This window comes from Chenopodium quinoa, unplaced genomic scaffold (genome assembly GCF_001683475.1).
Source record: "Chenopodium quinoa cultivar QQ74 unplaced genomic scaffold, ASM168347v1, whole genome shotgun sequence".
Lineage (NCBI taxonomy): Eukaryota > Viridiplantae > Streptophyta > Magnoliopsida > Caryophyllales > Amaranthaceae > Chenopodium > Chenopodium quinoa.
The window spans coordinates 1,766,516-1,838,604 of NW_018744633.1; the positions used below are offsets into that span (position 1 = coordinate 1,766,516).

Sequence of the window (72,089 nt, forward strand, 5' to 3'; positions counted from 1 at the left end):
ATACCTTTGCCTCTAAGCGCACCTTGCATAATTAGAGCACAAATAATACTTGCAATATAAAATAGTGCACATCATTTGAAATTCACAATGTATAACCAAACAATTTAACCCAATCAATCCTATACATGATACTAAGTTCTCAATCCGTTCTTAAACATGCACCTACAAGCAAGGTTTCGTAACTTGTACGTACCTTAAGTAAACGAATTGTTTGGCCACTTTACCAACTAGAAATCACCTTCTATAAAGTCCTCTCCTAAACCAAACAACAATAATTCAATCAATACCCAAGCGATTAAATTTACAACAATACCAAACTACTTTGAAATCCCTTAAACCATTGAAATAATACCTTTAAATCGTTCATAATAGTCAAAGTTAATAATTTAATAGTTCAACTATAAGTTTATATGTTAAAATCATGAAAATATAGCTTATAACATGAATTTCCAGCAACTTTAAAGTAAGGAATGAAATCTGAAAATTAAGTTTAAGATAATAAAATAAACTCATAAACATCTCTACTTAAAATAATTATTATTTAGTAGATTAGTATGTTAAAACCCTAAGTTTCCATAATAAAACCATGATTTAAAACCTTTAAAACCAAGACTAAAAATCTGGAAATTTAATTCAATAATAGAATGTATAAGTACAACATTCTAAACTTGAAATATATAATTAGAATTCAATTAGTTTCATAAAACCTCAATCAAACCTTCAAATTCTCAATTTAAACCCTAAAATAAACATAATTCAAATCTGAAAATTAATTTTAATACTAACAATAAAGATTATATGCTAATATAATAAACTTAGGGTTAGTCCAATTCCCTAACACAAATTTAGCCCTAAAATCCCCAAATAATCAAGTTTAAAGCCCTAATTTCACAAATTATGTAATCTGAAATTTAAAATACATATCATAATTTATAAACTTGATAATTTCTCATGATTTTAAGGAATTCAAACATGATTAAAGTAATTAAAACTAACAATATAAATTAAAATAAAGATCTTTAATAATAGCAAGAAAGAAGGAGAAATAAGGTGGAAGGAGGGAGAAACCGAGAAAGAACCACCGGTGGTGTGCGGGTGGAGCTGCGGTCGCCGGAGGAAGCTGGGCGACGTCGGTGGTGGTGCTCGGCAGTGGTGGTGGTCGGCAGAAGCAGGTAGTAGTGTTTTGTTTTTTTTTTTCTGTTTTGTGAGCAGCAAGAGGAAGGAGGAAGAAGTGAAATGAATTTTACGTGAAAAGGAGAAAGGGTGTGCGGGTTTTTAGGGGTTTTATTTGGGCCTTGGGTTTTCTAATTAGATTAGGAGTAAAACTTGAGGTTTTGGGCTTGAGTAAGATTTAAGTAATAGGCTAGTAAAATTAAAATGGATTATGATTTAAATTAAACACTTCATAGTTTTAGCTTGAAAATCTTATTGTTTTTACATCAAAATAATTCATATTATAAAATAAAAATAAAAATATTTGTATAAATAATAAATAAATATACTTTAATTAGGTTGAAAATGTGGGGGATTACACATGAGTACATGACATACCATGTTGATAATTGGGCTTGGATAGTTAGAAGAGTCTTATGGGTTTTGGACTTGACATGGTTTTATTTCTAGATATGATCTATAAATATAAACCATGCCTCGGGTTGCATGACATAACAATTGACATACAGTGAATTGTCACACAAGCAACCAGGTTTCCCAAAAACCCTAACTCTCTCTCTCTCTACTCGGCCCTCTCTCTCTCCTCCCTGTCCGTACGACCCTCCTCCCCGGGTAGCGCGTGTGGTGGCGCGTGGGTGGTGTTGTGGTGTGTTCGTGGCTCAAATCTCCGTTGAAGGTTGATTGAAGTGTTCAGTCACAACTAACTAGCATTAGTGGAGGTTTAATCCATGCTCGTGGACTAAGTAGAGGAATCACGCTTGGGGTTCTTTATCTCCCATTATTCTTTCTCGATCGCACGTGGAATCACGCTTCAAAGGAACGATTATATGTTCTTTATGTGTTATGCATTAGATCTTGGGATTAGGTACTGTATGAATACGATTCATGTTTTTCCGCTGCGTAGTACCTATAATTCCCTACATTAGGGTCTTCATCATTCGGTCCAAATACCTCGGTATCACGATTACCGAGCCCTTAATCACCGGCTTGATGACTCTAACCGGCCTTGGGCTTCAAATATGGTCGTGCTCCTCCAATTTCTGTAGTTGATCCGTGAAAACCCGGGAAAATGCTCCAAAAGTGCAACTTCTTACAAAACTCAACCAAAACTACGAAAATACTAGAAGACACCAATTAGTAATAAAAGTGGCTCTAAAGAGCTAAAAACACTACTAATTATGACCAAGGGACGGGGGTAAAATACTATATAAAATACACATATCAGGAGTTCATGGAATAATTAGCACGAATCGTAAGTTTACCCATACACATATCAGGAGTTCATGGAATAATTGGTCTACATAAACCAGAAATGAGTTCGGGAGCGAGGTTACTAAAATAACGTTCCCTTTAGGGGGGAATCACTATCCTAGCGGCCACCCAGCGCAAGTGATTGAGTAGTGCTGCTATAGGTAGCGCAACTAATTGTCGTGCGCGCGGCTTTATGGCAAGATTGGATTTTCCAATTTTCTGAAATTCTGAATCTTTCACGAGCGCAACTTTGGCAGTTAGAAGAGTGTCACGTGCAACTGAATTAGTTGCGCTCGCCAGCCCAATGCGACTCCTTAAGATGCGCGCATTATTTTCTGCAGCAGCGCTTATTTTGACCTAGGCGCTCTTAAATCCGTCATTATTGGATTTTAAGTACAGGCTTAAGCCTAATTATAATCAGATTTAATTAATTGGACTTTATTTGGCTTTGTTTCTTGGTTTGGGCTAGTCTTTTGTGTTTTGTGGTTTAACCAGTTATCCATAAACATTTTTCATTTCGATCCAACACGAAGATGATTTTATTTATCGTCATTGCACTTCTTGTCGGGACAGGAGGCCAAAAGTAGGTGTCTACACCGTCTTTTATTTAACTTAGTCTTCTTTTGGGTCGAGGCTTTGTCGGTAATGGAAAAACCAATTGTACTGTTCTTGACTCGAACCACACATAAGTGTTAAATTTGTAATAGTTTTCACCAACCGGATATTTTTATTTGAAGTCTATTAATTTTTTTTGCCGTTTTTTAAATTTTTAATTGGGTTTCTTACTTTTGAAGTGGTGAAGGTATTAAATTGGTTTAGATTCTTACTTACAGGATTATAAGATGAAAGTTATTGTCTTTTTTCGCCTTCTTTCTCACAATTCAATTTCTGTTTCCCGTTGAAAAATAGTTCTTTTACACAAAATGTTCTCATAAATCGATTGATTCCCTATTTGTTCAATCCCCTTTCATTCTCCTTTACATGATCTCTCTGATTTTTTAAAGGTTAGTTGTTATTTTCCTTCCCCTTAATTTCTCAAATGTAAAGTAAATTTTAATGTCTAATTTTTGTCTAAAATTTTCATCTTTGAACTTTGAAATTGGTGTTGACGGCAAATCGAATTTTCAATTTCTATGTAATTATCTATACTAATTTTATCATTTTTCAGTTGATGGTTCTTTTTCTGGTATTTGATATTTTGTAAATTTTATTCATTGGAACTAATTATTTTTCTTAATCTTCAATCAAATTTCCTCAAGCATGTCTTGATGTACTATTTCCAGATTGCCAATTATATTAGTAAAAGTTAGTAAGACTAAATTCACAACCAATTTTGTAAAAAGTAAGGGTAATTTTATCTTCTCACAAATATTAGTATTTTCGAGATTTTTTTTTTTTTAATTTTGAGTGTTTTGTTTGGTGATGAGTTATGAATCTTATTGTTTTTGTATAAATAAGTGTTCTTCAGATTTAGAATACATTTGGGTGATATTGAATTTTGATTTATAGTTTGATATAGTTTTTTTTTTTTTTTTTTTTTTTTGGATATTGATGAAGATTAATAGAAAATGAAGTATTTATTTAATTATTTTGGCAATTGAATTTCCACGGTATAAATATTATGAGTAATTGATTTTGATGCTTTTGCTATAATAATAATTTAAGTAGATTATTTATTTTCATTATTCTGCTATACTTTATTAGGTCCTGCAATCCATACCTCTTAAAGGTTAAAATACCTCTCAATACTTTCTATACCAATTAAGAAGTTAACTAATAATGCCATATTTTGTGTGTTTCATAGTTGAGTGATAAGAGCACGTTGATTGGGCTTTAGATTTTTTAAAAAATTAAAAAATTACAATACAATAAACAGCCGTGCATTGCACGAGTTTAAGACTAGTTTATATTTATATTAACAGACCTTTCTTATCTTTGTTAAATATTTTTTTGAACGGTATCTTTGTTAAGTCTAAGATTGCAAATTTAAAATTGAATTTTCCTTATTTTTGTTAAGTCAAAGAATGCTTTTTTGAAAGGCATCTTTGTTAAGTATTAGATTACATAATTATCTCCGTAATATATATGTTATGATAATCATGGTATATTTAGTAGATTTTTTTAGTGCTTATTATTGTTTCCTTAATTATAGGTGATAATTGATTGTAGAAATATTTATTCATATCTTTGACATTATTGTATATTTGTGATATAATTTCTCAATATATCGTAAAATCTATATTTATTTAATAAATTTTTATTTTTTTTAAAAAAAATAAAAATATCTATATATCTATAACTAATACTAAAATAACAACCGATAAGATGTCATATTTTTTTAAAGCTGTACACATGACACTATTTTATGAAAAGATTTCCCGCTTAAATGCTATTTTTTTTTTTTGAAACAAAATGCTAACTAATTTTAAACAGATAATGCTATTATTTAGGTAATTAATTTAAAATAAGTAACTATTACTTTGGTGATTTATGTTGAAAAAAAAATACTAATAAACTAGTAACCAATACTAAAATAATTACCGCTAACATCACCAATATACATGTGTCACATTCTTATAAAAAAATTTCCCTCATAAACAATTTTTGACATCATTCTCTTTTTTTTTGGCTTTTTTTTTTCCTTTTCTAAATAATGCTAGTATATACTAAAATAACAACCGTTGCTATCATCACTACCTACGTGTCACTTTCTTATTTTATTTTTTCCCTCCAAAATGCATGGACGCTGTCATATTTTTCCTTTACAAGCTACCCTATTTAACTTTGCTTTGAAAATTAAATTCCATTAGAATTTTAAAATTTTTGGTTTTCTATAGATATTATGTTATTTAGTTATTTATGATTTGTTAACAATAGTTAATAATATATTTTAATTGAAATTTCCTAATTAAATATGAAAATTATGCATTTTGGGAATTGTATATTTATATATAATAAAAATTAATTAGGAAAACGGAGGAAGTAGTTATTTTCTTTCAATATGTGTTAAAATTTATAATTCAATACTTATTATAAAACCGTGCATTGCACGCGATAACCTCGTACTATACTAAAGACACACCAGTAGATCATTGGCGTGTTTTATAGTATACACTTCGTAGTACACATCATTACTCCGTAGGGTTAAGTTATTATTGATTTATTGATGATTGATAAGTTTACTTAAAAGTTAAAACCCTCATAAAGTACACCATGGGGGTGTTTGGAAACCAGCTTTTCAGCTGGCTTTTGGCTTTTTCAAGTTGGTCAAACAGCCAAAAAACATGTTTGGTTAATGGCTTTTTTAACTGGCTGAAAAGTTGGCTTTTAAGCCAAAAGCCAAAACGCTAGTTGGAGTAGCTTTCGGCTAATGGCTTTTGGCTTGTTGACATAATTAATAATAAGTATTTAATAATTAGTATTTATTAATTAATAATTAATTATTATTATTCAATAATTAGTTTTTAATAATTAGTATTAAAATGGAGTAATATTAGTAATTTATAGTTTATTACTATTGATAATTATCAATTTATAACTTATATACAATTATTGTTAATTAATAACCAATAATTAATTTGAATCATAACTAATTATTATAAAATTATTGTAAACTTATTGTAAATAATTAATTTACAATTATTATTACCAATAATTTATTATTTTAATTAATATTAAAGTACTATATTTTTTTTTTTGCAAATGAGGTACAAGACCAAGAAAGAAAATAAAACAACAAAATTAAAAAACAATCAGCAATCTATCAAGGAGGAACAAAGCGTGGGAAAGCCACTCCTTGTACATCCTCACTAATAATCCTACTAAGCTCCGAAGGAGCACTACCGAGAATAAGAAGATTGTCTGACTGAGCCACACCTCGATTAGCAAGCCAGTCAGCAGCACAGTTACCTTCACGGAACACATGAACCACCAAGACTTCCCAATCATCCCTACGAATCAGGTTGTGGCAATAATTGATCAGGTGAGCACACTCACCGCTTCCTTTGGCAGACGAGTTAATTAATTGCACACAGGATAGATTGTCTAGTTGGACTTGGAGTTTGCTTATTTGGAGATTTCTTGCTAGTTCCAGACCACGAACCAATGTCATTACCTCAGCTCTAAATGCGGTACAACGCCCATAATTAGCAGAAAACCTAGATATGAACTGCCCTTGATGGGTGCGAATAATCGCTCCACCTCCTGCATCACCTGGGGACCCTTTGACTGCACCGTCAGTGTTTAGAACAAACCAGCCATCAGGAGGTTTGGCCCAAGAAATATGCTTCTCAATTCTACTCGTGCTTGCCTTTTCTTCACCTCGCAAATCAATTTCATACATGCTTCTCCACATTTCCTCAAATCGAACTTTTATGAAGGCTCCAACATCAATTGGAATGTCCTTTTCATTTGAAAACACTCTACTGTTTCTCCACCTCCAGAGCCACCAGATTGTGATGCCAAAGTAAGTCTGCCAACCATTTTCTTCATCTCTTTCATCTACTTCTAGATTCGAAGCCAACCAATTTTTCAATTGTCCATGAAGGAAAATTACTGCGTCCTCCAATTCTTCTCCAAACAGATTTGGCAGCAGGGCAATCTCTAATTATGTGCATTGTAGATTCATTGGCTTCTCCATAGACAAAACACGAGGGATTATTAGTCAGCTTGCGCTTGAACCGGTTCAAGTTGCCCATCAACCTATCATGACAGGTAATCCACATGAAAGCTCTGATTCTTTGATGAACAGGCGCTTTCCAAATTAAATCCCAAACATCTTCATCAAGACTCGAATTTTCTTTTTGAATGATGTGGATGGATGATTTAGTTGAGAATTTACCCTTGGAGGAATTACTCCAGTAAAGAAGATCTTCAACCTCAGGATTCTCATTGACTTCATGAGCTTGTATAAGCTTGAGAGTATATTTGTCCAGGAGGTGGCTGAACTGCTCCCATTTCCAACCCGAGCCATGTTCCCACATTTCATCTACAGTAGCACCCAGAATTTCTTCAGGAATTGGCTGTATAGCTAGTTCGAATAGAGGGGTAGAAGACACCCATCGATGGTCCCAAAAGAGAGTTTTTGTACCATTCCCAATTGCAACTCGAATGCCTTCACAAAGAAGTTTGGCATTCTCTGAAATACCCTTCCAGACGTTTGACATATTTTGTCTTGGTTCGAACATGTCTGAGTCACAGCGGCCTTTGCAGTACTTGTCCTGCAAAACACGAGACCATAGAGCATTAGGATTGGTGAGAAGACGCCAACCTAATTTTGCTAAAAAAGCGGCATTGGCTTGACTTGCGGATCTGATTCCAATTCCTCCTTGTGCTCTTGGTTTTAGTAGATTATCCCACGCAATGAGGTGAATTTTCTTGCTATCTTCACTGCCCCCCATATAAATCTCCTGGTTTTTCTATCAATATCATCACACACAGTCTTCGGTATCTTGGCAGATTGCATAGAATAATTTGCAAGAGATGAAAGGGTGGCTTTGGCTAAGGTAATACGACCAACCATCGAAAGGTATTTTGTTTTCCAGCCTGTGAGACGCCGATCAATTTTTTCGCATAAATGGCTAAAGGTTTCCCTTGTTACTCTACTCGAAATCACTGGCATTCCCAAGTATAGACCAAGGTCATTAGTAGCTTCCATGCCCAAGGCAGCAGCTATATCATGTTGTGCATCTTCTGCCATATTTCTCGAAAAATACACTCGAGATTTAGCAAGGCTGACTTTCTGCCCCGAAGCTTTACAGAATTGATTAAGACAATCCTCAATTACCATTGCTTGCTCGACACTAGCTTCTGCAAATAGAATAATGTCATCCGCAAAGAAAAGATTGGAAAGCAGAGGTCCATTCCTACTTGCACGGATTGGTTTCCAACGGTTAGCTATAATCGCTTCTTCGATTGTTTGATACAACCGCTCCATGCACATCACAAAGAGATACGGTGACAGGGGATCACCTTGTCTAACTCCTCAAGTCGGTTTGAATGCATCTGAGGGTTCACCATTCCAAAGGACCTTCATCGAAGCCGAGGTTACACATTCCATTATCACCTCTACAATCAAGTATGGCAGATTCATTTGGAGTAATGTGTCACGAATAAAACTCCAACGAAGTCTATCATACGCCTTTTCAAAATCTATTTTCAGTGCCATGAGACCTTTTCCTCCTTTTTTATTTTTCATAGTGTGCACAACCTCTTGTACAATGACAATGTTGTCAATGATTTGCCGCCCCGGAACAAAACTTCCTTGAGTGTTTGAGATAAGTTGCGGTAGAAGAGGCTTGATTCTGTTGACTAGGACCTTCGTGATCATTTTGTAGGCTACATTGCATAACCCGATTGGTCTGAACTGATTTGGCGCTTCAGGATTATCGACCTTAGGCAGCAGCAGAATATGAGTCTCGTTGAGATGGTCAGGTAGGCCGCGGCCTTCTAGTGGTGCTTTCAATGAGCCCATATATTTTACCACTTCATCAATTTCGATAGTGGTATAAGGTCTTGAGATTGTAGCCCAAGTTGAAGCAAGAAGTTGAGGGAAGACATCATTGGGGATTTCGAAAGGCTCATCCTCCCCTTCTTCAGTGAATAATTTAGAAAAGTAATTCACAAATTTTCCTTTAACCAAAGTCGAGTCATGTACCCAATTTCCTTGGTCATCTTTCAAAGCAAAAATTTTGTTTTTCCAACGCCTTGTAACTGTGCTAAGGTGGAAGAAGGTTGTGTTACGATCACCATTCTTTAACCAATCGACCCTTGCCTTTTGGTACCAATACAATTCTTCTTCTTCAAGTACTTCATCAAGTTCCCTTCGAAGTGATGCCTCTAATTTGATAAGTCCACGATGAGGATTATATTAAAGTACTATATTAATTCATTAATGTTGATATTGTTTAACAACAGCTAGCACCCAACGGCCAATTTACCAAACACTACAACTCTAGTCAAACAACCAACTCAAAAGCCAATCTAAACAGCCAGTCAAACCAGCCAACTAAAACAGCCGACAGCCAAATGCCAACCGCCAATTGCCAAACAGGGCCCATGTCTCGTAGTTAGACGATCATCCAAAAGACCCGGCCCATTTATTTATCTGACGGATCTAACCCATATTACAACTATGGCGGGTCATGGCTCTTAAAAAGCCTCCATTCCTACCTCTCTCAGTTGCGTAGTTTTTTTGTTTTTTTGAACGGCAGTTACGAAGTATTTCATTGAAGCGCACTCCGGTCTCCATTGAAGCGCAGTTGACGGTCTCTGTTGAATCTAGTATCCCCCATTGAAACAGCTTCTAAGGTAAGTTGTTTTTTATTGTTGTTGTTATCATCGTATCTTGTCGAATTTTGGGGTTTTGCTGTTGCATTTCTCGGAATTTTGGGGTTGAATTTGCCGGGGTTTGGGGTTTTGAAGTTCGAACGGCAGAGTCAGTGAGAATTTTTATTTTCCACTGGGTGTACAACAACAAGAATACAACTTCTGTAATTCTCAACAAAATCCAGGCCCGTCCCACATAACACCTCCCTAAACGACCTCTTTCCTCTAGCCTCTTTTAACATAACTGCCGATTATATGAAAATAAAATTACTCTGTTGATATTAATGAATTTCTTCAACATTCGTATTTCTTGCAGTGGTTTATTTTGTACCGTTGAATGTTGCATAGGCTAGTTCTTCCATCTCTTTCCTCAACTTCCAGAATCTTCTTTTTCCTTCCGTATTCTTCACGTTTTCTTCTCCTCTAAGCAATCATCATCATCATCATCTTTCTGCCTGTAATTCAACTATGCCGCGGAAAAAGGTAACTTCATTTTTTTTTTCTTTTCTTACGAATTTTTATGATTTTTTTTTTTTAATAATTTTTTTACAATTAGGTTTTTGATTTATTCATGATGAACTTCTTATGATGTTTATTATAATTTATCTCCATTTTGTTTAAGAGTATAGCATAATTAAATGTGGCAGTGTGGTTTCGCCCCCCCAAAAAAAAGTGGCAGTATAAAATTCTAATAATTTTGGTTTTTTTTTTTTTTTTTTTTTTTTTTCGTATAATTTAGTGATTAAGACTTTATACATTTAAATTGTGAGTAAAATACTTGCGGCAGATGATATCATGAATTTGTATGCTGAATGTGGTTATTTGGGGACTGCACACCACCTGTTTGATAAAATGTTTCACAGACACTGTTTTGATTAACATCGTGATTGCTGAGTATGTAAACTTTATATCATTTGATTCCTGTTGGGATGTTTGAACAATATCGGCATCGGTTCGTGGTTGGAGAGTACACTTTGGGTAATTGGTACTGTTCGTAGTAATATTTTGACTTTGTATATTGGCAGCAATTTCTAAAATCATTTTCGGGTTGAATCTATTTAATACTATTTGTTAATTTGGAGATATATTTGAATGGTAACTAAAGTAAAACATTTCGTTTGTTCTTAATTGTTATCATTTATGTTTGATTAAGTTTTTTTAGCAATAAACTATGCACTCAGACAATTCCATTGGTAAATATATAAATCAATTTCTGTTTTGTATAAACGCAATGTACTATAATCATATCTTCACGACTAATAAATATTTAATGGAAACCACTAAATTATTTCATTTAAGAAACAAAAACTATCTCAAGTTCTATATGCATTTTGTAGGGAGAGAAGATAGGAAGCTGCGTACATGAAACTCATCCTTCAAAGTGTTACTTAATTTGTCGAGCCACATTTTCACACTTTTAATTTTAAATCTTTTAATTGATTGAATTGGGGGCTTTGTCCCATTTTTTGGATGAATGGGAATTTTGGAGTAATGCAGTTTGAAGTAGGGCATTTGGAACGGACATGTCAAAATATTTTTTGGAGCATAAATGCAATTTATTGGGTATAGTTATTTTGGGGTCGTTTTGATGAGAGATTGCAATTATAATTGGGGAAAGGCTATCAAGTTTGAGTAATGGCGGTTACGGTTGGGGTTTTGAGTGAGGGAATGGGAAAGTAGTGTGAAGAATAATATGAAAATGCTGATGAGTCTGTAGAGGAGAGATAGTAGAGTTGAAAAGAGAAACCTGGAAATGAGGGATGAATGGTAGAAGTGCAAAGTCTGGATTAATGGTCTTCAACTTGGCAATATCACAAAAATTCCCCTGTTTTTTGGGAAGATATTGTGGCTAATTTTGTAAATCCTCAATGTGTGTGTTAGACTAGCGTGATTTTTGCTCTTCATAGGTCTTCTTTCTACCACCTATTTCCATTGGTGCATGCTGGATTGAGCTGGAGATGGTAGGAACGAGGAAGATGAAATGGATTAGTCCAAATAGGTTTGAATCTGAAACTAATGCTTAATTATATTGAGAAGTGAGAGCAACTTTGTCTTTCTATATCTTTTTATTATAACTGCTGGCCGCTAGGGATGTAATTACTGAAAATATTTCTTTAAATAAAGAGAAGTTTTGTGTGAATTTGTTAGGGTTCCTTGTTCCAGATAAAGATCTTTATGTTTTCATACTTGGATGGTTGGTGTTGTTCTTTGTATTTGAATCTGTGTAGGGAAGAGGTAAGGAGGAAAAGTGGAAACTAAAGTCAGCTCCCGGTGGATCATCGTCATCAACGTTAGAGACAGAAGCTGTTATTGATGACTTCAGTGGGATTAACATATTAGGACAAAGTGGGAAGACAAATGCTCCTATAAGTCCTGTTGCATCGGTCCGACATCAAAGTGCAGTTCCTGGACAGAAGGTGCTTTGGAAACCCAAATCTTATGGAACTTTGAGTGGTGTTACAACTGCCCCTGAAAATGAAGTTGCAAATGAAATCAAGGCAAAGGAAGTAGAATCAGCTTTAAGTGAGAAGAATAATGCTTCTTTGAGCACATTGTTCAGTGGGAAAATATTGGAGAATTTTACTGTTGACAGCTCCACTTGTTCACATGCCCAAATTAGAGCTACCTTCTATCCGAAATTTGAAAATGAGAAGTCTGATCAGGAGGTGCAGTTTTTTTTAAGTATTTCTTGTGAATTCTGTTTGAGCGGATTGTTCCTTACCCAATATTATGATACGAAATATCTAATTTTTCTTATCTTTGATGACTATTACTGGTGTAATTAAAGTTGGGATTTCCCATGCTTCTACAATGCTAGTTTTATGCCAAATGTAAGAATAGTTTTATGCCAAATGTAAGAATAGTGAGGGGATTTCATTCCTTTAGGCACTGTACCAGCCACAACTTTTACTAAAGTTTAGACATGGTGCAGAAGTCTGCCTTCCATATGGATTATGGACACTAGTTTGTGTGTCTTGTTGGTAGTGGTAAATCTGGGTATATATATCTTGGATGCCAATTCCCAGCAATAAAGAGGAAGGCTCACATTTAGTAAATAATTCTGTAGGAATTCTGCCTAACAGTCGAACTTTGATGATTAAACTAGCATTTCAATTGGTTTGGTAGAAGACAATTAAGAGGAGAAAGTAGCCTTATCTTGCCCCGCTTAAACTATATGGTAGATTCAGCCATTGAAGATTACTTTCTCATAAAAAATCTCTTGGATCATGTTGTGCCTTGAAGGCTTGAGTTATAGGCAACTAGGATCAATTTCTTTTACCAAAATAGTGGCTTTAAAAAGTTTGGTTATCTCCTATTATGTTGAGATAATCATGGTTTGTCTAATTATCAATATGTTGTGTAAGTTCATCCGCTTCTATTTCATAGAGTTTCCTTCTTTTAGGCTTTTAGCAATATCCTTCTGTAGTTTAATGTCAGCTTGCACTTATGCTACTCTGTGTTTCAAAAAGTTGATAATAAATTGATATCGGGAAAAAGCCAGGGGAACATAATTTATATCATTGCTTTGATTAGAAATATTATATCTATATATCTGTGTAGCTTTTTCTTTATATTTTTTCATGTATTTCCCTCGTATAGAGTTTGACCAATATATGGCCAATCAGAGTATCAGACCCTGTCACTTGTGGTATCCATATTGGTTTGTTGTGTGTATACTTGTAGGTCAGTTTTCCCAATTCTTCATTTAAAGTTATTTGTTATAGCAAGTTTTGCACCAATATATGGCCCAATCAGAGTATCAGACCCTGTCACTTGTGGTATCCATATTGGTTTGTTGTGTGTATACTTGTAGGTCAGTTTTCCCACTTCATTTTAAGCTATTTGTTATAGCAAGCTTTGCATAAAATAATGTGTAATAATGTATTTCTGTCTGTTTGCTATGTTGCTGGCACAATTTGCATACCTACTGCTAACTATTTGTTTGTTTTTTTGCTCTACGTGTATACAGATTAGATCGAGGATGATTGAAATGGTTTCCAATGGCCTTGCCACCATGGAAGTAAGGGATAAATTTTTACTTTATCAACCAATTATTATAAATGTTTTTGATTTTCTTACAGTACACAATGTAGTCATTGAGTAATTTAGTGTTTTGACCACTATAAGTTGATTTTTTAATCAAATGCAGGTTTCCCTTAAACACTCCGGGTCCCTTTTTATGTACGCTGGGCATGAAGGGGGAGCATATGCAAAGAACAGCTTTGGAAATATGTATGGTTTCATGTTGCCTTGTGTTATCAATATGTCTCCTTTTTTTCCTATATATTATCTGATATTTTCCTCCATGCTTCTATTCTATAGTTTTATTTTATATTTTATATTTTACTTCAGTTCCTGTCTGTGAGACTATCTGTTTCAGAGTATATAAATATCCGATCTTGAATTAAATTGAAGTCTGACAACTGTAAGCCTTGAATAATATGATCAATTTCTTATGCTTTGCACCTATTGTTAGTGCAGACCCTACTTTACTGTAATCATATCCCTCAGTTGGCTGTTTTAATTCCTTACACAAAGGTCTTTCCATGGTGCAGATACACTGCAGTTGGTGTTTTTGTTCTAGGTAGGACGTTTCGTGAGGCTTGGGGCAGTCAAGCGAGTAAAAAACAAGCAGAATTCAATGATTTTCTTGAGGTGAGCCTGCTATCTATAAATGGTTTGTGAAAACTTGTAAATTGAATTACCTTGATGTCATCCGGGTAAATGACAGGCAGACACCTGATAAGCTTAGTTTACAATTTATATAGTATACAGTATCAGTGGTTACCATCTTATCTTTTGAAGCTAGTTTACGTGACATTTTGTTTTCATTTTGTGGTCTGTTAGAGGAATCACATGTGCATATCAATGGAATTGGTAACCGCGGTCTTGGGTGATCATGGTCAGCGTCCTCGAGAAGATTATGGTGAGATACATTGCTTTACACTCATATGTAATTGTCTCCATTTACTGTACTTTGTGGGTGCTTGTGTAGAAAAGAGATGCTTTCTTAATTTAAATAGTAATTGTGCATCTATCTGGACATTTGGTGTGGTCATAGGAAATTGGAAGACAATTGTAAGTTCTGAAACAAAAGGGTTGTTTCTTAAACTAGATAGTAAAAGTGCTTTAGTATTTTGTATTGATCAATCATTAATGATCATAACATCTAATCAGTCCTTGCTTAAGGAAAAAAAAAGAATTATTTAGTTAGTTAGTCCACTCTTTTACGACACCTTGATGCCAGTTCACAGTAATGCAGCCCCTGACACCTCACTTTATGTTGCTTTGCAGTTGTTGTGACAGCTGTTACAGAATTGGGACTTGGTAAACCCAAATTTTATTCTACCCCTGAAATAATTGCTTTTTGTCGGAAATGGCGGCTTCCAACAAACCATGTTTGGCTGTTCTCTACAAGGTATTTAGTAAAGTTGTTTCCAGTTGTTTGATCTTTTTTATTGATAGCTTGTTGTAACAGTCTTCAGATGAAAGTTTCTGCCTGTATCTTTTGTGTAACAGATGAAAGTTTCTGCTTGTATTTCTTTGTTTTTGGAACATTTGCACTATTTATGAAATAGGAAATTTTGAGGGGAGGATAGGTGTGTGGAGGGAAAAGGGATCCATTTTCTTTGATAGGATGATAGTTATCTTGATCAGGGTAGGTTAAGTGATTTATTTTTAATCTCATTCTAATAAACTAAATCCTTTTAACTGATGGTTGTGGTCATGAATTCATGATCTCGGCTGTGTAACCTCTTTTGGGGGCTATGGGGATGGCTCTCATGGTTGCAGTAAGCTCAAAAGCCTAGTGATGCTACTTAGAGTTACTAATTTTTTCCATTGTTAGGTTTGAAATGACAAAGCACCTTGGTTTTTAAAATTTGTTCTGGCATCATTGTACTTTGTGTCACTACAAGTCAGTTTCTTCTTGCTTGCCTATAATATGAATCTGTTATATTACAGGATTTTATGTCATAATTATAGAAGTGTAAGGAAGCTTCAAGAGTGGCAAAGTGATGTGATCATGAAAGAGGTAGGGGAGGACCTAAAAATACTTGGAGGAGGGTAATTGAGTGTAATATGTGCCTTTTGGGATTGAGGAATGGAGGAAGAATATCTACGCTTAGGACATCTCATGACTCTTAAAAGTCTTAATTATTAACTTTTTTTTTTCCTTTTTAAATAATGTGTGTTGCAAACTCTATTTATTTTCCTATCTTTTACTTGCTTGTTTTTCCTCTCTTTTATCTCCCTTTAACCCTCATTTATAAAATTTCTCATTATTTTTTTTTTCTAATTATCTCTTTTTGATTTTCAGTTCAGATTGCACTCACATTTTTTTTAATTTTTTTTTTTTCTGTTTTTTCATCAACTTTTTAATATTGTCTCTTTATCTTCTCTATTCCATATTTTGTGGACGATATTTTGTGGACGGTTCTTTATGATGATTCATGTTAGGTGATATCTAATCATTTTGCTAAGGCTTGTTGCTTGCTTGTTGTTTGTTGCACTGAAGCTAAGGCTTTAGGGGTTGAGCGCCTTTATTGGTCTAGACAAGTCAGTTTAAAATCAGGGCACAACACCCTTATATACACCAAATAATTTTTCTTAATTGTGCCTCACTTTAATGAAGTGCACGCCTTTCGCCACTGATCCCTGTAGCTGCACTACACACACTGATCTATTTCATAACAATTGATGTATAGGTCTCTTTTCTTTGAAGTTAGTAGTTATATCTGCCTTAAAATTTCCTCCGCTTTCTCTCTTTCTACGATACAGTATGTTTGAAAAATAAGTCGTTTCCACATGAAGATATTATATTATTATCCTGTACTTTGTAATAGGTAGCTTTATTCTTATTTCATTTTTCATGATGAAAATGTATCTGCAGGAAGTCAGTGACATCGTTTTTTGCGGCATTTGATGCTTTATGTGAAGAAGGAACCGCAACATCTGTGTGCAAGGCATTGGACGAAGTAGCAGATATCTCAATACCAGGTGGCTCATAAATAAAATAATAAAATAAAGAAATACTGCCTATCTTATCTTAGTCAATATTAAGTTGGGTGGGTGCAAGAAAATGGTATAAAAAGTAAGAGTGGGTGGAAAGGTATAATAATATTGTGGGGGATAAGGATGGTAAGGCAGATAACGAGGTTTGCCAAAAATAGAATCAAACAAAGTATGTATACTTTTAAGAATCAGACTAAAACAAAAGGTGTAAAGAAAGGAGGTGGTACATTATTTGGCTTTTTTTTTTTTAAATTTTTTTTTTTGGTAACTAGAAAGCATAAAACTGCATGCGATAAACACTTATGTAGAAGACAGATTAATAGTAGAAATGTGCGCGTGCGCGGGGGGGGGGTGGGGGTGGGGGGGGGGTCTGTAAACAGTTATGATAGTGATCTTATTTGTGGATACATTGTTTGTAAAAAAAAAAAGGTAGGATTAGTTTGATTGGAGTCATAATCTTGAGTAGTGGTTGCTGGTATCATGTGGGGGATGGACTTGTGCATTGCGTCATTGCCCATTCTCTGTGCTGGAGAATGAGTAATAGAATGTAAGTTGATTTTATGTCTTTCTTTTTTTAGGAACAAAGGATCATACAGAGGTGCAAGGTGAAATTCTTGAAGGCCTAGTTGCTCGTATTGTAAGCCCGGATAGCTCAAAACATTTGCATGAGGTTTTGAGGGACTGTCCTCCTCCACCAGTAGAAGGGGGTATGATCTATGCTGCACTAAACTTTGTATTTGTGAGTTGAAGTTATAGTTCTGTTACTGGAAGCTTGCTTCTTTTTTAATACTAGTTGGGTCGCTGTGTGCTACGCACGCATCAACCAACTGTAATAATTTATATAAAATTTTCAACCTATAAGTTAAATATTTAAATTGTATAAATTAAAAAATGTAATGTAAAAATCTAATATGCATTAAAAATTAATTATTAATAATTTTTTTTCCTGCATGCATGTACAATTAAAAAAAAATATTAAAAGGGAATGCATAGTAAGTGTTATTATGGAGCATTTTTACCAAAACTAATACTCCATAGAAATATAATCATATTATTCAACAACCAAGCTGTAAAAAAATTACCATTTGACATAAACCCTACAAATAAATAATTAAGTTAGATTGCATTAAAAAAACATTTTAAATTGAAAGTGTATGTGATGTATTGTGAATAATAACGTTAATAATTAATTAGTAAAAATCATTGCTTGGATGCAAAGGCTTACAATAATATTTGGTACAAAGAATGAGCCTACATATGATATGTATATCATATTTATTTCTCATAATCATCTTCAAAAAATAATAAATCTACTTTAATTATATTTTGGGTCACCTATTGTCATTCAAATACTAAAGCTCACTGCAGTCTATATCCCTGCATTTTAAAAAGTTTAATTAAGAAAATTTAGATTATACTCTCTAAAATATTTATGTAATTCTCTATCCACATTAATGATAAATGTCTTTATTTTTTAACTCTTTATAATAGTGTGCGGATATTGATACCTCTATAAATATATGTTTATATATTGTCCCTCGTTATTAATGATGCAACAACTTAAGTTTAGGCAAAAGCCAAACCAAAAGTGCTTTTCGAATATGGCTAATTGTATATGGCACGTGTTAGCTGCCCTAACTTAGTATAATATAAAATTATTTTAAAAGTTACGATGACCTATATCCTCTTCTATTCTTTATCATACACATTCATTTGACCTTTTTGTGATAAATGCATTTGAATATTGGAAAAATAGTCATGAGTAATCTTATTTGATTCACCCCTAAATTCACTTTTTTTTTTTTTTAATTATTTTTACTAATATGTAATTAAATTAAAGGTATTAATGATATATAAAAATGCATTTATAACAACCTTGAAATAGGTTTTATATGGGGTAAAATATATTTTAAAATAAAAAGTTCCACAAATTCTTGAATGCTTCTGACTTTCTTTAGCTTATTGAAAGACAGGTTAGAGTTAGCCTAAAAAATTTTAAGTTACACTTTTTATATAACATTAAAATTACTACTTGAATACATTTGACTTTCATTAGCTTATTGAAAGACATGTTAGAGTTATCCTAAAAGTTTTTAAAGTTGCGTATTTTATATAATATAAAAATTACTACTTGTATATTTAACATAAATTTTACCCTTTAAAACACTAAATAAATAATGTATTAGTTTGATCTAGAGTCGTCAATTCGGGTAAACGGGTCGGGTTTGAGACGGGTTAGTGTGAGTTGGGTCGGGTCAATACGGGTTAATGTCATAACATATGCGGGTCGGGTTCGGGTTGGGTCATGCTTAAGTCGGGTCACGTCGGGTCATACATCTTATCGGGTTTGGGTCGGGTTAGTAAAAGGTTGGGTTACATTCGGGTCGGGTGAAAAATAGGTCGGGTTAAATTCGGGTCTTTACCGGTTAAAACGAGTTAGGTTCGTTCTCGGGTTCGAGTCGGGTTCGGTTCAAGTCAATTATTTACGAGTTATAATCAGGTCGGGTCATTCTCGGGTTCAAGTCGGGTTCGGTTCAAGTCAATAATTTGCGGGTTATAATCAAGTCGGGTCATTTCCAAGTCGGATCATTCTCGGGTTCGAGTCGAGTTCGGTTCAAGTTAATAATTTGCGGAAAACATGTTTCGTCCCTGAAATTTGTTCCTAAAAACATGTTGTGAAACTAACCTCTTAAAATTCAAAGTGAAATATTGAAGGAATAGAGTTAGGATTCAATTTCTATTCCAATACCAACATGAGATAACGACCTATACATATTGATTCGATAACAAGTCGGATTGAATTTGGGTCGGGTCAATAACAGGTCGGGTTAAATTTGGGTTGGCTTTGTAACAGGTCGGGTTGAAATTTGAGTTGGCTTTGTAGCAGGTCGGGTTAAATTCGGGTCGGGTTAGGAACATGTCGGGTTGAATTCGGGTCGGGTTAGGAATAGGTCGGGTTGAATTCAGGTTTTGACGGGTGAAAATGGGTTTGGGTCAATTTCGGTTAAGATCGAGTTCGGTTCAGGTCAATAATTTACGGGTTACATTCGGGTCGGGTCATCTTTAGGTCGGTTAATGTTCGGGTTTGGGTCTCAAATACTTGGGTCAACTCGGGACTAGGGTTAGTTTTAGGTCGGGTTTGGGTCACCATTTTTTTCGGTTTCTGACGGATCGGTTAATAGGTCAGGTTAGGGTCGGTATTTCGGGTCAGCTTTTGACAGCTCTAGTTTGATCTTATTAGCCTTATAACATGCATCCATTTGAATACACATTAAAATATAATCAAAATCATTACAAATAAAAAGTTACCCTTAAATTAAATGGGAAAGTTACTCACAAAAATTTGTTTAAGTTACTATAATATTGATTGTCATTCAATAAAATAAACAAAAGTTCGTGTTAACTATACAAGACATATTAGAAGCACTCAATTATATGGAGCATTACTCTATCAATCAACCATATATATATACAATCCCATTCACAATTCTATCTACCTACAAATTCTCAAGGGGTAACAATTAAATTTAGTTTTTCCTTAGGATTTTTTTAGACAAATATAATCCATTGAACAAAAAAAAACTACATTTATTTATTTATTTTTTTTCTCAAGCAAAAAAAAAAAAGAATTAAAAGAAATAAAAAGAAAAAGTTATATGTATCATGCTTTATGCATTATCTACATTAATTTCTTTGATTTAATTTTTTTGAAGAGATTTTCTTTGATTTATTTGTTTAGCAACAATAGAGTACTTGTTGGAATCGTTTCAATGATTATATTATTAACTTTTAAATGTTATAATTTACTCTAATTTAAAATTAAAGATATTATTTGTCAAAATTTTGCCAGAAGAAATAGAGCGCTTATTAAAATATGGAGGGAACAATATATATACTTCCTCTGTTCTATTTTATTTCGCCTGTTTCTTTTATCACACTTGCAAATGCAAAACTTTAACGATCAAAACTTGAATTCTCCATAAGTAAAAATTATATATTATATATTTTTACTTGCATATTATTCACAAAAGGAGGTCAAAAGAGGGGTGGTGAATAGTGTAAAAGTAAAAGCGAGTCAAGTAATAAAGAATGGCGGAAGTATTCCATAATACCGCATTTGTTTTTTATAAGCTAGAGTTACTATTTTCGTCCATTTTATTAAATAAGCTAGAGTTCCAGTTTTGAAAATCTTCTAAAATCTAATACAAGCACCAAGTGTATCTTTACTCATTATGTCCCACTGTTTCTTACTCTGTCATTTTTCACTACTTTAATGGTCCCCACTCCTCTTCACACCACTAAATTTTTCAACAAAATAATAACCTTATCTACCTCACTAACATCTTTTTTTTTTAAACCACCGAAAAGTAAATCTCATTTTTAGCCTATTAAAAAAAAACGAAGGGAGTACTAAAAAGGAGTAAAAATAACAAACGAATAAAATTACATAATGTTTCATAGTATAAATATAATAAATACGGAGTATTTCATTTTCACAAAAATAAAACAATATGTGTTTTATTTTACGTACTCCCTCCATATTTAATACTCTGTAAGTGCTCCATTATTTCTTTTTGTACTATTCACTTGACCTCCTTTGACTAATATTTGTGATTTATACATAAGGGAAAATATAATCCCGAGGTACTTATTAAAATCGTCTCAATAAATAGATTATTATTTTTTAATTTTAATAATTTACACTTATTAATAATTAAAGATATTATTGATTAAAAATTTACATTGAAATACGAGTTACGGAGAGGTTTAACACTTATTAAAATATAGAAATATTGTAGTATATATCCAATACCCAAAAAAAAAAAAAAAAAAGTAAACAAAACAAAAATTACCAACGCAAGACGCATTTGAACGGTTGAACTCTAGAAGAGTTTGTATAAATAAAATAAATAAATAAATAAATAAATAAATAAAAAGGGATATGGATGGAATTTATGTAAAACAATATACTGTGCATTGCCCTTTTGAAGCAACCCTTGTTTTCTCTTTTTAGAATGTAATAGATATATATATGTTTTTTGTTTTTAATTTTTTTTTAATATTTTTTTAATGAATACCACAGATATGCAAACAATTAAGCTGATATTGTAATGAATTTTGTTTGTGGCACTTAGCTTCTTGTGGAATTTGCAAAGCTGGGATTTTTCGTGTTATGCAGTTAAATAGAGTTAAAACTATGCTTCACGTGTTGCTTTCTGTTTGCTAAATGTTGCAGTACTGGATATAAATTTACTAGGCAAGCCCTGTGCGATACATGGTTTTACCCAATTAGCTTCATGGCCTGTTTGAGGATGTGTAATTCTTGTCAAATGCCGAATTTGGCTCAAATTAAGCTGTGTGTCTCTCTGGTGCTGGATTTGGCTCAAATTGAATTATAGAGAAGAGCGAAGAAATATCTAGAGATTTGAGGGAAACTAGAGTGTACCCTTGCTAATGTACTGGATATAAGAGAAAGTTATGCTGTTTTCCTCTATTGGATATGTAGATGCCCTAGAAGGATTTTACGGGAAGTAATTTTGATTTTTTTTAAAAAGGGAGCCAATAGAATTGCAAGGATTGGGTTTGAAAGCATGTGGTTTAAAGCTGGTAATTTGACTCTTAATAAGGTGATACTATAGGAGACATTTGAAATTAAGGGGTATTATTTTTTTGCTGATGTACCTATTTTTCATCTTGAGGTGTTTTTCTACGATGTACCCACTTCTACTTTATATTAGTTTTGGCACACACATTTTACCATCTTAATTGCACACCTCACCGTTTTTACACCTTTGCACTCACGTGATTGTAGGAGTTCTCTCTCTCTCTCTCTCCCTTTTTTTTTGGGTGGCTGAATTATCATACTTGTGCTATATTGTTGAATTAGATCTATTGAGTATTGATAGTTGAAAGAGAGTGTAGTGCCCACACAAAATAGAAACAAAATTTAATAAGCCAGATACTTGACTTTTCCTCTGAAAAAGAGACTTATATTGTGTTGTTTGATAGAGAAAAAAAAAAGTAATTTGATCCCAATTTTTATCATGCATGTAAAATATTATTTCATAAGCGATGGTTGAAATTTGAGTACTATTCTGTTTGCCCATTTGCTTGATGTTTTCTTTTTCATATATTTTCTTTCTTATGGGAATATCAAGTGTATTAGGTGAAGTTTTAGTTTAAGTCTTAATGTTTTTTTCCCCTGATTCACAGCTAAGCTTGATTTAGGACCAACATTAAGGGAAGTTTGTGCGAAGAATAGAGCTGATGAGAAGCAGGTGGTGTGACTTATTCGTTGTGCAGCTTGTTGCAATCGGACTTTTTCTTTATTCGCTGATTCATTGGTCTTGGAAATTGTTGTGCAGCAAATCAGAGCTCTTCTGGATGAAGTTGGTTTCTCCTTTTGCCCCAGTTTTGTTGATTGGCTGGGAAAAGGGGAAGGTGGTGATCATTCCCGGAATGCTGATAGATCTGTTATCACAAAGTTTTTGCAAGCTCAGCCAGCAGATTATTCAACTAGAAAGCTGCAGGTTTGACATGATAATTTGCAATGTATTCTTTTGATAGATTTGTTTATTGTCGTTTGTATTACTCTCACCTGCGATACTCAAACTGTGGATTTAGTTTTGTGGCACCTAATCAATTAATTGAGTGCTTTCTGCCGGTCATATATCAAGTTGTTGATTGCTTCTTCTTCATTTCCCTTGGTTGTCTGTTACTCTGTCTGTCTTGGTTCTGCTATGGTGTTGGTTCTATTATTCAGTTTCCTTTTCCCCCATATTATAGTGCTTGAATAGCCTGAGTAATTTATCACTGATTGTGCTTGTCTGCCATTCCATTTACTGCTTACAGGAAATGATCTGTCTTATGAGAGAAAAAAGATTCTCTGCAGCCTTCAAATGTTACTATAACTTTCACAAAGCTGATACCATATCAAGAGACAATATACATTTCAAGATGGTCATTCATGTTCACAGTGATTCTGTGTTTAAGCGATACCAGAAAGAAATGAGGTATTTATCCTTAACTTTTATGTATATTATCTTATGGCACTGCGATGCATTGTATGTCCTAACATAAAGGATGTTTGTGTCTTCAGGCGCAATCCTGGCTTATGGCCATTATATAGAGGTAAGTTTTTATCTGTTTTGAATTTGAATGTATTATTGATTTGATAGGTTTTTTAGTTGTTTGGTTTTGCATTTTGGGTAGAGGTATAAAGAAACACATACTTGTGAATACTAAACAGTCAGTAACTAATGCAGTCAAACGGTTTTGAAACACATACTCCTAACTAATTACTCCCTATGTCCCTATTTTTTGCCCCACTTGACTTTTTACGGTGTCCAAAACGCATCTTAAAACATATTTAACTCCATTTCTATATGCATAAAAATTATAAATTATAAAAACTTGATATTAATTAAATATATAGTGAGACGAATTTAACAAGACCCCACTTGACTATATTATCTCTTATATATTAACGAGAATTCACGGTAAATTTTTTTAAAATTTGACCCAATTATTTGCAATAGGGCAAACTGGAAAAGTATCTTCTAATATATGTAGAATTTTTTATTTATTTTTTTTTTTTTTTTGGTGGGACACTTACAATTCAATAGAAATTTCGTGTATGATCGATTGATATATATATTTTCTAATATCATGTTAAATCTATTCATAATTTTAATAAAAAAAATATATATATATATCACAACAATTTTTTTTTTTTTTTTATCTATCTATGCATTACACTAACTTTTTTTTTTTTTCTTTTTTTTTTTGAAAGGATGCATTATACTAACTTTTGTTGGTTGTATGTTGATGTAGGGGAATTAGAATGTTAGCCATAATTTTGATATATATTTTTTTTAATTTTAATTTTTTTATTACATTTGTCATGTTTGTGTGCAAAATGTTGATGTTGCTCAATTTTGGCTTTTCTTTCATTTTTAGATTCTTTCTTGGATTAGATTATACTTAATTTATCAAGAATAAAATGTTCACCATTTATGATTGTTATTATTGAATTGAACATCTCTACTGGAAGGTCTGAAAATAATTTGGTTTTCAGGTTTTTTTGTTGACATAAACTTATTTAAAGGAAGCAAGGATAAAGCTGCTGACAATGGGAAAGAAATGAGTGACGACAACAAAGTGAATGTTAGTAGTGATGCATCTGAAGCAGATTCACTAGCTGACGAGGATGCTAACTTAATGGTTAAATTGAAATTTCTCACATACAAGGTAGGTGAAAATGTCTTGATTGGTTAGGCTTCTTTCACATGCATGTACACCTGGAAGTTTGATGTTGATACTTTGCAAGTTTGCATCAACATTTAAATGCTATGAAGATGCTCGGTTTTAATTATGGTATATTGATGTCCTTTGATTATCAAATGATCGGTCTCTGGTTTTTGTGTGACCTTTCTTTGTTTATTGTCTGTTGCAGTTGCGAACTTTCTTGATCCGAAATGGTTTATCAATCCTTTTCAAAGATGGTCCTGCTGCTTACAAGGCATATTATTTGAGGTTAGCTACCTTTCAATATTGTTTCTATGAGACTTGAGGATACAAAGAGAAATGATAAGATACATATGGCTTAGAATCCTCAAGACATTAATTTTAGCTATGACAGTATGACTCCTTACCTCTAGTGTTGCTTGAATCGTCAAGGTTACCATTAGTTGAAATTTAGTTTCTTGAAAAGACCAAGGCTGACTTGAGCATATATTTAGAAAACTTTTTCTCATTGTGGTCATTTTCTGTCTTTGTGTTACCATATCTTTTCTTTATGCTCTTTTCCTTAAAGCTCCTCCATCTAAAACAAAACTATCAGGGTAATAGCTGAACCATCTCTCTGAGGTGGTGAGACATATTATTTCTTTGTTTAAACCTTTAATAACTTGCGTAAGTTAATGCCATCAAGATGTATGCTTTTCAATTGACCTAGTTTTGTCCTTGTTAGTTGAGTAATGTAGAGAATTTTTGAGAGCCTCATGGATAAGGTATTGTCAATTCCGATATATTCTAAAATAGCTCATTTGTTGATTTTTGGGGGATGGGGTTGGTCAGACTGCCGAAGAACTAGTATTCTAATTATACAACCACCAAAACCATCATTTGCATAATGTATCTTGTCACTGGAAGAGTATGAGTGGCTGAAATGTACCACTTCTCCCCAAGTCATGAACGGTCACAATTCTTGGAGCATCAAAATATTTTACCGATGTAATGTTGCTAGTAAAAGTTGATCTGCAATGTCCTACCATAGTACCATGTATGAGTGATCACTGTGTGCCACCTACTTGCTGGCTCTTTTTGGCCTTATCCATGTGATTGGGATATGTTTTGGTCACTCTGCATGACCTTTGGATGGGTATTTTCTTAGTTTTCCTTTTCAAGGTCACATTAGATGGCTGTAGAAATTGCTTTATAAGACATGTTTTATAGTTGTTTGGTAATTATGGCTTGAGGAGAAGGATAGTGTTCTGAATGATGGATGTTGCCTGGTCTTAATGGGTAATGGTTGTGTCTTGTCTGCCTTATGATCTAGGAGTTTAATGTCTAATACATGTAATGGAAAAGCAGTAGATCTGTGAGTTTGTGATCTTTTTTATATATCAAAGGTATGATATAATCACTAGCTTTTATGGTGAACTATTGCCTTTCTTGATAAGAAATATTTGTATGGCAGACAAATGAAAATTTGGGGCACCTCTGCAGCAAAGCAAAAGGAATTAAGCAAGATGCTGGATGAATGGTAGTGCTGCCATTACTGGAAATATTATTATTATTTCTGTTTTTGTAGCTGTATTTGATATGTAATGCGGTGCTATCTTGAAAGGGCTGTCTATATAAGGCGGAAGTGTGGTCACAAGCAGCTGAAGTCTAATGTTTACCTCAGTGAGGCTGAATCTTTTCTTGAACAATATGCGAAAAGGAGCCCTGCAAATCGAACACTCATAGGTGCGGCTGGAAATTTGGTGAGATCTGAAGATTTCTTGGCCATTGCTGGTGATATGGATGAAGAGGGTGACCTTGAAAGAGAACGTGAGATAGAACCTATTTCACCATCTCCTACTAAAGAAGTTGTAAGAAAAGAAGGCCTTATAGTGTTCTTTCCAGGTTTCTACCTCTTCTCTACACGAAATAATTAGTGGCTTATGCCCCACAATGTATTTACCATTTACTACGATATAGAAAATTGATTAAGATTTAGGAGTGAAAGAAAAGTATTGTATGATTGTAGTACAATGTCCTTTCATAAATTTATGTGGAAGAGCATCAATTCCTTCATTACATCTCTCTTACTGTATTAACAATTAGTAGAATTAAGATTTACCATCATAAGATGTACATTCTACAATCCATGTAAAGTTCCAACCCTTCTAATTGTTATCCTTTCTAGTCTGCTGGAAAGAGAACTTATCTAACCAATTACCCAATTAATCCCATGATTTCAAGCAATTGTTTGACATTTTTTTACTGGTTTAAGATATGATGGGATTCATATATTTATTCTGATTAGGTGAATTATAGTTTTTCAGTAATGTGAATATAGTCAAATTTATATGCTACATTGCTTTCTGATAGGTGTTGATTTCTTCCATGATCTTTTCAGTGATGTGTTGCTTTTCTCATTTCTATTTTTACTTAATGTTTTTTCACAGGAATACCAGGCTGTGCTAAGTCTGCACTTTGCAGGGAGCTGCTGAATAATCCGAGCGCTTTTGGAGAGGGTCGTCATGTCCAAAGTTTGATGGGCGATCTTACGAAAGGCATACTATTCTAACTATCTGTTGCATCCAATAGCGTAAATATGTTATGCCATCGAGTTCAATATTGATATGTCAATTTCACTGCCCTCTTAAGTCTTTATGATTTTGGATGTACTCGAATAGTTGGTGAATGAATAGTGTATTTACAGGACGGTACTGGCAGAAAGTTGCTGAAGAGTGCAAAAGGATGTCTGATTGCATTATGCTTGCAGACAAAAATGCACCAACTGAGGAAGTATGGAAGCAGGTAAGCACAAGTTCTATGGATAGTGTCCATTCCCTGTGAGGATGTCATCTCTTTTTCCTTTCATAATTTTTTTTATTTATTTTATTTTATTTTATTTTATTTTGTAATTTACTACTCTCTCCGTTCCCTAAAGTTCAACTTTTCTTTCTGTTTTGGGGCGCTTCAAAAGTTCAATTCACTTTAAATTTATTCCATTATAGGAAAAACCCTTTTACTACCTTACCTCTCTTACTGAAAGCCTGTTTACACCTTTCCACTCACTCTCGAAGTTTAACTTACTTTTATCCATCTTTTTCTTACACCCACTTACTTTTAACAAACCTTTTTTAAAAAAAGTAGTGTACAATGAGTTGAACTTTTAAAAATTAAGGGTTTAATTGATTTTTTATATTTAAACGTCATCATAAAACTTGTATTATCTTGTTGTTATGAGATAACATTTGAGCTTTCTCACAAGTTACCTTTGAGCTGTTTCTTTGAGCTATTCATACTTCCTTAGAATCTAAAGTAATTCGTAAGCAGACTTGTGACTTGTTGTAGAAACATAAATATAAAATATTATACCTATGTGTGTGTGTGTGTGTGGATTACTTGTATTTTACCAGCGAATATGTGTGTGTGCATTGCTTCGATGTTGCTAGCCTTTTTGGTCCTTTCCTATTGTTGTTAATATCTTTTTTTAGTAATTTTGTTTGTCATCCAGATTTATTTTTTCAAATGGGCATGTTTGCATCTGCTTGTCTGTTATATGTATTACCTGTGTTGCCAATGTACTGAATTCAAATGCCGTCCATTGTACTAGATCAATGGATTTTTGATATTTAGAATAGCTTGAGTGGATTTGAATGTTGCTCCTATATTGCAGATTGAGGAAATGTGCCGAAAAAGCAGGGCATCTGCCATTCCAGTTGTACCTGATTCTGAAGGTATCTTGACTTCATCTCTTTGTAATCTGTAACCTTAAAGAATTATAATGAGAGCACGAGAAGGAGAAAACAAGATTTTGAAATATGAATGTGGAATAATGATGCTAGGTCTCTGCCAAATAATATGTTTGGCTGTATTGGACTTCAGTCAATCTTGCAGAATCCTTATCCAACCTTGTTAATTAGTTTTGATCCCCAGTACAATTCAACTCCAACATAGGTTTCATATCCATTGCTTGTGATCTGAGTGAACCTGCACAACATATATGTTTCACCCTCTCTGATACAATTGTTGTGTGTTTATAGACACGACTATTTATAAACCTATTTTGATCTGAGAATTTGACATCAGCCACTTCTGTGAAAATTCGAAACAATAGATACAAAACACCAACTCATGATTCCTGAAGCACAATGCTTAAGTAGAATACGGCTATTAGCTATTCAACATAAACTTTGTGATTCATAACGCTGAAATGAAAACGTCCATTACACTCCACAGTTGTCTTCTTAAATTTTTATGTGAATGCATAGTCTCTGGTGCGTGCTCTCACAAAGTCACAATTCGGAGAGCTATATTGCTTTCACCACTTTCTCTTTGAAATTTAAACCGACTCTGCTTTAAGTGTTCATTAAGAGTTGTCTCAAGTTGTGAGAACCATGGCTTGGTATGCTGAGTGGATGTATCATTCCTTCAGAAGCTCTTTTACAAGTGTATATTTATGAAGTGTGAGTTATAACTCTTTTTGTGCCCTCATGTTTGCTGTTGTCCTGTACTTTCATAAGTCTTCTTCCTTGACTATATTATATGTTTTATACTTTTATTTATAGCATTAGTTGTTATGGATTAATTTCGGCCAATGTATTTCGAACAAGAGAATGTAATTAAAGGTTGAATGCTTGAGTACTTGATTGATTGAAGGTTGAATTACAAAGGATAAACATAACTTGAGGTTATGAATCTCATAGTGGCTTTAGGCTACAACTCTCTAATGTTTACTCTCAAATTTGTGGATACTTTTCTAAATGGACTTACTACCTTACATATACTCAAGCTTAAGGGATACATGTGATTACTAAGCTAAGAATGGAAAAACCATCAAATGACATTGTTGAAGTAGCTTGCTTTCTTTCCTTGAACTCTCTTAATTAGCTTTGTCCTGATGCTCATTGTCTCTGACCACCTTGGACCCTTGCTATCTCTGTTTTGCACGCCTTGAGTACACCTAAAGTGGTGGCTGACTTGGCTTCTGACCCCGTTGACCCATTTCATTACATCACTCCCCCCTTTGAGCTTCACCTTGTCCTCAAGGTGGAAGGAGGGAAAACGTAAATTGACAGTCTCGAACTCTTCCCATGTGGCTTCATAATCGGACAACCCATTCCAAGTGAGCAATACTTCGAGCACGAACACCGAATCCTTCTTTACCATGCGCACATCGAGGAGCTCTGCCGGTCCGACCACCAATTCCAAGTCGGGAGATAGCTGTTTCGGTATAGTGGGCTGACTTGGGAGGTTGCAAGCGCTCTCTTTAGTTGAGAGATGTAAAATACAGGGTGTATTTTGCAATCACTTGGCAATTTCAATTTGTATGCAACTCTACAATTTGCTCCAGCACTTCGAAGGGCCCGTAAAATCTCGCGGCCAATTTCTCGAACGGTCTTCTAGCAAGGGACCTTTGTCTATACGGCTGGAGCTTGAGAAACACCTTTTCCCCAATTTCAAATTTGTCGTCCTTTCTCTGTTTATCCGTGTTGACTTTCATCACTTGTTAGGCTCGGTTTAGATTCATCCGTAGCTCGTCTAAAATCCCATCTCTCTCTTGCTGTTGACCATGGTTTGACTCGTTCCCAAACGCCACAACTTCGGCGGATCCCGGCCATACACCACCTTAAACAGTGTCATCTTGGTCGAGGTATGCGGCGAAGTGTTGGAGGAATACTCCGCCAAAGGTAACCAACGGGCCCAGCTTCGTGGTTGTTCGACGATGAAACACCTCAAGTAGGTCTCAAGGCTTTTGTTTACAATCTCAGTCTGCCCGTCAGTTTGGGAATGGTAGGTCGTGCTTCGCCAGAGGTGTGTCCCTTGTAATCCAAAAAGCTCCCTCCAAAAGATACTCATGAAAACTCGATCACAATCAGAAATTATTGGTGCCGGGAACCCATGGAGGCGGACTACCTCCCTCCCAAACGCGTCCGCCACCTTGAGGGCGTTGAACGGGTGCTTTAACCCAATAAAATGGGCGTATTTCGAGAGCCGATCCACCACCACTAACACGGAGTCTATTCCTCATGATAGGGCTAAACCTTCCACAAAATTTATGTAGATATACTCCCACACGGCCTCGGGAATTGGAAGAGGTTGTAGCAACCCGAGTGGACTTTGAGTGATGGTTTTGTTCCTTTGGCACATATCACATTCTTGAACGAACTTTCCGACGTCCTTTAGCATGCCGGCCCAAAACCAGTCAGCAGTGAGCCGGAGATAGGATTTTATCTCGCCGTCGTGGCCTCCCGTAGTGGTGCTATGATACTTCTTCAAAAGTAAAGGGATGTACTTAGAAGAAGTAGGCAGGACAATTTTGTTCTTATAAAATAGCCTAGACCCCTTTATGTGAAAGCCTTTTGGACCCTCTTTCCCTTCTTATAAGCCCAATACAATCTGGCCCAAACCTTTGTTTTCCTCTAATTCTTTTTCTAATTCAGCCCAGTCCACAAAGCAAGAGTGGATTAGGGCCCTAAACTCCCAACACTTCTTCTTCTTTCTTTCTTTCGATCTTTCTCACTGGTTGCATCAACAGAGCTTCGTCCTTGCGAGAAAGTGCGTCGGCCACCTTATTCGCGGCGCCGGGTTTATAGTGTATGATAAAATCGAACCCCACCAACTTTCTCAACCAACGTTGGTACTCACCACCAACCTCTGTAGTTTATCGATAACCGAAATCGGATATTTATCAGGAACGGTTTCCTTGTTGAGTGCTCGGTAATCTACACAAAATCGCCAACATCCGTCTTTCTTCTTTACGAGCAAAACCAGACTTGAGAACGGGCTTGATGATGGTTTGATGATGCCGGACTCGAGCAATTCCTGCACGAGCCTCTCAATTTCATCTTTCTGAATTTGGGGGTATCTATAAGGCCTAACACTAATTGGGTCAGTCCTATCCCTTAACACATTAGAGTGCTCATGGCCTCTATTTGGGGGTAGCCCATTTGGCATTTGAAAGACCCCTTGAAATTGGTCCAAAACCTCCACTTAGAATGAAGGTGGGCCGTTTGGGCTTGGGCCCAATTCTCCTCCCTCCAATTTGTTACACTAAACCGCCTTTTCTCCTTCTTTAACACCCTCACCATAGCTTTGAGTGAAATTTGTGACTTTTCGAGGGTCGGATCTGGTGAGGGTGACCGGAACTCCACCCACGGTGAACTTCATGACATGGGTTCGCCAATTAGTAACCATGGCCCCTAACTTCTCAAGCCATTGAACCCCCAAGATCACCTCGGCACTACCTAGTGTGAGTGGAAAAAAGTCTTCGGTTATGGTAAGTCCACCAAGTAGCTCCACCTTGACTCCCCTACAAACTCCGCTACCCCGAATGGTGTCCCCATTTCCCAAGAATACGACAAATTCCCTACCTTGAGTTACGAGAATAGCCGCTTGCTCCACCACCGATATCGCTAAGAAATTATGAGTGGCCCCTGGTGAATCATTACTACTATCTCTTGCCCCTTGACTACTCCTCTCATCTTCATTGTCCTTGGGTTGTGTATCCCGATCACCAAACCAAACATAATGACATCGTTCCGGTTTCCTCCAGGGGGTGTCACTCTCCAACTCCGGCCCTTCTTCCTCCATCTCAACTTCCCCATCCGCCACTATTAAAACACTAAGCTCTTTCCTTTTGCATCAATGACCCACACCCACCTCTCATCACACCTAAAGCACAACCCTTTCGCCCTCCTTTCCGCCAATTCAAACTCGGTTAAACACCTCGTTCCTCCGGTAGAATTTTGACTTGGGCCGCGGTTGGCCCGACCCACATTCACGGAGCCTTAGGACTCAGGGGCCTAGGACCATGTCTTGGGCGGCCCACTGCTGCTGGGTAGCCCATAGGAAGCTATCAAGCCTCCCTTGCTCACAATTGGGCTGGGTCTGATTTGGGCTGGAATTGGATGGCCCAACAACAAAGCCCCCTTTCCAATTACTAATGGGTTTCTTGCCCTGTTGCACACAATTCTTTTCTTCAATTCTTCCAGCCATTTCCATGGCCTTTTCAAGGTTGAGAGGGTTAAGGAGCCTTAACTCGGTTTTGATTTCTTTGTTCAATTGCCAAGCATGAGGCTTTCCGGCACGTCCTCTAGTGGCGCCGCCATCTCAATGAATTTCCAGCGATACTCCGCCACTGATCCCGACCCCTCTTGCGTAATCGCTAACCATTGTTCATGGAGGGTTCCCGAGTGTGAGGGGCGGAACTCGTTCAAAGCCCTTTGTTTAAGGTCCGACCACCCATAAAACGGTCGCCGCTTCTGCTCCCACTGAAACCACTTTAGGGCGGCTCCATCCATCGCGACCACCGCTGCCTCCATCTTCTCTCTCTCCGTCAACTTGTAAAATTCGTAGTACATCTCGGTTCTTGTTGTCCAACTACTGGATCTGTCCCGTCGAAGAGAGGCATTTCCAATTTCCGGTGTTTCCAATAGCCATGGCCACCACCGCCTCCATCGCCGTCCTCGTCCGCGCTTCTCTAGCCGCCGCTGGCTGTTCTCCCCTACTACGGGCGATCCTAATGGTTGGAGACTTGGAGGGCTGGTTGTTGTTGGTGCTGTTTCTGCTTCTCCATTTGTTCCTACAGCTTCGTGATTTTTGCGCGGTCGATCGCGGCTTATGTGTCCACCGTGACCCGGAAGCAGTCAAGGCGGTCCTCTAGCCGTTCGACGGTGGCAGTCATCACCTCCTCTGTCTTTTTCCGCTCCTTCTCTATTTCTTTCCGCTCTTCTTCCATGGCTGCCTTAATAGCTGCCGACACGGGGCGAGTAAGGTTGTCATCTTGAGGTTGCAATTTTTCTTGGAGAATTGACATCTGCGTTGAAAGAGTGGCGAATGTTTCTTCTATGGCTGACAACCGTTGCAGGGTGTTGTCCTCATGGTTGAGTTGTTCTCTTTTTTTATTTTTTTTAAAAACTAGTACGGGGTGGTGGTTTACGGTATCGGCGGGCGCAGGACCACCGCTCTGATACCAAGTTGTTATGTATTAATTTCGGCCAATGTATTTCGAACAAGAGAATGTAATTAAAGGTTGAATGCTTGAGTACTTGATTGATTGAAGGTTGAATTTCAAAGGATAAACATAACTTGAGGTTATGAATCTCATAGTAGCTTTAGGCTACAACTCTCTAATGTTTTCTCTCAAATTTCTGGATACTTTTCTAAATGGACTTACTACCTTACATATACTCAAGCTTAAGGGATACATGTGATTACTAAGCTAAGAATGGAAAAACCATCAAATGACATTGTTGAAGCAGCTTGCTTCTTTCCTTGAACTCTCTTAATTAGCTTTGTCCTGATGCTCATTGTCTCTGACCACCTTGGACCCTTGCTGCCCCTGTTTTGTGCGCCTTGAATACACCAAAAGTGGTGGCTGACTTGGCTTCTTGACCCCGTTGACCCATTCTATTACATTAGTTTATGACATACTACAGTAAAGTTTCTCTGTTTACCATTTTCCTGGATTGATGTAACTTAACGGTGGGTTTCCTGTTGTGCAGGCACTGATTCAAATCCTTTTTGTTTGGATGCATTATCTGTTTTTATGCTACGCGTGCTTCAACGAGTAAATCATCCGGTACTGCTTTTTTTCAATCTTGTTTGGATGAGGTTATTTATCAAATTAACTCATACTAAAGATTATTTCTTGTTTTCTATGTGGGGCAGGGAAACCTTGACAAGGCATCTCCTAATGCCGGTTATGTATTGCTTATGTTTTATAACCTATATGTAGGGGTGAAACAAATTCGGGTTAAAACCGAACCGAACCGAAAACCGAACCGAATAAGAAATATGGTTCGGTTTTTTTTTTGAAGTGGTTCGGTTCGGTTTTTTAAAAAAAAAATATTTCGGTTTTCGGTTTGGTTTCGGTTTGAGGAAATGGAAAACCGAAAAAAAACCGAAAACCGAAATTTAGGCCCAGTATATAAGGAAAAAAAAAAAACCCTAACCCTCATTCTCTGATTCTCTCTCCTGACTTCCTCAATCCTCAGTTCGCCTCTTCCTCACTCCAACCCACCTAACCCTCATTGCGAATTTCTCAGTCTCTCACCCTCACCTTCTCAGTTTCTCAATCATCTCTTTTGTGTTTCTCAGAATTCTCACTCTCCAATTCTCCATCGTTCACCGGCACAGCGCACTCGTTCAGGCGTTCACTGTGACACCGTCCACCGTCCAAAGGTATGCTTTTAAGTTTTGATTATGCTTGATGTTCATATTTTTTTAGGGTTTTAATTATGATTAGTGTTAAATGTTAATTACGAAAATCTGCAAATTACATGTACAAATTTGTTAAACATTCTGATTAGGGTTTTAATCTATGCTTGATGTTCATATTGCGATGTTGTTTCTGAATTTTCTATTCTGTACAAATTAGTAAAACATTCTGAATTTTCTGGTATTTTGATGCTTCGGGGTTTTGGTCTATTCAAGGGTATTTTGGGTTTTGGTCTAGTAAAACATTCTGATTAGGGTTTTGGTCTAGTAAAACATTCTGAATTTTCTGGTATTTTGAAGCTCTATTCGATTGGACTCTGTTGAAGATTGTTTCAGATTATTAGTTAGTTATTAATTCAAGGGTTCGCATGATTAATAGCATTATCATTGTCTTGATAAGTGTTTATTAGATTGTTGATCTTTGTTATTATTGTTAATTTTGATTTTACTTGTTTTGGGTACAGTTAGTCAGTTAGTGCTTAATTTGATTGTTTTTGGGTGGTGGGGTGGAATCTTAGGGGGCTAATTATTATTGCTAAATTGTTATTGTCTTTGGTTTAGTTAGCCAGTTACTACTGATTTTGTTTATTAGGGGTATAATTATTATTCCCTTTAAAAGATCCAATATTCTTAATTTATGAGTTTGCATGTATTCTTACAGATTGTTATTCAACCACGAATTATTGAATGACAACCAACGTGGGTGGTGTTCCTGACCAGCCTCAATCCGAACATGAGACTGACCAAGTCTCTCAAAATCAGAAAAAAGAACAGGGAGCAAAAAGGAAGAGGATGAAAGAACGCTCTGAAGTTTGGGAGCACTTTGATAAAGAAGACTTACCTTCTGGAATGCAGGCAATTTGCAAGTATTGTGGGATGAGCTACAAGTGTGGGGCAAAGAAAAACGGCACTAGTGTGTTATGGGCTCATATTTCGCGATGTCGTAAGTATCCCTTTAACACCCCTAAAGATTCAAAACAAAGTTTGCTTTCATTTAAAAGTGCTAAAGAACCAAGTGGTGGTACTAGTGGGTTGACATACCACAAATTTGATGCTGGTAGTATTAGAAAAGCTTTGTCATTTATGGTGATTGTTGATGAACTTCCATTTAAGTTTGTTGAAGGTATAGGTTTTAGACATTTTTGTGGTGTAATAGAGCCTAGATTTAATGTTCCTTCTCGAATTACAGTAGCCAAAGATTGTTTTGAAACATATTTAACTGAAAAACGAAAGCTGAAAAATGTGTTAAAAAGGTGTAATTCAAGAGTTTCTTTAACCACTGATACATGGACCTCTATACAACAAATCAATTACATGTGCTTGACTGTCCACTTTATTGATAATAATTGGAAATTACACAAAAGAATTCTGAATTTTTGTCCTATTTCTAGTCATAAGGGTGATGATATTGGCAAAGAAATTGAAAAGTGTTTGCTTGATTGGGGGCTTGAAAATGTCATGTGCATAACAGTTGATAATGCTAGCTCAAATGATACTGCAATTGGGTATATGAGAAGGAAAATAAATGGGTGGAAAACTGGGGTTCTTAAGGGTCGTTTCCTTCACATGCGTTGTGTTGCACACATTGTCAATTTGGTTGTTTCTGATGGGTTGAAAACTGTTAATGAGTCGGTTCAACGTGTTAGGCATGCTGTTAGGTTTATCAAACAATCTCCTGCTAGGTTGCAAAGGTTTAAAAAATGTGTCTTAGATGAAAAAATCAACACAAAAAAGGGATTGTGCCTTGATGTGCCTACTAGGTGGAACTCCACCTATTTGATGTTGAATGCTGCTATTGAGCTTCAAGATGCTTTTGAGAGGTATTCTGGGGAAGACCCTCACTATGTAGTTGATTTGAATGAGAGGGATGGTAAGGGTAGCCCAGATTCTGATGATTGGAATAATGTAAGAAGACTTTCTGAATTTCTACAAGCCTTTTATGATCTGACCTTGCATGTCTCTGGCTCTTTATATGTCAGTTTGAATTTGTTTTTTCATGAATTGGTGAGTGTTGCTGTACTTATGAAAGATTTGGTTTCAAGTGATGATGTGGATATGTGTCTTATGGCTTGTAGAATGAAAGAAAAATATGAAAAGTATTGGGGTGATCCAGAAAAAATAAACCTCCTGATTTTTATTGCCGTTGTCCTTGATCCTCGTTATAAGCTTGATTATGTTGAGTGGATGATAACTGAAATTTATGACCCTATTGTTGCATCAAAGTTAGTTGATAATGTGAAGGTAGCTTTGAATGCTTTGTATGAGGAGTATCGTGTTTCTTCTAGTAATGATGTGAATAGGGAGGAAGTGTCTTCAAGTAAGGATGGCAAAACTCCATTGAGTCCCAAACATAAAAGTATTGAAGTCTTAAAGAGTAAGTATAAGAAACACAAGTGTGAGAGAGATGGAGATGCAAAAATAGAGTTAGACAAATATTTGGAGGAGGATACAGCGGAGGATATTGATGAATTTGACATTTTGAGCTGGTGGAAGTTCAATTGTTCAAGGTTTCCTACTGTGGGGAGAATTGCCCGTGATGTTCTTGCTGTCCCTGTTTCGACAGTAGCTTCTGAGAGTGCATTCAGCACTGGGGGCAGGGTTCTAGATCAGTTTAGGAGCTCATTAACTCCTCGAGTTGTAGAAGGTCTTGTTTGTGCTCAAAATTGGTTACGTGCTTCACCATTTCCAAGTATTGAAGAATGTTTAGAGGAAGTTGAGCTTCTTGAAGAGGGTAATATATAAGAACATCTAATCATAAGTTACTTATTTTCATTATGTGTATATATTTTTAACTTGGTTATTTTTGTTATGAATTATGATAGACTTGAAGAATATGGCAGTTGGTGATGCTGATATTGATGAAGTGCTTGAAATAATAGACTGATGTGGCTCTTTGCTCATTGCTGACTTGCTGTTGCCACTTGCCAGACTTGCTACTGCCTTGCTCTATCACTGCTTTTGCTGCTGACCTGCTGTTATGATGCTGCTGCTGCCCTGCTGCTTGTTGCTACTTGGTCTATGCTGCTTGTTGCTACTTTTTTTACTGCCTTTTAGAACTTGGTCTATGCTGCTTGTTGCTACTGCTGTTAAACAATTGTTAAAGTTGTAATGTTGAACAATTTTTTTTTTTTTTGGATGAAGTGTTGAACTTTTAAAACTTTGAATTATAACTTTGAAGTTTTAGAACTTGTTAATGTTGTTTAAATCTCATTAAGCATTTATGCTACTACATATGTTGATGAATATAATATTTATATGATTTAAGCCCACAAAAATTAGGGGTGAAAGTTCGGTTTTCGGTTTGGTTTATAGGCCAAACCGAAACCGAACCACCCTAATTCGGTTTTTGGTTTTTGGAAACCAAACCGCACCACTTTACTTTTGAAACCAAACCAAACCAAACCATATAAATTTCGGTTTCAAAAGAAAAAACCGAACCAAACCGAATTTTTTTGGGCCTTGTTTATTTGGGCTTTAATCTGCAATTTTTGTGGGCTTAAATCATATAAATATTATATTCATCAACATATGTAGTAGCATAAATGCTTAATGAGATTTAAACAACATTAACAAGTTCTAAAACTTCAAAGTTATAATTCAAAGTTTTAAAAGTTCAACACTTCATCCAAAAAAAAAAAAAATTGTTCAACATTACAACTTTAACAATTGTTTAACAGCAGTAGCAACAAGCAGCATAGACCAAGTTCTAAAAGGCAGTAAAAAAAGTAGCAACAAGCAGCATAGACCAAGTAGCAACAAGCAGCAGGGCAGCAGCAGCATCATAACAGCAGGTCAGCAGCAAAAGCAGTGATAGAGCAAGGCAGTAGCAAGTCTGGCAAGTGGCAACAGCAAGTCAGCAATGAGCAAAGAGCCACATCAGTCTATTATTTCAAGCACTTCATCAATATCAGCATCACCAACTGCCATATTCTTCAAGTCTATCATAATTCATAACAAAAATAACCAAGTTAAAAATATATACACATAATGAAAATAAGTAACTTATGATTAGATGTTCTTATATATTACCCTCTTCAAGAAGCTCAACTTCCTCTAAACATTCTTCAATACTTGGAAATGGTGAAGCACGTAACCAATTTTGAGCACAAACAAGACCTTCTACAACTCGAGGAGTTAATGAGCTCCTAAACTGATCTAGAACCCTGCCCCCAGTGCTGAATGCACTCTCAGAAGCTACTGTCGAAACAGGGACAGCAAGAACATCACGGGCAATTCTCCCCACAGTAGGAAACCTTGAACAATTGAACTTCCACCAGCTCAAAATGTCAAATTCATCAATATCCTCCGCTGTATCCTCCTCCAAATATTTGTCTAACTCTATTTTTGCATCTCCATCTCTCTCACACTTGTGTTTCTTATACTTACTCTTTAAGACTTCAATACTTTTATGTTTGGGACTCAATGGAGTTTTGCCATCCTTACTTGAAGACACTTCCTCCCTATTCACATCATTACTAGAAGAAACACGATACTCCTCATACAAAGCATTCAAAGCTACCTTCACATTATCAACTAACTTTGATGCAACAATAGGGTCATAAATTTCAGTTATCATCCACTCAACATAATCAAGCTTATAACGAGGATCAAGGACAACGGCAATAAAAATCAGGAGGTTTATTTTTTCTGGATCACCCCAATACTTTTCATATTTTTCTTTCATTCTACAAGCCATAAGACACATATCCACATCATCACTTGAAACCAAATCTTTCATAAGTACAGCAACACTCACCAATTCATGAAAAAACAAATTCAAACTGACATATAAAGAGCCAGAGACATGCAAGGTCAGATCATAAAAGGCTTGTAGAAATTCAGAAAGTCTTCTTACATTATTCCAATCATCAGAATCTGGGCTACCCTTACCATCCCTCTCATTCAAATCAACTACATAGTGAGGGTCTTCCCCAGAATACCTCTCAAAAGCATCTTGAAGCTCAATAGCAGCATTCAACATCAAATAGGTGGAGTTCCACCTAGTAGGCACATCAAGGCACAATCCCTTTTTTGTGTTGATTTTTTCATCTAAGACACATTTTTTAAACCTTTGCAACCTAGCAGGAGATTGTTTGATAAACCTAACAGCATGCCTAACACGTTGAACCGACTCATTAACAGTTTTCAACCCATCAGAAACAACCAAATTGACAATGTGTGCAACACAACGCATGTGAAGGAAACGACCCTTAAGAACCCCAGTTTTCCACCCATTTATTTTCCTTCTCATATACCCAATTGCAGTATCATTTGAGCTAGCATTATCAACTGTTATGCACATGACATTTTCAAGCCCCCAATCAAGCAAACACTTTTCAATTTCTTTGCCAATATCATCACCCTTATGACTAGAAATAGGACAAAAATTCAGAATTCTTTTGTGTAATTTCCAATTATTATCAATAAAGTGGACAGTCAAGCACATGTAATTGATTTGTTGTATAGAGGTCCATGTATCAGTGGTTAAAGAAACTCTTGAATTACACCTTTTTAACACATTTTTCAGCTTTCGTTTTTCAGTTAAATATGTTTCAAAACAATCTTTGGCTATTGTAATTCGAGAAGGAACATTAAATCTAGGCTCTATTACACCACAAAAATGTCTAAAACCTATACCTTCAACAAACTTAAATGGAAGTTCATCAACAATCACCATAAATGACAAAGCTTTTCTAATACTACCAGCATCAAATTTGTGGTATGTCAACCCACTAGTACCACCACTTGGTTCTTTAGCACTTTTAAATGAAAGCAAACTTTGTTTTGAATCTTTAGGGGTGTTAAAGGGATACTTACGACATCGCGAAATATGAGCCCATAACACACTAGTGCCGTTTTTCTTTGCCCCACACTTGTAGCTCATCCCACAATACTTGCAAATTGCCTGCATTCCAGAAGGTAAGTCTTCTTTATCAAAGTGCTCCCAAACTTCAGAGCGTTCTTTCATCCTCTTCCTTTTTGCTCCCTGTTCTTTTTTCTGATTTTGAGAGACTTGGTCAGTCTCATGTTCGGATTGAGGCTGGTCAGGAACACCACCCACGTTGGTTGTCATTCAATAATTCGTGGTTGAATAACAATCTGTAAGAATACATGCAAACTCATAAATTAAGAATATTGGATCTTTTAAAGGGAATAATAATTATACCCCTAATAAACAAAATCAGTAGTAACTGGCTAACTAAACCAAAGACAATAACAATTTAGCAATAATAATTAGCCCCCTAAGATTCCACCCCACCACCCAAAAACAATCAAATTAAGCACTAACTGACTAACTGTACCCAAAACAAGTAAAATCAAAATTAACAATAATAACAAAGATCAACAATCTAATAAACACTTATCAAGACAATGATAATGCTATTAATCATGCGAACCCTTGAATTAATAACTAACTAATAATCTGAAACAATCTTCAACAGAGTCCAATCGAATAGAGCTTCAAAATACCAGAAAATTCAGAATGTTTTACTAGACCAAAACCCTAATCAGAATGTTTTACTAGACCAAAACCCAAAATACCCTTGAATAGACCAAAACCCCGAAGCATCAAAATACCAGAAAATTCAGAATGTTTTACTAATTTGTACAGAATAGAAAATTCAGAAACAACATCGCAATATGAACATCAAGCATAGATTAAAACCCTAATCAGAATGTTTAACAAATTTGTACATGTAATTTGCAGATTTTCGTAATTAACATTTAACACTAATCATAATTAAAACCCTAAAAAAATATGAACATCAAGCATAATCAAAACTTAAAAGCATACCTTTGGACGGTGGACGGTGTCACAGTGAACGCCTGAACGAGTGCGCTGTGCCGGTGAACGATGGAGAATTGGAGAGTGAGAATTCTGAGAAACACAAAAGAGATGATTGAGAAACTGAGAAGGTGAGGGTGAGAGACTGAGAAATTCGCAATGAGGGTTAGGTGGGTTGGAGTGAGGAAGAGGCGAACTGAGGATTGAGGAAGTCAGGAGAGAGAATCAGAGAATGAGGGTTAGGGTTTTTTTTTTTTCCTTATATACTGGGCCTAAATTTCGGTTTTCGGTTTTTTTCGGTTTTCCATTTCCTCAAACCGAAACCAAACCGAAAACCGAAATATTTTTTTTTAAAAAACCGAACCGAACCACTTCAAAAAAAAAAACCGAACCATATTTCTTATTCGGTTCGGTTTTCGGTTCGGTTCGGTTTTAACCCGAATTTGTTTCACCCCTAACAAAAATTGCAGATTAAAGCCCAAATAAACAAGGCCCAAAAAAATTCGGTTTGGTTCGGTTTTTTCTTTTGAAACCGAAATTTATATGGTTTGGTTTGGTTTGGTTTCAAAAGTAAAGTGGTGCGGTTTGGTTTCCAAAAACCAAAAACCGAATTAGGGTGGTTCGGTTTCGGTTTGGCCTATAAACCAAACCGAAAACCGAACTTTCACCCCTACCTATATGAGGGCAAGGTATGATAGTGTCACCTATCTTGAAATGATCTTCAAGTTCATGCATTTACATGTGTCAATTGGACTATCCAAAATTCACATGACCTATTTGTTTAAACATTTGTCACTGTAACTATGATCTTCTTCCATCCACCTTCCCCAAATACCAATATGCAGCAAAGTAGGAGAATCTGATTGGCATGGAGTTACTAAATTATTTGATTCCAGTGTAGCTACTTTGAGAATGTCCTAATTATTTTACTATTTTGATCTTTTCTCCCTAGAGCCGTAAAGAGTTTGAAGCTGAATTAATTGAACGCTTTGGTTCTGTTGTGAAGATGCCTTTGCTCAAAGCTGAAAGGTTTGTGTCTTCCTAAAATGGAAAATCTTTGTTTATTACTATTTCTTCTTTCCTAACTCAGAAATCTCTATGTTTGCAAAAAGAGAGTTCTAGATGTTCTTTTGTGCTCTGGTTCTTCTTTAACATATGCAGAGGCCTTTTTAAGTCTGACTTGTAAATGGGCATACGCCACTGTCTTCTTCTCTACCTCACCATATAAGCCACTAGCAAATGATGCTGTCTATTTAGGATAAGACCAACAATGACATCTGGGTGTTCGCCTTCACTGGGCTTAGGGAGCTCAGGGAATTTTTAGTCATAGAACATCTCTGGACTCCTGCATTTAGGAATAGACTGTCCTAGATTGCCTAACTTAAAGCTCATTTTACTTGGATATTCTCTATGTATGTGTTTAAAGATGAGAGGAAAATGTTCCCATCAATTGTACTACCTCCGTTACACAATAGTTTCAATGTTTATATGCTCATAAACCAATGAATTGGGTAAATAGATGAGATTGGACAAGTATTAAAGTGCCCCATGTGCATCATTCTAATTTTACTGCTCTGCTTCAAGGTACACTTTAACTGTGTAAATTAAATGGGAGTAATTAACTGTTAAGGGGTTGTTTGAAGTTTTAAAAATTGTTTTATAAATTTAAGTGGGATAAGGGTACTTGTGGCGTTTGACCTAAAACTTTACTAAAGAAGCAAACTAGAGTAAGGTTCAGGATAATTTGTATTGAATTGTTTTATAAATTGGATGAACTCAGGCAAGGATTTCTGTAATGACAGCAATTAGAGTAAGGTTGAGGATAATTTGTATTGAATTGATCAACGTAATCACTCAATACCCCTTTTGTTCCAGAGGAAAGGAGCTCTCTCACTACGCAAATGCTTAATAATATTCTTTTTGATGATTATTACAGCAGAGGCCACTTAAATACGACTAGTTTTCCCTCACATCCCACTAACAGAAAAGATTCCCCATAACAAACTTTTCTAACAGAACTTGACACCTCAGCCCCTCACCTATCAATTGAATTTTGGTGCCCTTGCCCTGCTTCCTCCTTGCATAAGTGAACACTACTGCAGGCCTCGGTGCATTCGTTGCAAAATTTTTAAAAGTAACCAATGTTATTATGACATGTGTTTATTAACCTATACAACCAGTTACCCCCTCACATTAACAGCTTAATTTGAAAATATAAACTTACTCTTTAACTCTTAGTTAATCAAAAAGGTTGACTCATTTTCCTTGTTAATATTCATGAACCAAAAGCTTCTATAAATGATTGAATTTACAAATTAAAAAACTTTAGAAAAGAAATACGCTGACTATAAAAGTATGAAGAAAGTTCAAGCAAAGATTTTTTTGTGCAAAGGATATTCTAAAAGATTTACTGGTCTTCCACTGCATACCCATGTCACGGCGTTTTCAGGCATGAAACAACCTTTCTTGAGGCCTATTCAAATTCCTATGCAAATCCCCATATCAAAGGTGAACTTAGTTCGAATCTTGTTGGCTTCCTAGCCTCTCACAACTCAAAATAAATAAGGCTATCAACAAATGCTCCTTTTAACACAAACCAATATGAATTTTGAATGGTATATCATTCATGAAGCTGGTGTTATCTGTTGATTTGTTTTATGGTATGAAATTTTTTAGGGGCACATTATATGACTATTTGTGAATTTTTTATTACTTAGGGCTTCTCTACCTGATCCTGTGAAATCCGTGCTGGAGGAAGGGATCAACCTATACAAGCTACATACAAAGCGACATGGAAGGTTTGTGTTTGATGCGATATGTTATATTGTTTTGTGCTCGCAGTATTCAAATCAGACCATGGCTTACCATGTGTCTTATTAGAATTATGATTTTTCAAGTACAAATTCTTATCGGTTAATAGGATTTTTGTGACCATATCTAAATGAAATTTCAGTTCATTGACGGTTTCTTTACACATTAGTAAGGAATTAAATGATTTATGTCATCGAATAACGGAAATTGAACTTTTTGCTACAGAATTCGTTTATGAAAAAATAAATGAAAGAAAAGCGATGAATTGATCTCCTGATCTCCTGAACTCATAAAGCTCTATATAGTTTTTCCCTTTTGTTTGAGATGTCTTAGATTTTGAGTTGTTATTAAAATGCAGAATGGACTCGACTAAAGGCTCCTATGCAAAAGATTGGGCAAATTGGGAAAGGCATATGCAAGAGACTTTATTGTGCAATTCTGAATACCTCAACTCTATTCAGGTTAACCTTTTCTTTTATTTTTGGTTGCTATTTGTTTTAAGAAATTGGAATTTTTATTAACATCATCTTGAGTTTTTATCATTCCAGGCTTCTCTCTGGGTTTACATTGCTTTTTACTGAAGTATTGATTGATAAATTAGGCCATTGAATTTTGATATCACCTGTTGAAGGACATAGATTATTGCATTACATGCTGTTTAAACAACTATTCTAACAGTTGTAATTGAGAGGAACTGAGGGAATAGTTATAATATATTATAAAAACCTGTAGGGTGCTGTTAGAGAATGTTTTAGTCAAAATATAGTGGTTACTGAAATTGTTAACAAACGAAATTATATCTGTGTGTGTGTTGTTGGGGGGGGGGATGAGGGGGTACGGCGAGGTTTCATGGTGGGAAGTTGGGATGAAGGGGTGGGGTTTTGCCGTTTCAAAGATGGGGTGCGGTGGGGTTTGGTTCAGGGTTTGGACCATGCAGTGGGTGCGTGGAGGGGTTCGAGTGAGTGTGTTTTGATGATTACAAAGGTTACTAACTCTAAGATTAACAATTCACTGTTTAATATCTTCTAGTAGTCCCTCACTCTCTAGTAAAGGCTAACATTGCCTCTTTTTTTCGCAAATCCTATGAACGGAAACATTCATGCTATATAGACTTTAGGTCTGGAATAAATTATTATGTCATTTGATTATGATTTTTTTTTTCTTTCAAATAACAGCAGAATATTCTGAAACATTAAGTGCTGAATTGCAGTTGAAGACTAATGTTTAAGGTCACTATTATTTGCATGTACTAATTCCAAAATTGGCTGAGGATTGTATTTGTATTTTACAGGTTCCATTCGAGAGTGCTGTGAACAGTGTGTTGGAGCAATTAAAAACAATTGCAAAAGGTGATTATATAACTCCTAGTTCTGAAAAGAGAAGGCTTGGAGCAATTGTCTATGCTGGTGTCAGTTTGCCTGTTACTGAAATAGGCCATCTTCTTAGTTATGTAAGTGTTTACAAATCATTCAATATTTATAATGGATCTGATGCTTGCATTGCATATTAGTCTTAACTTCAATTGTTACATTTGCTATCTATTGACTAGTTAGGCTTGTTACAGTCGTTTCAAACATATTTGCCTTTTCTTTGAAGTCCTTGAATCAGTATTGAGGAACTTAAATCCAAAAAGAAAGATGTCATGGGACTACGCCTTTTTGTTTCCTCCCTTTATTCCTTTTAAGCTTTATAGGTAGTTATTTGATGTGGAGGTTATTTCAGAACCCACGCTGGTATTTACTCTAGTATTACCTATGACAACATTTCTAAGATTTGATACTTGGTGCTCATACTGTTAGTCGTGTCTCACGAATCTGTCAACCTCCTTTCTTCGGTATAGTTGATTCTGTTTTCTGCATTTAATTTTGTGAATCTAATATTTTTTGAAGATGCCAGTGACATGTTCCCATCTTACAATGGATACACAGTTCAATGATTGTTAAAGTTTTATGATAATATTTTCATGTCCTCGACCATATATTCATAAAACCAGCGACTTTATAACCCAAATCTGTTGACCCTCCATAATTTTGGTACCAAAAGCGGTTAGCGGTAATTCAAAGGTAGGAGAGTGTCCTTATTTAACCTACCTAAACTGGAGGGGCTAACTTGTATTTTTCTGAATTTGTAGTTATCATGTATGACCCTAATATTTAGTACTCTATTTGGAGGCTCATTTCTGGCTTTATCTTGTATATTGATATTTGCAGTTTGTTTTGCCTCATCTGCAGATTGCTGATTACAACTCCAAGGTTGAACCTTTTTTTAGTGACAAGAATTTGGAAGTCAACCTCCGGAAGGCTCATGTTACTCTTGCTCATAAGAGAAGTCATGGTGTCATAGCAGTGGCTAACTTTGGTCAATTTCTTAACCGAAAAGTAGACGTCGAGTTGACCGCTTTGCTGATGTCTGATAATATGGCTGCCTTGGAGGCACGCATTGGCTCAGTGGATGATGAAAAGATTGAATCCAAGAACGAATGGCCTCATGTTACGTTGTGGACAGCACCAGGAATTACGGCCAAAGAAGCAAATGCTTTACCTCAGTTGGTGGCACAGGGGAAGGCATCTCGTATTGAAATTGATCCCCCTGTTGTTATAGTAGGCGAAGTGGATTTTTTTTAGTGTAGTTTTTTCTGATGTCCCTTGAGCCTTTGTAATTGATTTGTGCATTTGCGGCTAATAGATGTAGTAATGTTGATATCTAGTTGAAAATTTTGGTAGGACATTGTTAGAGTTTCGCGGTACTCTTGGTTAAATAAATGGAAAAATGTTATTGAAGAATATCTGTTCTTGCTTCCATATGCCCATGTTCTAATTGATACTGAAGTTGGTTAATTCTGGTGACTTTCTTGAACTCCTATGGTAGGTTGTAAATGTTGGCATACAGAGTAGCGATTAAGCCCTAATAGTTGTCAACTGTGCAATCACAGTATAACATAATTTTTGGATCAAATTATTTTTGGACCAGTCACCAGCTAAGTTATATATTGGTAATTGGGATTTTTGAATTTGGGCGAATGTTTATACAAATTATCGCTATGGGTTTAACTTATTTATTTTTTTAATAGGATAATAGATTAAAGACTAGGTTAAACATTAGAAATAAAGAGTTAGGGTTATTACTTTAGCATATCATCTTACTCAAAAATGTTTTGATCTTGCACAACCACCACTGCAAGGGAAGCAAATAGGTAATCCTTTGTCAATAAGCAAAAAAATAAGAACGCATAATGTTTGGTGACTAAAAGACAATGTTTGTATACGTAAACTCTAATTGCGTCCAAAATATAATGTTTTTTACAAAGTAATTAAGAAAAACTCTAATGAGTTTATTTTAGTTGACAACAATTTGGATAGCATAAAATGAAAATTTTGCCAAACTTTAAGTTAACGATGCTAATACAACATGACAAAAATTTGGATAGCATAAAATGAAATTTCTGACAAGTAAACTAGAACGAAGGTGAGTACAGTAATTAATATAAGCTGAATAATTATGATACTAGTAGAAGGAATTACGATAGGAGGAATTATTTCAGTGGACAATTGATAGAATGGAAGAAGGTTAATACTAATCAATTATAACCCCAAAAACTTCCCCAAGTATCCAGTAAATGCTCTTTGACACCTCAACGTTCCTGCATTTCAACTTACAAGACCTTACATAGTGTTCAAACATTCAAACCCTTATATCCCTCTTCTTCTCCCCTCTCCAATCCACCATACAAACATGAAACACCCCGCCAAACCAACACCACACCTCAACGATTCAACCCCCATCACAATTGGCACTGCTGACCTTACATGATCTACACACCTACGCAACAACCAAAGAAAATACCAAATGGCAGAGATGTGGATTTGGTGATTATACAGTAAAAAAATGTCCGTGTGTGGTTGAGGGTGGTGGTGGTAAATGGGTATAGGGAGGAGAGGTTTTGGTAGGGCCGTGTAGGTGGCGACTAGAAAGTGGTGCTCTTGGAGGCTGTGGAGAATAGACATGAGAATTCAATCTGATGGGGGTGGTGGGTGGAAAGGAGGCAGAAGTGGCGGGCTGGCGACTCTGGTTATCCTTGGAAGGATCTAACACAACCATGCCATGTGCTCCATCAAATAGCAATTCAGAAATGATATGCTGTAAAAAAAATTGCAACCAGTTATGTTGAAACACTGTGATGAAAACTATGATGCAATGTGCTCCATGAAATTTACAGCCACTAAACTTTCTAGCAATCATTTGTTAATTTTTGCTAAACGAGTAGACTTCTGGCCTCTTAGCCAATGTAGCAGCAGACAAAGAAGCCAAGGAAACAAAGTTCGGCTAGAATTTCTGGATGACAACAGAGTTGGCAAGACCAGCCTGCTCTATAGTCTGCTCAAGATCAGTTAGTTGCCTGGGAGGAAATCCCATCATCTGCAGCGTATAAACTCCTGTTCTAGCTGGCCTTGATGCATCAATGAAGGCATGGATATCTCTTATAGTGTGATGATAATTGAAACGTGAGACCATACGAGTCCCATCAGCTAACCTAAGCTGGATAGAGGTTGATGGTAGTTTATCATCCACGACTAGGCCCATCACAGGGGCTGGAGCAGAGCTGCGAGCAGTTACAGCAGCAGAAGAGTCAGAAGGGGTCGAGTGGCTAGTACCCAACGTTCTTCCAACGCCCTGGAATGGAACTTTTCGTTTTTGTGGTTCCTGCATGAAGTATAAGTTATTGAACTTTACAACACAAAATCAACATGGCCAAAAGAATAATGCAAGTGAACGAAAAAACATACAGGGCAGTTCTCATTCCTCCTCACAAGATTACAATGGACTGCAGTCTTCCTGTCTGCTGGCTCTAGTTCTTTCGGGCACTCAGAATTTGTGATGCTCTGCACAAGATAATTTTTTACATAAGCAAGCATACACAATGCCAAATTATTAACTTCAAGATACTTACAGCAAAATCACTCACAAAAAACTATCAACTGAATTAAAAATAAAACTATCATACTTAAATACTGGAAACATCATCTTCCCAATACCAAGCTGTTAGCATGTGAAGGAGAGAAGTGTATAAATCTTTTATAAGTTAATAATGGTTTTCCAGGTTCTAAAGACAAATTTTAGTCCCAACCAACAAGTCGACAACTTATAAGAAGAAATTGTGGCATTAAATCTGTTGTGGGTGTAACAATTGAGTGTATTTTGTCCTTTTCATCTTATAATTACAGCGCACTTGTTTAAATTTAATATGTAATTAAAAAAATAAATAAATAAAAAATCCTGACGGGAGATCCATTGTCTTGACGATTGAAGCACAACATATGCAACTACTCAAAATGAGGGTCTTAGATTCCATAATTGTTAAGTTCGCTTTCACATATAATTTATGAAAAGCATATATTACAAATCAAACTTATGCCAAATCATCACCAAGTGTCTGACTGTCGAGTGTCATGTAGTAAAGTCTAGTGAAAGACTACGCCTTCCATATACATCCTCCATTCCATTTAACTCGCAACAATTTAACACTTGCCATTATTCGCATACTCTGTATTAGTGTTTGACCATCTTTAGGGATTGACATGTAAGTTAAAGTATAGCCGGGAATTCGGGATCTTGTTAGACTCATCTCAATGTATATTATCATAATATCAAGATTACATAAGTTTTACTTAATCATAATTAAAGATATTTATGATTGAAGTTAAGCATCGGCAAACTTGAAAGTCCAATTATTGCAAGTTATATATTTAGACATAAGACGTGACAACAAAACTCAGACAAAGGTAGTACATGTTTACACATTTAGATAACATTAAACCTTCTTTTTATAACACAATATATTTAGGACCTTCCCCTAAATGGTGTTTTCAAAGGTTTCGGCATAAACATACATATTTTCCATTAACCAATTGTAGTCTGTTAGCCTCTTACATATTAATTGCTGGGATCATTTTTTTTTAAAGTTTTTTTTTAAAACAACACTGGAACCCTATTGACCTATAGAAACTGCCTCACACTCATCAAATAGAATAAACAGATTGATGATGTATGCCAAGAAAAAATATCACAGCTCTTCATCCATCAAATACATAGTAAAAAAAAAAGGTAGGAAACAAAAAAGGAATAAAATGATCCGATGACCATTGTAAATTACAGACAAAATTTGGAGGTTACCTGCAAAAATGGAGCATTTTCTACGTCATCAAATCTCCTCAAAGGCCCATCATCAACTGTGAAACCATTACGCCATAAGGTGATAGTATGAGTGATAGTTTCAGGAGCCTGCTCGGAAGGAGAAGATGACAGCGTCTCTCCTGAGAGTAACCTAGCTGTTCCAGTAAAGCTTCTTGAGCTTGAAGATGGTTGTTGAGCATCAACTGGTGCCTCGATACTTCCCACACGTCTAGCTTGCTCAAAAATTGCTTCAGCATTAATATCCTTGGAAGGATCTTGCACGACCATGCCACTGCAAGAGAAGCATACAGATTTATATCTTAACCAAGAATCCGAAATTTACATGAGCTAGTAACTTCATTCCAACACTAGAAAAATGAACAATTTTATGTGAAACAAAGATTTTGCACCATAAGTGAAAGAATCTGAAACCTTTATATTCCAACAAAGAGTCATAACCTCTTTCCAGCATTTACACAACAGTATAACACACATCAAACAGGACAAGCCCGTGATAATCTGAATTTACCAAAGCATAAAAAAGGTCACGCAGTCCAACAAATCAATGCTCTTTGACTTTTGGGTTACAGTGGACCAAAACAAAAGGGTCCATTAAACTACCTGCGTTTAGAGACGTGAAAAAAACATATTAGGATGGTCAGCCAATTCGGCATCTTAGGGGTAAATTTTCATACATCGTCTCCCTTGCCCATCTAGAATGGGACCTTCTTTAGAAGAAGTAGAGTACTAGGTGTGGTCGTTGTCTAAACATTATCAATTTAAGTTCTAAACTTGCATCATGCATAAAGCACCATCCTACAAGTGAGTAAATGAGAGGGGAAGAGAGGCAAAAGCACAAGTGCACAACCCCATGAAAGAGATCTGAAATTCAAATAAAAACAGCATACATTGTTCCATACGGTATACTTGCGTCAGAAAGGAAAATACCAAGTTTCATGACCTTTTCATCAAACATGAACTAGTCTTATTATGAATACAATCCACTAACGAACTTGTAAATTCTAATAAAAAAAAGTAACAGTTTTGATCATCTATGCCCCAACAGAGAGTAGAGGCAGAAATCTCTGCAAAAAAGATTCAACTGGCTATCCATGATTAACCCTATATCCAAATGTATGTTGTATATCTAAACACAACTAGTTAGCAAGCTACATTCAATCACGAACCAAAAATTCAAGCTTGGCATTAGGTAAGCCAAATTTAACTTACAACAAAATCAGGGCTCGAATTGAAGACTATACTCACTCAGAAATCTTATCAACAAGAGGCAAATCAGAATAGAATTATTGATCTTCCAAACCTTTTGAGGATCTCCAAAACATTTCTCAAATACTATCAAAATGTGTACATCAATTTTATAAACATGACAATTAAGTTGCAAAGCAGTAGTAAATTAACAAAAATATATCAGCAATTCAAGGGTAGCAGTAACTGTTCATCCAATTCATTCAAGATTCATCAAAAAAGTACTGATAGACCTTCAATTTTCATCATTCTTCGTCGTAAATTAAATACTCCCTCCGTCCCCAATTAATCACATCACTTTCCTTATAAACTCGTCCCGAATTACGAATTCAAAACAGATAGAGTAACAAAATTAAAACCCTAACAATCAAATTAATCAATCCAAAATCAATTAGGGCGTACCTTTTCTGACCACCAGTGAAGAACTGAGCAGGACGATCACCATCAGAATCACTATCAGAACCAGCAGCACTGAGATCAGCAAAAGTACGAACACCTCCAACACGACGACGAGTCCTGGAATCAGAGCTTGCATTGTTACCATCGTTGTTATCGGCAGTTCTCCGAGATCGGAGACTGTACTGCGATCGGGCTCCGGCGGGAGGAAAATGCGAGCGAGAGCGAGAAGGAGAAGGAGAGAGAGAAGCAGAGGGAGAAGAAGGAGGGATGAAATCAGCATCAGCAGCACCAGCGTCGTCGTCGGCGGCGGTTGTGGCGGCGGGAGGAGGGGCGGAGGAGGACTCGAAGAAGGTGGAGACGGCGGCGTCGACGTCGAAGTTGTGGCTTTCGAGGAAGAATTGGGCTTCTTCGAGAGTGGAGGAGGTGATCTCCATGAAAGTGTTGATGGAGTTTTGGTGGGACGCCATTGATGAGATTGTTGCAGCAGCTTCTTGTTCTGGGTTTGGTATGGGTTCCATGCTTGTTTTGATGTGTTTTCAGGATTTTTAGGTTTCTCACTTTTGCTTTGGAATTGTTGGGATGGATTAAAGAGTTTTTTTTTTTTTTTTTTTTTTTTTGCAATGAAAAATAAATTTAATTGTGACGTGAATTCTGTGTGGCTAGCTACATAAAATAAATCTAAAATTAAATAGATTGAAGACTCATTAACAAATCTAAAATTAAGAGTAAGAAGGTAAGAATAACCAAATTCAATCAAGGGGTAATATCCATGAGATGAGTCGGTGATTGAAGTGGGTATGTCAAATCTTAACTTTTTCTAATCAGTTCTACGTGAATTATTTGACGATATCTACACAACTCTTAGTCTAGAAATCTCTAATCAGTGATCACCCATTAACTTGTACGGAATGATTTTCTTAATTAACACGTTTAATCTTTCTCCCTAGGTTTTCCTTTGGAGGGAGACTCTAGCGGTGCTATTTTTTCTTCTGTTTCGAAGGTTTTCTTGATTTTCCGAGATTGTTTCGCCATCTCTCTTTGATGGCTTCTTCCAATTCCGCAATTTTTCCTTATGAAAAGAATAAAAATGAAAGAGAAGTCTCTGGCGATGAAACAGAGGCAGAAGAAACAGAGATACACTGGGTTATTGATGAAGAAGAGGAGAAGGAGGCAAAATCGTCTCTAGCGATGGTAGGGAAAGTTTGGACGGATCGAAATGTTAATGTGAATGTCCTAATTTCGATGATGAAGAGAGTATAAAATCTAAAGCATGGAATGGAAGCAAACTGTATTGAAAAAAATGTGTTCTATTTTCAATTTCACCATTAGAGGGATAAGGAGAAAGTCTTGGATGACAAGCCATGGCACTTTGAGCGCATGCTCTGGTGTTGAATGATATTCACGGAGATTGCAAGCCTTTGAAAACCCCATTACATCTCATCTCTTTCTGGATTAGGTTTTACGATTTACCCTTTAAAGGGCTACGCAATGAAGGAAATGCAAAGAATATTGGAAACAAACTTGGTACCTTTGTAAAATTGGACAAGTCTCACGGAGAAGGAGTTAATTTATAAGTCATTACACATGAGAGTAATGATAGACCCGCGAAAGCCATTGAAGAAAGGAGTGGAGTGGAAAATGCACGGAGGAGTTAAGGTGTTTTTCAGAATTGCATATGAAAAACTACCTATGTATAGTTATGTGTGTGGTATGATGGGACATGGCGATAAAGATTGTGACATTAGTTTTGGTGTTTCTTTTCCAAAAGAATTTGATGACAAGCTACGTCACTACTAGAATAAGCTCATTTACCGATGGGAATATCGATGGCCAATGAAATCTATCAATAAAAAAAATAATTTTCCGATAGTTTTCTTCCATTGGTAATGTTTTTTTTTTCAAAAAAAGTAAATTTATTTTTTTCACCAAAATAAATAAATACCGATGCTTTACACCATCGGTATTTTACCGATGGCTTGAATCCATCAGTATTTTAAAAAAATGAAAAACTGATCAAAAAGTTGGATTTTTAAAGCTCAAACCCAACAACCCCAATTTTTTCCATCTTCTGCCTCTTTTTTCCTCCCTCCTCTACTTCTCTCTCATCTCCTTTTCCTATCTCCTTCTCTCCTCTAACGTTTCTCTTCTCCTCTCATCTATCCTCTAAAGTTTCTCCTCTCCTCTCTCCTTTCTCCTCCACGGTCTGTTTTCTCTCTCATCTCTCATGTCTTTCGATTTCTTTTTTCTCTACCTCTTTTCCCGCATTAAAACGACCATAAAAATTCAAAGTTTATGGTTTTTTTGGACGAACTCAACCATAAAAATTCCAGATGTGGAATTTTCATGGTCGAGTTTGACCATTTAAACCCAAAAGAAGATGAAATTTTCAAAGGTATATTGATTTTTGTTTAATATTGTGAGTTTATTTTGTTTTTGTAAGTTTATTGTTTATTTCGCTAATTGCTTTTATCATGGTTAATTGCCTCGATTTTTGTTATTTGACCTTTCTTTGTATGATTTTTCTGGGTTTTTTTTTTTCAATTTTTTGGTTTTTGTTTTTTGGGTGGTTTTTTAATTCAAATTTTGGGTGATTTTCATAAGTTTTGATTTTTATTTCGAATTTTTAGGTGATCTATAAATTTTTGGTCGGCGTGGGTGGTTTTAGGTGGTGGTGGTTTAGGGTGGACATGGGCGGTTGGCCTAGCTTTGTTGTATGAGGGTAGGGGGCAGTGGGTGGTATATATATATTTTTTAATTTGAATTTACCGTCGGTAAACCAAACATAGCGATGGCTTTTTTCCATTGGTCAAAAACATAGACAACGTTTGTCATCAGTATTTAAAGAAAATATAATGGTTTTTTGCCATTAGTATCACTTTTATAGTTTTAATCGATGGCTTCTCCATAGGTATTTCTTGTTTTTCCGACAAATGGCTTTCCGTTGGCCAAATACCGATGGCAACCATCGGTAAACGTGATACCGATAGTTTTTGTTATTTTTACTGATGAATTTTGGCCATTGGTAAACAGTTCAATTCTTGTAGTGCGTGTTTCGTCCTTGTGACAGGTTGAAAAAAAGGAGGTAGTACAAGATAGTGATGGTCCAAACCCGAGGGCAAGATGTCTATTTGTTACTAAAGCAAAGAGCAGTATCTCAAAATAGTTACAGAAGGACATATATACAGAATGTAGCCCACCAATTAGAAGATGTAAATGTCAATGACTGTAATGGTGTTCAGGAGGGTGCTTCTATCAAGGTTGATGAAGAGAATATAAAGGGGGTGATGAATCTTCAAACTTGGTAAATGAAGTTCCTTTGGACTTGTGGATAGAGTTTCTCCAGACTAAACGCTTTGGTAACTCAGTACAATATTGGGGGGAGCTATAAATGAAAAAAAGAAAAGAAATAAAATAGTGTTTAAAAATAGAGCCACAAAGAAGCCTGCAGTAGGTGAGTATAAAAAAAAGTGAAGTTGTAAGAAGTGGGAAAAGAAAGGAGTCTGTGGTGAAGGAAACAGAAGTTGGTGATATGTCTGGTAATACAGTAAAAAAGTTAAAGATAGGTGATGAAGGGAAAAGCAGTATGAAAGAGGATGAGGTGGATGAAGGTATAAATAGGATGGATGTGGAACCTTTGACACCAACAAAACGATTTATGTAATGCATGACGATAATGTGGCGGGCCCCACTTATAGGGCTCTTCGGGAGAAATGAGGTATATTTTGTCATGGAACTACAAAGGGTTGGGAGTCATTTTGTAGTGAATGCTTTAAGATGGTTGGTCTCAACTGAAAATCTTTAAATAATCTTCCTATTAGAGATAATATTGAAACAACGTGAGATGAAACAGGTAAAGAAAAAAGTGAGGTTTGATTATTTGCTGACAGTGGACTGTAATGGGGAGGGAAGGAAGCGAAGTAGAGGCCTAGCTTTGTTATGGAAAAGCAATGTAAAGATTGCGGTGATATCTTTTTCTCAAAACTATATTGATGTAATGATGGAGGGTGAGTCACAAGGAGATTGAAGATTTACAGGGATTTATGGTTTCCCAAAAGAAGAAAATAAGCACAAAATAGGGCTATTGCTGAAAACGTTAAACTATGATCATAATTTTCCATGGTTATGCAGGGGAGATTTCAATTTAATGTTAGAAACTTAAGAGAAGAAGGGGGTGATGATTTTGATGTGCACAATGCAACAATGTTCAAAGAGGTTCTGAATAACTGTAATTATCTTCTCAATCTTGGTTACATAGGGCATGACTTTACATGGACAAATAATCGGGGAGATGCGAAGAATATACAAAAACATCTTGATCGCTTTCTCGTTAATCAAGCATGGAAATATATTTATATGGGTTATTTTGTGTCTCATCTTGCAAAATGTAAGTTTGATCACCGCCTTCTACTTTTTTGTATGAAAGGGAGTATCAACGGTACTTCAAATGTAAAAAAGAACTGTTTAAATTTGAGGAAATATGGCTTCCAGAAGAGAGGAGTATGGAAATCATTGAGGAGGTGTGGCACAAAGGAGATGCGGTGATCTCAAACATTGCTAGAACTGCCAGTTCTTAGAGTAAGCATACTTTTGGTAATGTGGCAAAAGAGATTTGAGACTATACGAATTTTATGCTTCAACTTATGGAAAAAGATCAAAGCACATAAGTGGTTGAGTAGATACGAACTCTCACTAGTAGAAAAATAGCAAAGGGTACCGGTTCAAACCCGGCTTAAGGCACTGGTTTGAACCGGTGCCTATATGAGGGGTGCCAATTACCCCCCTTTTTGGCACCGGTTCAAAACCGGTGCCTTAAATAGTTCCGCACAATATTATTTTTTAGTGGAAGCTCTTATAACCGTTGCCTTTCTTTTTTTTTTTTATTTTTTTTTACTTTTTTCTTGCAATAATAATAAAAATAATATAAAAACAAACATCAGAAATACAAACCAAACAAAAATAAATGGTAAAATACGGAGTCTTGAAATTGTTATATTCAACATCAAAACAATGGTAAATCACATTATATTCAACAAGTAAATTGTTATTGTACAATACAAAGAAAAAATTAAAAAATTACAATGAATTATAATGAAATTAAACTCAGAAATTGATATTGTAAAACAATAAAAAAAAAATTACAACATCAAAACAATATTCCAAAATCAAAGTCTTGAATCCTTGTTGCATGAATTAACACATGCATCAATTAAAACCCAGAAATTATTAAAAGTAAAAAAAATAAAATACGAGAAACAATAACCCACAAAACTCATGCATGAAAGAGAAAGAGAAAATCAATCCAGAAAACCGCACAAACAATGAATTATAATGAAATTCAACCCAGAAAACCCAAATTAATCGCCCAATAAAACCCAGCAAATCTACGAACTTCAAAACTTTCGAAAATCAATCAAACCCAGCAATCAATTAAACCCAGAAAATCAATTAACCCCAAAACTTTCGAAAATCAATTAAACCCAGAAATTTCGAATAATCAATTAAGTGCAAAAAATGACAAAATCAATTAACCCAGATAATTCAAAGATCAATTACACCAATCAATTTCGAACAATATTACAACAATCAAACCCAAAAAAATTAAGGCATATAACATAAATAATTAAACCCGGAAACCCTTACCCCGAATAATTAAACCCAGAAACATGCACTAACCTCAAATTTGACCTGAAAATAAGCGGACTTGGTGGCGGCGGTGGTTAGTGGCGTCGGTGGTGGTGGGCAGAAGACAGAAGAGAGGTCGAAGATCGAGATAGAAGAGGACATAGAGGGGAGAGAGGACAAAGAAGAGAGGTCGGAGAGAGAAGGAGGGGAGGAGAGGAACGCCGAGTGCCGATCGAGATCAGAGGAGAGAAAAGGAGGAGAGGCGCCGTCGAGATTAGAGGAGAGAGAAGGAGAGAGAGAGAGAGAGAGAGAGAGAGAGAGAGAGAGAGAGAGAGAGAGAGAGAGAAGGAGGTAGGTTAGCTTAGGGTATATATAAAGGAAAAGGCCGATTTTTATTTTTTTGTGCACCGGTTTAGTGGCACCGGTTCAAACCAGTGGCCTTTTTATTTTTGGCACCGGTTTGAGCTAAACCGGTGCTATTGTTCTTGATCTAATTCCCCGCCCAATTGTAGGCCAGTTTTTGGCACCGGTTTGGCCTGAACCGGTGCCAGTTGGGGTTTTTTGTATTTTTCTACTAATGTCTTGATAGGCGCATGAAGGAACTAGAAAACGGGGAAGAGGCATATTGGCATAAAAAAAATCGCTAGAATTGGTCAAAGTACGGTGACAAAAATTCAACTATTTCATATAAAAGCCAATTAGAGAAGAAGTAGGAATAACATTGATGTTATTAAAGATGAAGTTGGAAACTCTTTTAATGAAGAACCTCAAATTGCTGAAGTGTTTGCTGGTTTATTTGAATCTCTATGGGTTTTTCTATACAGTAACCTTGTTTTTTTGCACTTTTCTACATTGTAACCTAGCATATATGACTTTCTACGTTGTAACCTTAAAATGATGTAATTGAATGTACAGTAACCTCTCCGTTAAACTGTCGTTAGTTGGTTCCGTCAAGTTTAATAAGAATACGTGTAGGTAGTCTGTTATCAGTTTTGGAGGGGAAATTTCCCTCCAAAGCCTCTGCCCCTCTTCGTTCTTCTTCCTCTTTCTTCTTTTTAGAAATCCCCTGATTTTTTTCCATTTATTTTAGGGTTCCATTGTAGGTAATTAAGCGGGCATTTGAAGCAAGAAGCCATGTCTAGTTCTCGGTGCTCGTTTCCCTCTAATTCGCCATGTTCCTTGCAATTCTTCAGCCCACGATGTTTTTGCAACCCTCCTAAGATGGAGAAATTGAAGGTTTCAACCACAACTCACAACCCTAGGAAATCATTCTTTAAATGCAACGACTGCGGCTTTTTCAAGTGGTTGGATGAAGGTGATGTGCAGGGTTTGGAAGCATTTAGAGGTGAAGAAACTGACATTGCATCTGTGAAGGAGAAAATAATAGAGTTGATTAGCTACATTAGGGAAGTAGTTAAAAAAGGGGATTTTATGTATGTTGTGTTAGTAATAATCGTGCTGTTAAAAAGTGTAGGCTGAGGTGATTGTAATACAAAACTTCCTGTTAGTTGAATGTGTTAATGAATGAAATGGGGTGGAAAACCCCTTTTTTTTTAAGTTGGATGAATTTTCATTTTGTTTTAATTGTTGACATAAACTCATAATGTAAATTTTAGGAATTCCACAATGAAGCAATTCTTAAATTGGCAATATATAACAATAACAGCCTGCAACAATCAAAAGAGGCAAGATATAATGCCCAATACATACATAATTGTTAAAAGTTTGTCAGCCATCATATATCATCAGTTTTTTAGACCCAAAAAATCATCCACCATTTCCTATAATAAGTGTGATAACACTAAACATAATTACATCTTATATGGGGATTAAGTACAAAATTCAACCAAGTTTTATCCCAAAAAAAAGTTCAAATGTGTCCACAAAAGTTACTGTCAATTCATCCTTCACTTATCCAAAAAAAAAAAACATGTGTCATGCTCATAACATGGATAGCCTGTTCAGATCTTTTGCCTTTTAGGGCTGATACTTTGATGCAAAGAAGTTGTATCTGGGCAGGCTGAGAGAAAGGTCCTTCAGTAGCAGTGGCACCTCTGTTTGTGTTCCTTGTTGGATGTACAGGTTGGCTTGAGCACTCTGCATTTGACTGAGTTGAGGTGGTTACAATCATCTGCTCAATCAAGTTGAAATCCATCTCAGTTTAGCTTGTTTGCTGCCTTGTTCTCTTGCATTTTGTTGCTGTGTTGGGTGCTTTACCTTGTTGCTCTAGGATTTCCTTTTTAGTCAGACCACCCTTGCATGTAGCAGAATTATGCCCTTTTTGTTTGCAAATCTTGCACTGAACAGTAGCAGACCTCTTTCCTTTTCTCTTATCTCCTTCTTCTCTTCTCCTATTTCTAGAAGGCCTTCCAACACTTCTTTTCATGGTAGGGGGGACTAGTTTGGGGACATCAATGTCAGGCCATTGGTCAGGGGATGGAATGGGCAATATATTCCCACTATATGCCAACTTATACCTAGACACAGAGTACCATTCCCTCACAAAATCATTTGGATCTTTCCTAGCATCAAGTATATCCCTAATTCCATGCCTACATGGAATGCCACTTACTTGCCATCTTCCACAAACACATGACCAGCTGTTCAAAGACACTGGGAGCATACTTCTTGTAATACCCCATATTTTTGAGCTGATATTTTGCATGGGTAATTCTCCTGCCGATTATTTTCCGATAAAATGTTTTCTTTAATTTTAAAAAAAATAATATATATTTCTCTAAATTAGTCTTAATCTTATTTTTGTATTTAATTGGTAAAAGGTATATATTATTTTAAATATTAATCGCTATAGCAATTTTAAGTTGTGCGCGCGAAATAGTTTAACAGGACCAACCAGATGCTAATGCTCTATATGTTGACCAATTCTATTAAGTTTCTTAAGTGGGGGAGTGAATAGTTTTTCCTGCTCATTAATCCTAGTAACTCCCACTTAAATTAGTCATAATGATTATTATAATTCCCAACCCTTGAATTTTTCCTAACTCTTAAACTCCTCTCTTTCCCCTCTATTTACTCTCTCATTCTCAACCTTCTTCTCTCAATTTGCTGCTACTGTATATGTATGTTTTTAATATCTAAACACACAAAAATCTCACAAAAATCTACTAATCAACGGGTTTCCATTGGAGGGCTTTTTGGAGCTTTGATCCTTGTTAGTTGGGCTCGTTTGTACTCGTTCTTGCACTCTACTTTCAAGGTAACTATTACTATCCCTGGACAAGGTTTCACTAAGTTTAGAATGCATGACTTAGGCTTAGAACAATTGAGAAAGTCGTATGACGAAAATTAGTACGATCTCTTGTTTCTTGGTACATACAATCGATTTATAATTTGACGGAATTGTAAACTGTTTTCCCTTACTGTTTTTGTCCGAATTATATGCATCGTGAGCCTACTGTCTTTTGGTTTTCAAGGATTAAAATCCATGTATAAATTATATCTATTTGTGCAAATTATACAGTATAATAACGATTATTGTAGTAGATATCTATTTGTGTGGACTCGTGTTGGTTTGTGAGGACAGTTGTTGGCCCTTGATGCGCATTTCGTGGCAATAGGCCCCTCCCTAATTTTTTTGGGATCGCGGTGTTAGCCAGATATGGACTTACACCTCCGAACCTTCCGGACGACAACAATTAACCCAGGTTATACTACTTGAATCCTACAGCCAAGTATTTGGCATGTTCTAACCATTGGAATCCTGCAGTCCAATGGCTCCTAACTTACTGTCAATATAAAAATCGATAAAATAATATAATTTTAAATAAAAAATTATCAATGATCAGCAGAGATGCCACATATGGTCTTATACTCAAATATTATCAAATCAAACACCGCAATATGCATAGGTTAAATAGTGTGCTACCAACACCATGAGAAGTCTTTTAATCAGAAAATATGCACTATATGCATTCATATACATGCTGTCCAACTTATACAAATTGCAAATACATACTTCTAAAAAATCAGAATAATTAGATTATTGCTCTAAAAATTACCAAACTTTACATATTGACCCTCACATTGACACAAGTATTATATAGTATATTTGAGCCAAGACAAGGTTTCAAACATGATTATATACCTTAAATTAAGTCCAACCAGCAGCTTACATGAAAGTTTAGATTTTAGTACGACATAACCAAGCCAAAAACTAACATATTTTAATCACTATTAGTCATAGTACAAATTAAATACATGAAATACATCATATAACAAGGCCTCCTAACATGGTTTCTAAGTGACAATTAGACATCTAAAATAATATATACCTTTTACCAATTAAATACAAAAATAAGATTAAGACTAATTTAGAGATATATATATTATTTTTTTTTAAATTAAAGAAAAAATTTTATCGGAAAATAATCGGCAGGAGAATTACCCATGCAAAATATCAGCTCAAAAATATGGGGTGTTACACTTCTACCATCAGACACTTCATACTCTCCCCTCCCTGAAGGGTATGCATGGCATATCCTGGATTCTTTAGTCACGACCCTCACCCTCTCTCTAATGTTAGGACAGATGCCTTGTTCTACCCATTGCTCAGCCAATTGTTGCCTAGTAGCATGCCTAACCATAGCAATCCTTCTAATTCCCGTCATTGAAACAAAAGAGTACACAAGTTAATAATCACAAACTAACATTTTACAGTGATGGTGTTAAGAGATAAGCTTTACCTTCAAGTAGTGTCGGGATGGGATAACTCCTATCTACACCAATAGTGTAATTGAAAATTTCAACAAAGTTATTAGTATTCTCATCAGAGCATGGGGGTCAAATTTCCATTTTGACCATCTATCAATGGGCCCCAAGTCTTTAAACCATTTTACAGCTCCAAGAACAGCAATAGACTGTATTTTTTGCATTGCCTTTTTGAAACTGAAGGCAGAAAATGCATTAGTCACAGCCCAAAAAAGTTTATGCATCAGGATAACTGGGTAATCACCCTTGAAATTTTTGCACAAATGCCTTGCACAATATCTTCTAGGTACTTTAGGCCACACCTGATCCAAAGCAGGGTCAATTCCCTGTAACAGATAATGAATTATTAATTAGTAACACTATGATAATAAAGCAAAAATATCCACTTAGTCTTAATTATATACAAATAGAGAGACCTTTTGCCTATATGACATTACAGTCCAGACAATCCTTCCTGTTCCAATGAGAATGTTCTTCAAGTGATGAAAGAACCAAGACTAGCTAGTCTTGTTCTCTGAATCAACAACAGCTACTACAACAGGGAAAATTTCATTATTCCCATCTAAGGACACATATGTCAATAAAATCCCTCCATAGTTGCCTTTCAAATGAAAACCATATACACCAACTAAGCCCTTGCATCCTTGAATTAGCCCTTCAAACTGTGCTGCAAAGCTGATGAAAATTGGCTTGAATTGGAGAGGGTGTTCAGGTTGTTGTAGGGCTTTCCAAGTACAGAATGCCACTGTCCTTGGGTTTCTCTCTTTTAGCAAATGACAGTACACATTGAGATTTTGATATGATTCATCATGCCCTCCCTGAATGAGCTCCATTGCTATACTCTTCATTTTGTATAGGGTTGAAGTAGCCATTGTAATACCATTATATCTCTCCCAAAGCAATTGATTAAGAGCTTTCCCTTTGATATCTGGGTTTGCTCTAATATCCTCTAACAACTTCTGAGCTGCCCACTTGCAATTACACATTGGGTTGTTCACCATATTCATGTCACATGTGTGCCCATGCTTGATGCTTTTGATGGCCCAAGTGTACCCATCAATTAGTAAAGTTGCATAAATCCTTCACCTGCATCTGCTGTCAGCACATTCTACAGTGTATTTGTCATGTTCAGCTTTCCTCACTACCAAGCTGAAACCTTCTTGGATGCAATAGTCTATAAGTGCATCCTTAAAATGATCTCTATCTATAAATAATTTCCATGGTTTTAAAGTAATTCTCCCAAACTCTGCATCATCATACACCTCACCTTTATTATACAACTTTCCCATATAACCTCCTTCAGCATCATAATACTTCTCATTACACCTGAATGGCTCCCACCCTCCATCAACATAATTCTGCTGCATTAAGTCAGCCACATTCTCAGGCACTACATCATTGTCACTATCCTCACCATTACTATCACAGTCAATGTCTTGCTCTACTTCAGGTATGTACTCCCCATCACTCTCTGAACTAATGTCATCATCACCATGAAAGCTATCATCATCATTAATTTGGACCCCACTTGCACCTCTACTCCTAAGTACCCTACTACTCCCACCTTCTGGTATAGTTTGGGAGGACTAACTATTTGGAACAAAGAGACCCTTATACCTTGTAGTGGTGTTAGGTGATTTCTTACCACGAGGAAAGAGAACTGCTTTGGTTTGACAAGATCTAGTTTTCTTGGTAGGAACAGAAAGGGATTCATTTTGGTTAATTTGTGGTGGTTTCAATGGTGCTTGTCTAAGATTTGGGCTAGGGTTACCTTGCAGTAGCCTTGGACTTTTTCTGGGTGGTGGAGATGACAACTGGGAATCAGAGTTAATTCCATGGAAGTAGTCATCAGCACCTAGTGTGATATGTGGGGGAGAATTAGGAGATATTTCTTCTAACATTCTAGGTAACTTCCTAGGCTGACTTACTGGGGGAGGTAACTTTGGGGGTGACAGAGAATGGGTCAACCTTGGGCTTCTCCTCACAAGTTCTGCTGTAGTCAAGGGCTTTGATCCACTACAAGTATGTTCAGCTTGTGTTGGTTTTGTTTTTTTTCCAAGGGGATAATTTTTGCATAATAGGTTTGGGTGGGCCAGGTTTAAAGGTGCCTGGTCCAGAAGAACAAGGTTTAGATGTGGATGGTCTGGATGGGCCTGCAGCAAATAGGCTTGTGAAAGGTGTTTATGTGCAAGCAGAAGATGGCCTAGCAACATCAGGAGGGGCAGTAGCAAAAATTGGGCCATTGTTAGAATCTGGCACCAAAGAAGGACTTGGGTTTGCTAGAATTTAATTTGTTGGGATCTCACTGTCCTAGCCAAATTCATTTTGAAACTTGGCTCACTCAAACAACCCACCCACAAATCTATCTCTTTGCTTTGTTTAGTCCCAAACATTTTCATCAACGTACCATCATTCGCTAACTTAAAGGTTTTCTCATTATGGTAATAATGTAACCCAGGATACTCAAACAACTCAAACCCTCTATTAGCAAATTCATCACACATATCGTAACACCCCAATAATTCTCTCTTTAAATCTGTGAGGACCCTGAACAATATTCAGGAGAATTACTGGCGTGCTACCGCCACGTGTTCAAACGTTAAGACTTTATCAGAAAATAGCAGCGGGAAAACTAATTCGGTTATAAATAAGTTTCAAAACCAATAACCAAAACCAAATTAAATCATACAACTTGGAACCATTAAGGCCCTTATTCAAAACCCCACAAAAGTAGTAAATAAATAAAATAAGAGTTTAAATAAATTCAAACTTATGAAAAGAAATAAACTGCGAATAATAACCAACTCTCTACTCAAAATCCCACAACCCTGATGCGAATGCTGCGTATGTAAGAACCTGTGGTTAATCTGCTCCCCAATATTACAAGTGTAAAAATTGGATCATCACAGGGTCATTGAAAGGAGAAGTCCATGACCAAAGAAAGACACACAAAGCACGCAATCAGCAAAGCTTAGTACATACAAGCTGCGAATTGAATAAATTAATAAAATACCTAACATGCTACTAATAATCAAGCACAAGCATCATTAAATACAAACTCAATTCATGAATCGATTATCAAATTTATTAAGACCTCACTAATTGATATTGACTGACTCATATTTATTTCATTGGATTTAGCAATAGACAAGGTTGTCCAACCCATGTCCCATTTGGAAAATCAATAAAAGAAAAACCCCATGCCTCCTTTCGAAAACATCAATAAACATCCAACGACCACGGGCGCGACTCCGTGACCGTAGTTAGTATGAGATCTCACCTAACTCCTAGTTTTGAAAAATATTTGAAATAGGAGACTCGTAGATCAGACGACCTCGATAAAAGTATACGGCTAATACCCCGTGTACCCCAACCCCTATTTGTTATAACTCCAGAAGTGCACCAATCCAGAGTTTTATTGCTCATCCATCTTGCACTTTACGTGATTTACAGGTTTAGACTTGGTGATGACTCATATGCATAACAATACAAACATTCTAAACACAATTCAATCAAACAAGACAAGTTTCCAATTTCAATTCTTGATTTATTAGTGACAAACAACACTTATTATTTATCCTTTTACTACCTCGGTGTATAAACACCTTGAGTGCATAAGGCACCCTAAAACCTTAACCTCGTCTTATAAGACTTGAATTCTTCCTTTACTCATCCTGTTTGCATAATCATGAATGAGTAATAAATTAATCTTTACACCAATCACATACCTTTGCCTCTAAGCGCACCTTGCATAATTAGAGCACAAATAATACTTGCAATATAAAATAGTGCACATCATTTGAAATTCACAATGTATAACCAAACAATCTAACTCAGTCATCCCTATACATGATACTAAGTTCTCGATCCGTCCTTAAACATGCACCTGCAAGCAAGGTTTCGTAACTTGTACGTACCTTGAATAAACGAATTGGTATGCCACTTTACTATCTAGAAATCACCTTCAATAAACTCCTCTCCTAAACCAAACAATAACATCTCAATCAATACCCAATCAATCAAATTTACAGCAATACTAACTTACTTTAAAACCTTCAAAATACAAATCAAACAACACTTTAAAACCTTCCCTTTAGAGTTAAAATTAAAGGCTTATATATAGTTCTTTGGATTTTCTTCATAAAAACCTTAAAATACACTCTTATACATGAAACTACAGCAAGTTTAAAGTTTAATAAAAATCCGAAAATTATTTAAAAACCCCTAATAATCTCCCTTTTTAACGGGTGATTAAACCCTCTTTATAGAACATCAAAAGTAATACTTAGAAACTATTTCTAGCACTTAAAACTCCAATAAAAACATATATTTATGCTTAATTAACTTTAAACATAATTAATTTTATTAATCAAACTCAAGGATAATATTTTAAGTATAAAAAACTTCGTTAAAATAAAAAAATGCCTGAAAATCATATTTAGAGGCTGGATTTGGCCACGAAAGGGTGGTCCTCATTACCAAAGGTTGTGAATCTTAAAACGTTGTTTCCACATGGAAAACACTACTTTTTTTTTTATCAAAATCGGATGACTTCAAAACCTGACTGGGATTTAAACGGGATTAATATTAACGAACGTTAATCTAAAAATTAAAACACGAATTTAAGTGTTTAAAATAATCTGGAATTAAGTTAAACTAATTAGTAGTTGAAATCACCAAAATTTCAAAACATCATTACTATAAAAGCCCTAAATCAATTGTTCATAAAACCCCTAAAATCATGATTTTCAATAAGTAAAAACCCTAGGTTATAAAATTTACAAAATCTGAAAATTATGACACTTATAAAATCTGAAATTATAAAGTTTAATCATAAAAATACAATTTGATACTAATTAAATTAATTTCAAACAATAAAATCAAAACTCATAAATCAATAATTATAATTATAAAAATTAATAAAACAAAGGAGAAAATATGACTAACCTTTTTGTATGGGAAAATTTTTGGGGATTCATGGGGTATTTATAGGAGAGAATTGTAGGGTAAATAGGAAGATTGGGCCTCATAAAAATAATGGGTCGATTAAGTAAACAAATGGGTTAGGCTTGTGTTATTGGACATAAATTGTAGAATAAAGGTGCATAAAATAGTTTGTTCAAATCATTTTCGACCCAAATTAATAATTTGAAAATTTTGAAATTAAATTCCGGAAAATAACAAATAAATATTATAAATAAAAAAAATTCATTTATAAAATATTTAGAAAGACGGGGGATTACATGTTTCATTAAAGACATCAATTAGCAATCACTTATCAAGATCCTCAATTGTTAAATAAACACAATTTTGACGATAGTGGATTTTCAAAATCCTCTCTTCATCCATCTGCAATATTTTACCAATACATTTATCAATAATAAAGCAACTTCATATCAATTACACTCATCACACCCAACAACTAATTACTAGTCACAACAAAACACACAACCAATCACGCAATTATACAAATGAAATACCCCCACAATTGAAAAAACCCATAAAAAATCTACCCACTACCAATCAACCAAAAAGCTCGCAAATTTTCATTCCAGAACCACAAACACAATACAAATCGGCAAAATTCACAAACTTTATGAACTAATCAACACAAATCCTTAACAATTCGTCATAAATACATAATCACAACTTCTAAGGGCTAAATAAACGAGCGAAATACGTACCTCAATTGATGATTCTCCTCCACAACTAATCTCCACGAATGCGACAGCAACAAACACCGATTTCCCACGTTCGATTTATCGTAATGTTGGTCTGGAATTCTTTTTTTAGGGTTTTTGATCAAAGAGTGAAACTGGGGGAGTGAAGTGAAGTAATAGAAGAGGAGGAAATTTGAAAGGAGAGAGAAAATAGTGTACAGTATTAGTTAGGTGACGGAATAAATGCCAACCCCCAACGCTTGTCATAAATGCATGATGACGTAGGTTATCGTACATTTACTTTTCGTAGTTTAAGGTTACAGCGTAGAAAGTCATATATGTTAGGTTACAGCGTAGAAAAGTGCAAAAAACAAGGTTACTTTATAGAAAAACCCAATCTCTATTCTCTACTAATTCATTTTTAGATCATACACCAGTTACGGGTCTGATTAAGCCGATGATTTTGACCTCAAATTATAACAAGTTGATAGCGCTTGTTGAAGCATTAAATCAAATGCACCCTACCAAAGCTCCCATCCTGGATGGAATATGTGCTCTCTTCTACCAGAAGTCATGGAGTATTATCAGTGATGGTGTTGTTCGCAGTGTTCTCAATATTCTCAATTATGGTGATTAAATTGGTCTGATAAATCAGACTCACATTGCCCTTATTCCAAAGAAACAAGAATATGAGTCTCCTGTTGATTTTCGTCTAATTAGTTTGTGTAATGTAAATTATAAATTGGCTGCAAAAGTACTTACGAATATATTGAACCATAGTACTTCCGAAAATTATTCATGACTCGTAGAGTGGCTTTTTTCTAGGTAGACTAATCACTTATAATATTTTAGTGGCTTATGAATGTTTTCATTACTTTCGCCTTCGGAAAAAGGAAAAAAAAAAATAGAAAAAGGGTTATTTAGAGCTTAAAATTGATATGTGTAAGGCTTATGATCGAGTAGAATGGGGTTTTCAAGAGCAAATGATGCTAAAATTGAGTTTCCCGACAAATTTTGTGAAATTGATCATGATGTGTTTTACAGCATATCATCTTTCTCGATTTGGGTCAATTGTCAACCCTCTAGAAATTTTCTTCCTTCTTGAGGACTTAGGAAAGGTGATCCTTTATCCCCCTTTTTGTTTATTATTTGTGCCGAAGGTTTATCTGCTCTATAACGAGAGGCTGAGGAAAATAAATTCATCATGGGATCAAAATTAGCCAGCCAGTGAGCCCGATCACCCATCTCTTTTTGCGGATGATAGTCTTCTTTTTTATTCGGAGTACGAAGAATGAGGTAGATAAGGTGTTGGAATTACTTTCTGTCTATGAAGCTGCTTCGGGTCAGAAACTATAGACACCTAATTGTGTCTCCCCAAAAATCAAACCTAGTGATGAATACTTTTCACGTCATTGATTATCGAACGAAGTGAAGATGTGAAAAGTCTTGTGATGCGGTCGTTTTAATAAAAAATACTTCTTTCTGTTTTTTTTAAAAATATTTCTTTTCGTACTCTATTTATAAAAATAGCCAGTCCAATTTAGTTTGGTTCATCACAAGAGTCCAATAATAGTGTAGTTGGATTGGGCTCAGAAATTTTTTTCCAATGATATATTATAAGCCCAATTCCGATGAATAATGAGGAAGTTATGGCCAAAATACTAAGTTGGGCTCGAAATTGTTTTATGGCCCAATGATCTAGTGGAGGGCCCATTAATTATTATTCCTAAAGTTATTAGGATTTATTTAATATTCTATAATAGTCTAGAAGGTTCTTTTAAATTCTAATCGAGTTAGGATTAAGAATTATCTTTAGAAAATATAGAATTTTATTGGGAATCAAATAACTATTTTATTATGATAAAACTGATTTTAAAACTGATAAACATGGAGTCTAATTACTTAATTATATTAGGAAAAGGATTCCGTACAAAAGCACGTTTTATTTTTCAGTCAGCGCCAAACGACAGCCTTGTCGCACGACATATTCTCTATCGCCATGCGTGATTCCTGTCGTTTCACGCTGGTGCTTGTCGTCCGCGACAAGAGTTGTTTTATTCCGATTTAAATTCGGTCGATCTCTTTTTCTATCGTTTTTGGACTATTTTCTTATAAATAGGGTCCTTATTCCCCGTTTTTAATCATTCACAATCATCAACAATTCTACTCTCTTCTATCTCTCAAGTGATAGCTTTTCTTTCTCCCTCTTGCTTTCTAAGCCTAGACTTTCAAAATAAAAATACCACATTCACAAATTCTAGATACACCTAGCCAAGCTCAAAGTTTCCTTTTCCCTAGACGTGAAAGGTTGATACTTTCTAAAGGTTTGGTCCCAAATCTTTATTTCAATTATTTAAATTAATTGTTTGATTTAAGATTTTCATTGAAGTTACTAACGTGTGTATTTTGTTATTAGAAAGAGATACGAGACAACCAAGTAAGTTGTTTTAATTACTCTATTTCTATAGAAAGATAGAAAGCATGTTTATATTATTTTAATTCCTATCGTCATGTTAGGATGTTATTCATTGCTTTCTAGTATCATGTAGGTTGCTTCCTATTTTCTTCTATCATGTTAGGGTTAAAGCTTTGATATTTATGTTTAGTGACATGATAGGATTTGTTATTAATCTTGTTAGTATCATGCCTAGGATCTTGCTAATAATATTGTTATGCTTTGATGATATTGAGAATATTATTACAATGATGATTTGTTATGATTATTATTGCTTGATATTATATTATTGTTATTGCTTGATCACGCCCTCACTTGTAGGATTAAAGGGAATTTGTATTTGTAATCACGCTTAATAAGATAATTAATAATCTTGTTTAGGCTAATATGATTATAATTCAAGTGATTGCCAATAATAGATTTTTTTGTACATTAATATTCAACCAACATAGATTAAACAGGTTCAGGGTTAACCTAATGATTGTATGTTAGTCAGAAAGCGCACATGAATATGAGAAGAATAAAGTAGAGACATATTTTTAGGGCAGGTTCGATCGATTTTAGGTTGGATTTGTACCTTCATCCCCGAATATCCAATCATGGTTCAGGACCACTGTGGAGTTAGCGATCTCATGGATCGTGAAGGGGTGTAACCTTCACCCTGTGAACGGTTTACAAGTTCCTAAAACTTGTTGGCCACTCTTTTACTCTAGCTTCCTTCTCTTTGGACGCCACCATTCTTAAGTGTATGATCATAGTGGGGCACAAGTGTGGGATGCTTGAAATATACCTTACAGTTTTTGGCTACTTCGCTAGGGAGGATTTCTATTTTAGGTATTTTGGCAATGATTTAGAATGAGTGGTTGAGACTCGAAACGTTCTAAGTATTCATGTGCGGAATATTGATTGACATTATTGGCATAAGCATAAAAAAGGTCCGCATTGGAAAGACCATCCTTAATGCGTAAAAAAATATAGGATTTTT

At 35.6% G+C, this 72,089-nt stretch overlaps 3 protein-coding genes and 1 long non-coding RNA gene across 4 annotated transcripts; 1 reads left to right on the forward strand and 3 right to left on the reverse strand.

The window, feature by feature from the left end:
• The first annotated feature begins 9,586 nt into the window (after nucleotides 1–9,586).
• LOC110700932 (tRNA ligase 1-like) lies at nucleotides 9,587–47,640 on the forward strand. The gene is made up of 29 exons (XM_021878501.1): nucleotides 9,587–9,732; nucleotides 10,067–10,233; nucleotides 11,979–12,416; nucleotides 13,721–13,771; nucleotides 13,901–13,983; nucleotides 14,307–14,406; nucleotides 14,599–14,677; nucleotides 15,046–15,169; nucleotides 16,643–16,749; nucleotides 17,343–17,471; nucleotides 22,978–23,042; nucleotides 23,130–23,294; nucleotides 23,617–23,777; nucleotides 23,864–23,895; nucleotides 24,842–25,014; nucleotides 25,220–25,299; nucleotides 26,465–26,530; nucleotides 26,615–26,895; nucleotides 27,441–27,548; nucleotides 27,698–27,795; nucleotides 28,661–28,721; nucleotides 34,491–34,567; nucleotides 34,657–34,719; nucleotides 42,673–42,681; nucleotides 42,945–43,021; nucleotides 44,710–44,790; nucleotides 45,162–45,264; nucleotides 46,095–46,253; nucleotides 47,035–47,640. The coding sequence occupies exons 2-29, from the start codon at nucleotides 10,219–10,221 to the stop codon at nucleotides 47,425–47,427; spliced, it is 3,378 nt and encodes a 1,125-aa protein (XP_021734193.1). The 5' UTR covers nucleotides 9,587–9,732; nucleotides 10,067–10,218; the 3' UTR covers nucleotides 47,428–47,640.
• Nucleotides 38,735–42,304, reverse strand: LOC110700934. Its single transcript, XR_002507286.1, has 3 exons — nucleotides 42,002–42,304; nucleotides 41,023–41,304; nucleotides 38,735–39,037 (listed from the first exon to the last, which is right to left on the reverse strand). It is a non-coding gene; the product is annotated as an uncharacterized LOC110700934 (long non-coding RNA).
• LOC110700933 (zinc finger BED domain-containing protein RICESLEEPER 2-like) lies at nucleotides 38,737–40,769 on the reverse strand. Its single transcript, XM_021878502.1, has 2 exons — nucleotides 39,235–40,769; nucleotides 38,737–39,143 (listed from the first exon to the last, which is right to left on the reverse strand). The coding sequence occupies exons 1-2, from the start codon at nucleotides 40,649–40,651 to the stop codon at nucleotides 39,082–39,084; spliced, it is 1,479 nt and encodes a 492-aa protein (XP_021734194.1). The 5' UTR covers nucleotides 40,652–40,769; the 3' UTR covers nucleotides 38,737–39,081.
• Nucleotides 47,641–48,981: 1,341 nt separating the features above from the next.
• Nucleotides 48,982–53,445, reverse strand: LOC110700935 (plant UBX domain-containing protein 4-like). Its single transcript, XM_021878503.1, has 4 exons — nucleotides 52,643–53,445; nucleotides 50,975–51,266; nucleotides 49,588–49,683; nucleotides 48,982–49,504 (listed from the first exon to the last, which is right to left on the reverse strand). The coding sequence occupies exons 1-4, from the start codon at nucleotides 53,155–53,157 to the stop codon at nucleotides 49,127–49,129; spliced, it is 1,281 nt and encodes a 426-aa protein (XP_021734195.1). The 5' UTR covers nucleotides 53,158–53,445; the 3' UTR covers nucleotides 48,982–49,126.
• Between the last annotated feature and the right edge of the window lie 18,644 nt (nucleotides 53,446–72,089).

Excerpts from the sequence above, each read along its gene's own strand:
- LOC110700933 (XM_021878502.1), bottom strand. The coding sequence starts at position 40,651 with ATGTGCTTGACTGTCCACTTTATTGATAATAATTGGAAATTACACAAA. Across the intron at positions 39,144-39,234 it reads AGTTGAGCTTCTTGAAGAGG|ACTTGAAGAATATGGCAGTT; the intron begins GTAATATATAAG and ends GAATTATGATAG.
- LOC110700932 (XM_021878501.1), top strand. Across the intron at positions 28,722-34,490 it reads AGTTGTACCTGATTCTGAAG|GCACTGATTCAAATCCTTTT; the intron begins GTATCTTGACTT and ends CCTGTTGTGCAG. Across the intron at positions 44,791-45,161 it reads CATACAAAGCGACATGGAAG|AATGGACTCGACTAAAGGCT; the intron begins GTTTGTGTTTGA and ends ATTAAAATGCAG.
- LOC110700935 (XM_021878503.1), bottom strand. The coding sequence starts at position 53,157 with ATGGAACCCATACCAAACCCAGAACAAGAAGCTGCTGCAACAATCTCA. Across the intron at positions 51,267-52,642 it reads TTCACTGGTGGTCAGAAAAG|TGGCATGGTCGTGCAAGATC; the intron begins GTACGCCCTAAT and ends CTTCTCTTGCAG. Across the intron at positions 49,505-49,587 it reads GGAGGAATGAGAACTGCCCT|GAACCACAAAAACGAAAAGT; the intron begins GTATGTTTTTTC and ends TACTTCATGCAG.